The sequence below is a fragment of the Lynx rufus genome, unplaced genomic scaffold, assembly GCF_022079265.1.
Source record: "Lynx rufus isolate CCGP_SWC_20201006 ecotype Redwood Valley unplaced genomic scaffold, mLynRuf1.p SCAF_3, whole genome shotgun sequence".
Lineage (NCBI taxonomy): Eukaryota > Metazoa > Chordata > Mammalia > Carnivora > Felidae > Lynx > Lynx rufus.
The window spans coordinates 135,245,565-135,317,653 of record NW_025814845.1 but is presented as its reverse complement, the minus strand read 5'-3'; the positions used below and the strand labels follow the sequence as shown (position 1 = coordinate 135,317,653).

At 34.5% G+C, this 72,089-nt stretch overlaps 1 pseudogene; it reads left to right on the top strand.

Annotated features, from left to right (window-relative positions):
- The first annotated feature begins 37,709 nt into the window (after positions 1–37,709).
- On the top strand, positions 37,710–59,214 carry LOC124521168 (cytochrome c oxidase subunit 7B, mitochondrial-like; annotated as a pseudogene).
- The last annotated feature ends 12,875 nt before the right edge of the window (positions 59,215–72,089 follow it).

The following is a 72,089-nucleotide window of genomic DNA, read 5'->3' as shown; positions in this document are numbered from 1 at the left end:
TTAAAATATTACTGTATGGATCATTGTATACTCTGCCTTATTTTCAGGCCTCTTTTTACTCTCAGGTTTATTGTACCTTTCCAGGCTACTACAATCATCATTTATCATTCATGACTTGGCATGTGACCAGTGTGTGTATCAGCTGAAATAAGTCAGGTAACCTAAAATGATTTTATATTCTTCCATTATTTGTTGGTCTCTCCTGGGTTTAGAAATATCCTTAATGGATATTTCTCCTCCTGCGGGAATGGCATGTTATATTCAATTATAGATCATATCATCTTGGCTCCAAGGTTTGAATTCCATAATTTTTGGTATATCTGACTCATGAACAGGATGGAGTTTTAGAAGTAAGTGGAATTTGGAGTTTTATGAGAAACATTTGGAAAAAAATGGAGTTTGGGTAAGGAGGAGAAGAGAAATGAATTGAGACTGGTTCAAAAGGAAAGAGATTGAAAAGATAAGGGAAAAGAAGGAAACATGGCTATAAGAAGGCAACTGGAGGACAAGGATGGGGAGAATTAACTAGAAAAGTGATCTATTTGTTATTCCTTATGTTTGCCAATGTTTCCATTAGCTTTGACCAAAGAGTGTTTTAGTGAATCAACTTCTGGTTCAGAATTTCCTTTAGTGGCCTCTGTATACAGAAAAAAGAGAAGAAAGAAAAAAAAAGAAAAGAAAAGAAAAGAAAAGAAAAGAAAAGAAAAGAAAAGAGGAGGAAAGGAAGAAAAATTTGCACAATGGGTCTGAGAAACGTTATTCTCTTTCATTTTGTAGTCACTTCTCAAAAAAAAAAAGTTTTGTTAAAGTCATATGTTCCCCAGAGTGGTCATTTGTATTAGTTTGCTAAGACTACCATAACAGAGTACTACAGTCTAATTAGCTTAAACAGAAATTTGTTTTTTTCACAGTTTTGGAAGCTAGAAGCCCAAAAACAAGAAATCAGCTGAATTAGTTTTATTCTGAGTGCTGTCTCCTTAGTTTATAGGCAGCCGTCTCTTCCCTATGTCTTAACATGGTCTTCTCTCTGTGTACATCTATATTCTAATCTCATTTTTTATAAGTCACCAGTCGTTTTCTTATTAGGGGCCACACTAGTGACTTCATTTAACCTTAATTTTTTCTTTAAAGGCCCTATCTCCAAATGTAGCTGTATTATGAAGTACTGGGGGTTGGGACTTCAACATGAATTTTGTAGGGACACAATTCAGCCTATAACACCACAGCTTATATCAGGTTGGTGAAATCATGCCATTTTTTGCTGGTGCTGATAAGAATCAGGATTGTAATGAGTACATATAAGAAGCTGAGTTTTTCTGGAGTAAGAGAGGATTTAGATTTAGAAAACTCATTGAGAGATAATAGTGGTCAATGGAAAGTTTTTCGTGAGCATTGAACATTTAAAGTTGTACCTCAGTCCCTTCCCCATTATTTCTTGGCTACTTCTTCATGCAGATCTGACCATCAGCAACCTCTGGAACATAAATAAAACAGAGATCTTTGTGTCAAAATCAGTATTTCAAGATTTAAACAATTAAACTGGAGGAGAATCACTTTTAGTTTTATTAGTTGCCAACTCAAGGCTGACTTGGTGAAAACAGCAAACTCAATGGCCTAGGAGACCCATTCAAAAATACCTCTAGGGTCTATTTCTGTGCTCCAACTTAATCTTCTTTGTAGGACCCTTTTAGACAGTATAACACAAAATAGAAACACAGAAGAACAAAAACGACAGGAGGAGAAATGCCCTGTTTCTGCTATGGATTCCAAAACTAATAGGAACCAATAACAAAATCCAGGTAATAGACTAAGAAAAGATAAAGAACTTGGCACACAATGTTCTGAACTGGTGTTGGCTTATCATGTAAATGAAGACTCAATGAGCTGTGACAGGCAAATCAAAGGGTGCCTTCATGTGTACCACAGCTGGCTGAAACTTGATGCAACTTTCAGGAAACCTGAATGAAGACCACTGGAATGAACATAGTCTCTATTGAGAGGCTGCTATAGCAAGAGCCAGCTACTATCACTAGCACTTTACAAAGACTTGAAAGAGGGCAGGGGAGCTGGAGGTTATTGTCATGGAAAAGATAGAGATAGAAAAAGTAGAAATTGAGCATTCTATATGATACCTTTGGGGAGCATATTTGTTTTCTCTGTTTTTTCTTCAGCTGGAAATATGGACAAAAACAAGAAAGCTTGCAGTCATTAACCAAATCCTAACCGTTTTGGGATGATTAATGTAGAGGTTGTGTTTGGCCCCTGAACTGATTGTTGCAGAGTTATGGTTTGTGGTTGACTTCTTAGGCTGTTTCCTCAAGACACTGGATCAGAGTTCTATTGTCATATGTCAAATTGTCTTTTTGTACACTTAGCCTGTCATATATCATACAAGATATATACTATTTAATCCAAACTTCTTTATCTATCTATCTATCTATCTATCTATCATCTATTTATCATCTATATCTATATAGATCTATATAGATATACATGGATGAATACCAAGATTATATAACCAAATTGTATAGATTATTCAAGAAGAATTATAGAAGCATATCTGAGGATAAATTCTGAACTCCGTGTGGAAAAAGGCAATGCTTTGCCTAAACAGAAAAACAAAACAAAACAAAACAAAACAAAACAAGTATGTGGAATCTAGTTAAAGAGAGAAAGGGAGAGGATATTTTCCAGTAGGATAAGGATGCACGAGCAGAAATCCAGATTGTTACATAAAACTGTGCAGGAACATAAAATCAGTGAAATGTGTTTAAATGTAAAGAGAGGCAAGAGAATGGGTGGACAAGTGGCAATAGCTATACTGTGGATTATCTGGTTAAGGAGCTTATGATTTGATCTTCCTATGATGGAAAGTTATTTAAGCTTTTGAAGGGAATAGTGACTTAATATGAATATCCTGTAAAGAAATTGCCTAGAGGACAATGGAGGATGGATTTCACTGGGGCAATATACAACCAGAGAAAGCATGTTTTAAGTTAGTCTAAGGATACTCAAGTGATAAGTGCCTGAAATGTGACAGTGAAAGGTAATAGAGATGAGAGTAGGAAGCAGAAACATGAATCAGTTAAGCAGTAAAGGCAAAAGGACTTTGTGATTCAGAACAGAGGGGCGGGGGAGGAGCTATACTTGATGGATGGAAGTTCAGATCACTGACACAGAAGGGGAGTGAGAGCCAATGGAGTAACTAATGATGTTGTTTCATGTTGAGAATGTTGAGTTTGCCTTTCCTATGCGAGAGTTAGACAAATATTTTCAACAAATACTTTTATGTAATCTCAAATTAAAGGAAGATTTAAGGGAAGATGCTAGGAGTTTGCAGGAGAAAGCTGGCACCATTACAGAGTTAATGAGACTAGGTAAAGTGGAAAACGACAGTAGGTGTCCCTGCATATGTTTATATAGAATTATTTCCTTCCTCCAAAATAGCACTTACCACACAGCCCTAGATTTTTAAGTGGTTATTTAGGTGCCTGGTGTATAAAATCCTGTTGGCATTTGACAGGAAAGAGTTTAATATCATGTTTACCATTCTAATTACAGTCCCTAGCATACCCCTAGCATGCTTTAATAGCTTAATATTTTAAATAAATCAATGAATAGAGATATGGATGACAATATAATCTTGAAGCAAGCACAAATTTAAAGGATATAGGAAGAGAAGGGGACACATAAAAATGACCATGAAAGAATGGATGAGAAAATGAGAAGAATCACACTAGTGTGATATCAAGGAAGGTAATGGAAGAGAGAATTTAAAGAGGTAACCAATAAACTGCAGTTCACATGGTACAGAAAAGCCTCAGTGAGTAAAAGCCTAAAATCAATTGGCTTTGACAACAGGATATTTGCAGATCGTAGCTAGAATTATTTCCACAAAGTGAAAAAGGCAATGTCAGAATGCAGTGGGTTGCGATAGAGTAAATGGAAGAGAAAATTAAGACAGAGATTGTGGTCCACTCTTTAAAGAATGTGAGTGAAGAAGTATAGAAATTATAGGACTGTTATAGAAAGACCAGCATCAAATAACATATTTTAGGTTTTATTTTTCTAAAGTTTACTTACTTATTTTGAGAGAGAAACAGAGCATGAGTGGAGGAGATACAGAGAGTGGGAGAGAGAATCCCAAACAGGCCCCGTGCTATCAACATGGAGCCCAACACAGGGCTGAACCAACAAACTGTAAGATTATGGCCTGAGCTGAAACCAAGAGTTGGACACTCAACCAACTGAGCCACCCAGGTGCCCCCAATAATTTATTTTGTTTGCAATTTTGAATCTGGGAAATTTGCATATGTTTTTTTAAGAGGAGGCATAAGTAAAGAGAAAGAGAGATTCAGGATGTAACAAGAAAGGAAAAAAGCAATAACTAATGAGACCAATTCCCTGTTGGGATGAAATGTCTTTAGTAAAGAAAGTAAAGGAGGTAAAAAAAAAAGCGTGGATGGAAAAAACTTATTTACAAGTTCTTAGGAAGAAATTTGACACAGGCAGAGGGAGTAAAAAGAAATCACACCTGATAATCTCCATTATTTTATGGGCCAGGATTTGATTTCACATTATTTGGCTTCAAATTCATAGTAAGTCTCAACATAAAACTAACTATACACAGATATTTGGAGACTGGGCCAGAATTAGAAAATAAGTTTCCACACATCGGGCTCTGTGGCAGGTCATATTTGTTATGGTCGTAACAAATTTCCCCATTCCCCATCATCTTGTTACAATTGGATGTTGATACTTCTCCCACTGAAAGATGGGATTGGGGCACCTGGGTGGCTCAGTCTTAAGCGTCCAACTTCAGCTCAGGTCATGATCTCGCGGTGTGTGAGTTTGAGCCCCGGTCAGGCTCTGTGCTGACAGCTCAGAGCCTGGAACCTGCTTCAGATTCTGTGTCTCCCTCTTTCTCAGCTCCTCCCCTGCTCGCCCCTCTTTCTCTCTCTCTCTCAAAAATAAATAAACATTTAAAAAGTTAAAAAAAAAAAAGATGGATGTTTCCTGATCTAGTGTCTGGGGGAAAATGTGAATAGTCTTAAAGTAGCGTGTACTGTAAGTCTTCAAAAGTGATGCAGCTGCCTGTTTTTCTGAGGCATTTATCCTTGGAACCCAGCTACCACAGCCCTTTGAGAGACTCCAGGCCATTCAAGAGTCACGGATGGCAATGTGGCTCACAATTCCAGCTGAGCTCCTAACCAGCATCCAGCTCCAATTTGTGAGCCACAGGCATGAGCTATTTGGAAGTAGATTCTCCGGCCCCTATCATGTTGCTGCATGGAGCAAAGATGAGCCTTTCCCTATAAGCCCTGCCTACGTTGCAGGTACACGAGCTAAATAAGTGGTTGTTGTTTTAAGCAACTGAAATGTGGATGTGTTATGCAGCAACGTTTACTGAGAACAGCAGTATTACATATATTCTAGTAAACAGTTTTATGCAGGACAAAGCCAAAAAGCTCAAGGCCCATGAAGAAGTAGAAGCAGAACCCTGACCATCTTTTTTTTTAAGAAAATACTTAATTTACATGTGCTGATGACAGATTAGCTAAAGGACATTACTGAAAAGCATTATGTAAGGGTTTTGTTTAAATGCTTATGGCTATTAAATTTGAGAAAATCACTATAGTAGAACATGAGATTAAAAACTTTTTTCTATGAAGAAAGATAAGGAATAGAAAGGAAGATACGATTATGACTTAACAAGTTCACTCAGCAGCAGATGGAGTTATTAGTGAAGGATGAAAGATAAAAGATAGGAAATAAAGAGACAAAGGTAGTGGGGTTAACAATCTGGAAAAACATCAAAGCATCAAAACTAAAAAGGAAGATGTGTCTATTCAAAAAGTGAATCTATTACTCAGAGATTAGTAAGGCCAATACTGTGGGTGTTTTGAAATCAAAGTAGTTTCATTTGAACACCTAAAATTGGAGAAGAAAATCATGTGAAAAAGTGTGAAGGACTGAGTTGAAAGGAAATATCAGAATTGATGTATCAGTCTTTAGATATTTAAATAAAGTCATATAGAATAGTTTTAACACACTCTGAAAAGGTCTTATAAATCATTTTAGGTAGAAATTATACCTTTGAAATGTGTCCTTTTATTCTGATTTCCTTTGGTTAATAGATAATTTGTGTGGAGATATATCAAAAGAAAATGTCTATTTCTATTATATCATATATAGAAGGAATATTAGAGATTAAAAAATATATGATAGAAAAAGTAAGAGAAGCATTTTACTGTGAATATAGTATGAAAGTAAGATAAATTTAAACAATTGATAAATTGATTAATTGGGGGCAAAATTAATTTTATAGCAGTATATTAAAATGACAAAATATTTTAAATGTGATACTTGTTATTCCAATACTCTTATTATTATTCTTACAATTATAATTATTCTTACATTATACATTGTGATTGAATAGTCTTGAGGCATCAAACTTTTGGTTTTGCAGTCTCCCATGATACATATCAATTGAAATCTTAATTAGGGGCTTTGAAGTAAAAAAATAAACAAAACACACAATGCTCAATAATAGGTATAATTACAGTAAATTTCATAGAGCATGATTACTGCATCACATCATATAGTGCCATAAACATAAAAAATCAATGTTTGCATAATATTGTCATTGATCAAAAATTATTTGATTTTGCAATATTCTCTTTACATTGTTAAGAGCCATGAAAACTATGTTTTCCAAGTTATCATCAGTTGGTATTCTTTCAAAACAGTCTGAGTGTTTTAGAACAGAAATATTTTGTATCTTAATATTAGCAGTTCACATCTGTATTTACACTGTGTAATTGGGTGGTCAAATATTTGTTTCCTTTTCTAAAGTCAATATCCCTGCATTATGTATTTCTGATTTCTAAAAGTGACAAGCTTCCTTGGTGTTTATATCATCAGAAAACTTGCAGATAGTTTCACAACTTACTTACCATTTCTTTCCTAAAAATTATCATGTTAAGGTCTTAAGCTGAACAAATGAAACACAGGTTGAGGATGTACGAACCAGGAGATCCTATTATATCATTACATGGAAATAACAAAGAAATCATTGTTTTTTAAAAAATTGACACGATTCTATAAACTATCATGCTATTATCTATTTTTACGTATAAAAGTCAGATAAAGAGAAAAATGGTCACTTGGTAAAAAAGTCCATATATATATATATATATATATATATATATACACACATAATGTCTTTAAAATGTTCAGAGAGATTTTTACTTTATATTAATTTAGATATTTATCTGACTTGTGAGGAGAGAGCAGGGTTACTGCAGAGGTGGGAAAGATATTTTTCATTTTCTACTATTTTATATAAATTGATTACATGAATGCAGTTATTATGCAAAAAATAATAAATAATTTGAAAACAGTGGCAGTCAGCCACAAAGTGTTGGTAATGTCCAATACAAACCCATTTCCCTGCCTCTCTAGCTCACTCCATAACTAAGAAATGAAGACAAATCAGAGTGTTTATACTTGAAAGAGCAATAATAGGGGACTCAAGAAACAATATGTGAAGAATGTGGGAGAGAATAAAAGATTTCTGTGTCCCAATGGATCACAAAACACAGAACAGTAGAGGTAATTAGACTAATATTTAAGAACTTTCCCAAATGTGAAATCAGTAGATATTTAGCTATTCACTAAAATATCAATATAATGAAAAGAGATAAGCATATCTTACCTGAATTTTGCTTATTTTAATAAAGATTATTTGGCTTAATGGAAATTGTGCACCACATAAATCGTTGGGTTTTGCTTTTAAAGACTGTGAGACTTGTTTGAAAATACAAGCAAAATTCAATCAGACATGGATTAATTCAGAACTGGAGAAGTCATTCACTCTACAGTTGCCTCTCTACAGAAGAGACAAGAATCAGGACCAAATTTTGTAGCCTGAAGAAGTTAAAGAACTGGTCATGTTTGACTCTTTTTTTTTTCTTTTCTTCAAATGTTTATTTTTGAGAGGGAGAGAGAGAGACAAGCAGAGTGTCAGTGGTGGAGGGGCACAGAGAGAGGGAGTCATAGAATCCAAAGCAGACTTCAGGCTCTGAGCTGTCAGCACAGAGCTCAACGCCGGGCTCAAACCCACAAACAGTGATATCATGACCTGAGCCAAAGTCGGGCACTCAACCGAGCGAGCCACCCAGGCGCCCCAAGACTCTTTATTTTAATAGCATTATGAAACTGTCATTTCCATTCTGGACATGCTTCAAAATGGTTACTTAACCCCTCCCCCCTACCCAAAATATGTGTGAATCTTTCTTGGATCTTAATCTAGAGAAACAGGTGGGGTTCCTGGAAGTAAAAGAAATAATAGTTGCCCAGGAATTTCTCACTCTCAATCTAATCCACACTCAGCCTCCAGCAATTTGTAAACATTATCATCTAAGTGTTTCTATCAGTCTATGGCTCACAAGGACTATTGCTGCAAACTAATCTCCGTGGGGAATCTGTGCTTTGCTCATCTTTCCATATTTTGAATTGATGGGTTGCTCTGTGACATCAATTCTGATGGATCAAAGCCAAGTCATTGATTTCCAGTTTGTTTAGCTCTTTTTCTTGTCGAAACGAGGAGAGTGATGACCTCCAAGCTTTTTATATATCCATTCAGGAAACAGAACTCTCCACACTAAATGTGAAAGGCTTTTTTTTTTTAAAGATAATTTTACCAAAAGAAAATATATAGACAGATATCAATGAATAAACATATAAAAATATATTTTAATTTTGTCCTCTAAATCACCTTTTGTTTTTTTCATGATAACATCAATATCTATTTGTTTTTAGTCACAGGACTTCTTTTTTTTTTTTTTTTCAACGTTTATTATTTTTATTTTTTTTTGGGACAGAGAGAGACAGAGCATGAACGGGGGAGGGGCAGAGAGAGAGGGAGACACAGAATCGGAAACAGGCTCCAGGCTCTGAGCCATCAGCCCAGAGCCCGACGCGGGGCTCGAACTCACGGACCGAGAGATCGTGACCTGAGCTGAAGTCGGACGCTTAACCGACTGCGCCACCCAGGCGCCCATAGTCACAGGACTTCTTAACATCCGTGCTTCTCTCTTCCTAGGCATGTAAACATATTTTGAATTAAGGCAATTAGTAAATAGCCTTAAATCTTTAGAAGATATAATTTTTTGCTTTATTTATTTTTATCATTTCTCTAAAATTCTCTTATGAAATTTTTACAAAGTAGACACATTTATAATAGTTATTTATATTACTCATGGGTTTTCCATAATTATGACTTTATTTTTTTACAAGAATTGTTATGCTTTGTCTTTGAGAGATATTATATTCCATTCACAGGCATCCAGTATCTTTCTAAAAAACATATAATTTTTTAGCTAATTGTTTATATGGAGGAATCACAAATCTGTTTGCTAAAACTTCTGGAAATGGTATCAAATAGTTTTATAAATAGTGTTGATCAAGATAAGAAAAATATGAAAGCACAGTAATTATTAAAAAATATAATATTATTTCTGTGACACTTAATTTTGTGGTGACTCAATCCAGCCCTCCTATAGTGTTTTAAGTTGCCAAAAAAAGAGATTATAAAATGTGACATGAGACAGTGTTAAGAAATAAAATAGTTTACATTTCCTTTCTTCTCAGAAGTCTCCTGATTCTCCCAGAAGCAATCATGTTGTTTCCACAGTGAGAAGAAAGAACTGTAGGGAATTTTGAAGGATGCTAGAATTAAATAAAAAGATTTCCAACTTTCCAAAGAAAAATGATGTGTGCATTAAACATTGTTTTTAAAATTCTTTCTTTAAATGTAAATTGTTATTGTAATCAGTCGTAATGAAACATGGAACTAACTATGATATCTATAACATTGGGGAATGTCTCCATAATTTTAAAGTCCTGTAACTGAGCTAATTATTTAATCTGTTGTATTTGTTTTCCATACTGCTACAACTGCAGAGACAGCATCATTTACCTGACTAGAATGAATTTCAGTGAAAACCCTTCATGAATAATCAAAGAGGGAATGAAAAATAAGTAAAATTAGTTTAAAGTAGAAAAAATATGACAAAAATTACAAAATCCTAAAGATTTAGAGACAACATATATAAAGCAAATGCTACTATTGAAAAAGCAAAAATTATACAGTACAAAAGTAAACAAGTAAGGACGACTTTATTCCAGAGTGTTGCTGTATGAGGCAGAGACCTAATGCAGTCTGAACTGCACCAAAGCAAAGGCTGTGTGAGATTTTAAGAGCTGGGATGGGAGGCTCCAAACCACCTGGGTTCGTTAATTGGCCTTTACTCAAAGGAAGATTAGATTTTCTTGCATCTTTATGGAAGAAGGTAGTCTTAAAACTTGAAGTAAGGAGCCCACCAAAGTTGAAGATATTCCCCTCTGTGTCCACAGAGACTGGGGAGGCAGGGGCACCATCTTCCTTGTTGATTACATTTCAAAGGGGTGATCCCCAGGTCCCTGAGACAGACCTAGGTTTTAAAATTGGCAAGAGTCTTTTAAAATGACTTTTTCTCAAAAAGGCGGAAAAAGAGTTTGTAATTACAAGTATTCTAAGTAAACGCTCTAAGAAAAAACAGGAGCGGGACCTCAGTGGTTGGGCCACCTGTGGTGACAGGGGAGGTCACGAGCCTAGAGGCAGGAAGCAGTTTGTAGAAAACTTGGTCAAGATGATAGAAATGTCGAGGATATCTTTGTTTTTAAAAAGCCAATAAAAGCTGTGCGTGGCTGTAGTATTTCAGATTTTATATTGAAAATATCTCCATAAAATTATACTCACACATAGGCATCCCCTCTTTCAAAAAATATAAAATAAATTCCAAATGTTTAATTCTTTAATTAAAATGACAGTAAAGAAGGGCGCATGGGTGGTTCAGTCTGTTAGGCGTCTGACTTAGCTCAGATCTGATCTCACCGTTTGTGAGTTCGAGCCCCACATCAGGCAGTGTGCTGATGGCTCAGAGGCTGGAGCCTGCTTCAGATTTTGTGTCTCCCTCTCTCTCTGACTCTCTCCTACTCACACTTGGTGCCTCTCTCTCTCTCTCAAAAATAAATAAACATTACATTTTTTTAAAAAATGACTAAATATTTTAGTGTTTTTTAAATGTATTTCATACAATATATGCACATAAAGATGTATGCATTTCTATAACACATAAATTCATTTGAAAAAATTATCTATATTATATGGCAAATAAATGCAAGTCCATTTCCCATAATCTTAGACATGTGTTTAATCTTAAGTATATGAAATAATATTTTTGTATATACACGTTTAAGGTATTATATATATTATGCTTATACATATATAATCTTAGGCCAATATCAACATAAGCATTACAAGCAATTTAGAGTACAGATTATAGCTTTATTTTGGAGGATAATTATATTCAGTACTAAATTCTATGAAAATAAGAAGCTATTAATTCTATACAAATATGGGCCATTGGGATAAAGTAGTAAAATGTTTACAATACACACCCAGAAACATTTTGACTTATTTTATAGTGACATAAATATTATAAATAAATATTAGTAATATAAATAAATTATTTAAGGAGCATTAAAAATGCAAATAGGGTTTTCATTTTCAATGTAATATGAGTCTAATTTGTAAACTTTCTTCTATTTCTTCCCTAGAATTTAAAGAAGGTAGTTTTTAAACATAACACATGTGATAAATATGTTATTTATATCTGAATACTTTCATCAATAACAGAGAATACAATTCTAGTAACTTTTTTCTCCTCCGAGTTTTTCTGTTTCCTGGTATTTACACAAAGAAAATACAGTGTTTTGGTGTCATGTTTTGTTCACTTATTTCAACACCAGGACAATGAAGAGACAAGGGAGGACCAAGGCCTTCTGGTGGATATGAAGTTAGTTTCTAAAGGCAACATTGTTAACATTGTTAAAAATTATGTTTTTTTAAAGGACTACAATTAAGTACTACTATATTGCATTTAATGGATGAAATGAAGCAATTATTTTTTATCACCCTTCTTCTGTGTGTATGTATGTATGTATCTATCTATATATCTGTGTGTGTGTGTATGTGTGTGTATATATATATATATATATTTATGTATATATATATAATGTTTGTTTATTTTTGAGAGAGAGAGACAGAGAACATGAACAGGGAGGGGCACAGAGAGAGGGAAATACAGAATTTGAAGCAGGCTCCAGGCTCTAAGCTCTCAGCACAGGGTCCAATGCAGGACTTGAACTCACAAAATGCGAGATCATTCCTTGAGCCAAAGTAGAATGTTTAACTGACTTGAGCCACCCACGCGTCCTTACTCCTTTAAGTTTTGGGAATCATTTTGATCTATCTATTTATTTACAATTTAATTTATTTTAACAAAAAAACAATAAAATTCTAATAGCTCAAACTAAGAAACAGCCTGGTGTCCAGCATGCTAAAGGGTAAATATGCAGTTGCTATAGCTCCATAATGGAATATTAGTCATCAGTATTTTAAAAGATTACAGATATGAAACACCCGGGTGGCTTAGTTGATTGAGCACCCTACTCTTGATTTCATCTCAGGTCATGATCCCAGAGTCATGGGATCAAGCCTCAGGCTGGGGTCTGTGGCAAGATTGCAGCTTGCTTCAAGTTCTCTTTCTCTCTCTCTCCCTCTGCTCCTCCCCTGCTCTCTCTGTCTCTCTCTCTCTCCCTCTCTCTCTCAAATAAAATTAAAAAACAATTACAGACACCATTGCTAAGTCTTAAAAACATTATGGTGAGTGAAGGAAGCTATGCACTAAAGAGTAAATACTACATAAATCCATGTACATAAAATTCTTTAAAAGGTAAAACTAACCAATAGTTAGCAAGAAAAACTAGATCAATTAATGCGTAAGTCCTGAAACTGATTACAACAGTTGGCTGGAAAGAGGGAAATTCTTGGAATGAAAGAATTCTCTATATCTTGATAGTGGTGGTGATTATATCTGTATATAGATGTCTAAAAGCTTCTTGAATGTTCACTGAACTGTGCAGTATATTATACATAAAAGAGAGGGTTTAGTAGCATAAATAAAATGTGATATAAATTATTTAAACTTTCAATATTTTATTTAGCACATTGAATTATTAAAATTTGAATCACTGAAATAATAAATATTTTCTTACCTTGAAGTTTCAGAAAAAATTAAAAACTGATAAGATAATTTTTATGATAAATAAATTGTTAAGATATATCCTTAATAATACTGAGATGTAGAGAAACAAAAACAGGAGTAGGTTAAAAGGGAAATAGGCAAAAGATTCTAAACTATAATTTACAAGAGAAAAATGCAAACAACTAATGAACAAATAATGTTCAAATTCATTAACCATAATCCAAAATGCCATTTTTACTTATTTTGAACTCTAAGTTCTGTGCCTTAGATTGTTGATATTTTATTCTTTTTATTACTTATTTATGTATTTTTAAAACTTTATTTACTTAATTTCAGAGAGAGAGAGAGATAGCATAAGCGAGGGGAGGGGCAGAGAGAGATAATCCCAAGCAGGCTCCGTGCTATCAGGACAGAGCTCAACATGGGGATCCATATCGCAAACTGTGAGATCATGATCTGAGCCGAATCAAGCTGAACACTTAACCAACACTTAACTATTTGAGCCACCCAAATTCCCCCATTATTATTTTTTTTATCCTTATCATTTTTAAATAATAGAAGCTATGTTATCCAGGGCACTTGGAAATAATCACATATAAGCAGTTGCTAAAACATGAGAATGACTTGACAGTATATATTTAAAAAAGGTATGCTCACTGACATTCTTCTAGGAGTTTTTTTTTTTTTAATTTCATTTAAGTTTAAGTTAGTTTATATATAGTGTAATAATGGTTTCAGGAGTAGAATTTAGTGACTCATCATGTACCATAACACCCAGTGCTCATCCCAACAAGCATCCTCCTTAATGCCCATCACCCATTTAGCCCATCTCCCCACTCAACACCCCTCCAGCAACCCTCAATTTGTACTCTGTACTTAAAGGTCTCATGGTTTGCCTCCCTCTCTGTTTTTGTCTTATTTTTCCTTCCCTTCCCCTATGTTCATCTGTTTTGTTTCTTAAACTTCTTCTAGGATTTTAACCAAACACTAAAATATGCTTAAATTATGAGTCATAAAATACTGAAAAAAGTCAACACTAATAAAAACATCAAAACATCAAAAAGCACACTTTGAAAGCAAGGTGAGACATATTTTATACTGGACTTACACAGTCATTCATAGTAATGTACTGGAGGAGTATTGTTTATTAATCTGTGGTATGATTACATTTCATAATATATGTGTGTATGCATGAAACTATATTATACACATTTATAGAAGAAGTATACATTAATAATGTGAAACCCAGACAGACACAAATTAGATGTCCCAGAATATATACAGAAACAGCATGGAATTAAAGGAGGAATATTTTTCTCTTGCTATTTAAACTAATGAAAGTAAAGGTTAGTAAAAAATATGTATATATGAAATTAGTATACATCGAATAAAAATAATTTTACTTCATTTTTTCTTTATGTAATTTTGGACTGCAGTTTCTAATTTATATTTTTAAAGAGACAAAATGTCTTCAATAAAACTATAAGTCTTTTCTATTGTGGATAGCAAACATTAATTTAATAATATAAAGTTTTATTTTGAATTAAAAAATATTTTATTTTTTAATAAACATTATAGAATTTAACATTCAACAACAAAGGGGTTAGAGGCATGTAACTTTTTACTGCCCTGAAACTTAATTAATAGCATACTGTTGACTATAAGCCCTACTGATGACATAATATATGTTTTGTATTTTATATGTATTATATACTGGATTTGTATAATAAAATAAGCTAGAGAAAAGAAAATATTTTTAAGAGAACCATAAGGAAGAAAAAATACACATATGGTACTGTAGTGTATATGTTGAAAAACATCCATATATAAGTGAACCCACATGTTCAAAACCATGTTGTTCAAGGTCAGCTATGTGTATGTGTATGTGTGTGTTACCTAAGATATATTGTACTTATATTCTATTTATTATCTCTGTCTCTGTCTCTCTCTCTCTCATCTATCTATGCCATCTATGCCATTTCAAATATATGCTCTCTTGGACTCTGTTTTTTAAAATCTCCAGTCTCTTTGCTGGCTGCTCAATAATGATCACAGATTAGAAAAATTATATCAAGGATAAATCATGAAAGAATCTCTTCAAATTATTTCTTTACATTATTATTTTACATCCTCTATTCAAAGCAAACTGCTTGATGATGTAATAACATCTCACCTGTTCTATTTAAAGTTGGAAGCTTGATAAAAAGTTATAAAAAAACAATGGGTCTCAAATATAGTTGTAATAAGTTGCATGTCTCCATATGAGTATAGTGTTTGGTAAAGTTGACAAAAAAATCTTAAATTAAAGCCTATATCTAGAGGATTTTCAAGTTTACCCAAACCAATTTTTTTTTCATAATGCTGATATTAGCTTGTTTTATTGATTTTCATTCTGCATTAAATTTGTTTTTGCATATGTACATTTTCTTAAGATAACAAAGATGTGCCAACTTTCCTCTTTTCTCAACCTCTTTTACTTATATTTGAATGTTTTAGAGCAGTTTTAAGTTCATAGCAAAATTGAGAGGAAGCACATGTGTTTCCCACATACCCCTTCCCTTATATTTGCATAGTATCCACCAATTTCAACATGCCCCCACCCTACCCAAGTGGTATATTTGTTACAATTGATGAACCTAGATTGGAGAAATGTAGGGAAAGTGTTCTGTGACCCTGTAATTAGGTTTCAGTCTTTTAGTGAGCTTATGCCTCTAGATTGTGGTTTTCACAAGTATTTCTCAGATTATTCTCCCCCAGTAGGTAAGACAGGATGGTTAGAGTAGATTGCGGTTGGTTATTTCCATTTTCTTAAGTCATTTAGGCTCTGATAATACCTCAGCAGTTTAGTCTTTGGTTAACTAAGAGCAAAGTCCTCCAGCTTATTTCAAAATGAGTCCGTTTCTATAGTAAATGATATTATAACAACTTTTATGGTGACAGATAGTAACTATAATTATTGTGGTAACCATTTCATATGTATATAAATGTCAAATCACAAGTTTTACTTCTGAAACTAATACAGTATTGTATCAATTATTCTTCAATAAAAGGAAAAATAAATTATATATATATAAAATGACAACAAAAACAAATAAGCAAACAACAAAAGAAAAAGTCTCTTTCTGTCCCTCTCCCTGCTGGAAGGACCAGTGGATTTCTTTCTGACATTTACTTTGGGAAGTTGGTTGAGGTCCTGGTGGTAAGTCTCATGATATTGTGGGCCTTCATCCTAAGGACTAGATACCCCTGGAATTCTTAGCCCTCAGACTTTTCCACAATAAGTCTCCAGCAATTCATTAATTAAAGTTAGGTTTTCCTACCAGGGCACTAGTGCCCACAGTGGTTTCTCCAAAATACAAAACAAAAATCCAAGACTATAAATGAGATAATTAAATTATTGTCAGTTTGCACCATAGAAACTTTATCACTGGAAAACAGAAAAAATAATGACATAAATTTGGAATTGGCTGATCATTTCTTACAACACTCAAAGAGGTTTACAAAGAAGAAATCAGTTTCAAATAAACTTTAAAAGAAAAGGAGTGACCAATTAAAAATATAGGATTATATAAGATAATTTCCCAATAGTTAGGAAGGGAATAGAGAGAATTAGCAAAGAAACCCATGTGAATACAGTGGCAACATTTCAGATTAATGAGAATATCTAAATAAATCTAAATGATTTTAAAGGAGAAATTTAAAAAACAATCAAAAAAGAACAATTAAATAATCTTAATGAAACCCAAACAAACCAAACCAAAACATAAAGTAGTTAAAAAAAAAAAAAAGTAGTGTATCCTACTGCTTTGGCCTAAGAGTTCTCATTATCAACTGTGTAACAGAAAATAATGGAACAATTCCTACCATGTTCTTTGAAAGTACAGAATGTATTCATTAAAAATGCTGACCCTGAAATTTCTGTTGCTGGTAATGACAGAATAAAATCTTGTAGGAGTAAATACCCTGTGGGGATGGGGTAATATATACATAAACAGGTGGAACAAGGAAAAAAAAGTTACATGGTCACTGCAGAGGAGAAAGCGGGAGACATTCTGTGATTAGGGGTATAGTATACTGTGATTGGATGGGAATTTTATAAGATAAATTTCATTTTTACAGTTTTTAACTTTGCATGAGATTCAGCCATGTGCAAGGGAAACCCCAGCCACTGAAAATAGCTGGATTAATCCCAGAAGGGAAATGTTAGAAAAGGGATTCCTAAACTCTGCTAGCAAAATCTCAGACTGATCTTTGAACCATGTATCTCAGCTCTACAAAAATGAAAACCTGAGGAGGTGTCACCCCCAAAATAAAATATGTGCTTCAAACAATCTACTCTCTTCCTAAAACAAAAGACAAGGCACTGTTTGAGAAAAAAAAAAGAAGGAATCCATTATGTCTACAGCTTAATCCAGAACTCCAAAATTTAACATTCACAATCTGCATGATAATATGCAAAACTACTCAATATATGAAGAACCAGAAAAATAAATATGCTATCAACAGAAAATAAAATCAAATGACAAAAATGTTGAGAAGACCCATGTATACTAGAATATGCAATTTATAATTTCCAAGAGGCCATTAAAACTACCCTCAATAAAAAGAAACTAAAATATTCTGACAATGAATGAAAGCTAGAAAATTCCAGCAGAGAAATAGAAACAAATAAAACAACCAAATAAAAACTCTAAAACTGAAAAGTTCAGTATCCAAAATATTTCAAAAACACTAAACAGACTTTATCACAAAATAGATCAACAGAGGAAAGAGTAAATATGCTTGAAGATAAATCAAAAAGGATCAGTTAATGGCGTATTAGTCATCAAAAAGAATGAAATCTTGCCATTTGCAACAGCATGGATGGAGCTAGAGTGTATTATGCTAAGTGGAATAAGACAGTCAGAGAAAGACAAATACCAGGGTGCCTGAGTGGCTCAGTCGGTTAAGCTTCTGGCTTCGGCTCAGGTCATGATCTCATGGTTCACGAGTTCAAGCCCCATGCCAGGCTCTGCACTGACAGCTCAGAGCCTGGAGCTGCTTCAGATTCTGTGTCTCCCTCTCTCTCTGCCCCTGCCCTGCTCATGCTCTGTCTCTATCTCTCTCCAGAATAAATAAACGTTTTTAAAAAATTTTTAAAAAAGAAAGACAAATACCATATGATTCCACACATATGTGGAATTTAAGAAACAAAAACAAAGAGCAAGGGGGAAAAAGAAAGAGAGGGGCAAACCAAGAAATAGACTCTTTTTTTAAAGTTTATATATTTATATTGAGAGAGAGAGAAAGCACATGGGCATGGGAGGCATGTAGAGAGAGAGAGGGAGAGAAAAATAATCCCAACAAGGTTCCGTGTTTCCAGCAGAGTGCCTCACGCAGGGCTCTATCTCATGAACTGTGAGATTATGACCTGAGCCGCAACCAAGAGTTGAACACTTAACCAGCTGAGACACACAGGCGCCCCAGACTCTTAACCATAGAGAACAAACTGATGGTTACCAGAGGGGAAGTGGGAAGGGGTTTGGGTGAAATAGGTGATGGGCATTAAGGAATGTACTTGTGATGAGCACCGGGTGCTGTATGGAAGTGTTGAGTCACTATGATGTATACCTGAAACTAATATAACACTATGTGTTAACTAACTGGAATTTAAAGAAAAACTTTACAAAAAAGGCATCTGTTAGAGAACATCAACTGTTGCAAAAAAAGTGAAACGGTGTCCCAGAAAAACAGAGGAATAGAGCATGTATAGCAGAATAATATAAAAAGAAATAATTGAAAAATGGAAAGAAAAAGCTGACATATTCTCAAATCTGATGGAGGAAGACATTTTCAGACATAAGACATTCAATGAACACCCTCTAAATTGGACATGAAGAAGCCCAGACTGGGGAAGATAGCAGGTAATAATGAAACTACTGAAAGCCAAAGATTAAGAGCAAATCTTAAATACAGTATGAGAAAAACAGATGCATTATAATACATGGGACCAGCTATTCAATTAATAATGTATCATAAACACTTGGGATGTAAGTATAAGGTAAGGAAGCAATTTTAAAATGCTAAAAGAAAGAAAAACAAATCAATACACAATTTTATATCTAGAAAAATTATACTTCAAGAAAAAGGTAAAATAATGACATCTTCAGGAAAAAAGAAATCTAAGAGAGCATATTGCCAGAAAACGTGCAATAAAAGAAATGCTGAAGAAAAATTTTCAGGGCAAAGAAGAATAATTCCAGTTAAAACTTAGATTTTAAGTAAGGACTGTTTAAAATCAGACATGTTAACTATCTAAGGAAATATATAAGGTATTGTGTGTGTGTGTGTGTGTGTGTGTGTGCGTGTGCATATCTTAAATTTTTATAACACTACTTACGGTAAAAAAGCATTTAAAAAGTCCTTATAGGCATTTTAAAAACATTTTAAATGTAATATAAGTGCAAATCATAACATAAAGAAAGGATATAGACATTTTACATTTACATTTTACACGGAGTAATACAATAACACTGTAAATTGTGGAAATTTAAAGATATATCTTTTAATTCCTAGTAAAATCACTACAAATAATGCAAATAAGTACAGGCTTGATGCTGAAATGAAAAATTAAAATGAAACTGTAAAAAAATTAAACAATCAAAAAGAGTCCTGCAAAAGAAGACAGTCAAAATTTACAGATGCAAGTAGAAAACACAAAACTAAAATGGAAAATAAATAAAACAGAATGGCAATCTAAGCTGACATTATGAATAATTACATAAAAAGTCAATTGATGAAAGATTCCAACTTAAAGCTACAGATCACCAGAATGAATAATAAAATCTAGACACGATTATATGCTTTTTAAGAGACAAGCTTTAAATATACATAGCTCAGAGCAGTTAAAAATAAATGGTTGGACAAAACATAACTTTCAGTCCAGCAAGAATAAGCAATCTCTAATACCTATACTAATATCAGGTAAAATATGTACCAAGACAAACAGTATTGTTGGATGTATAGAGAGAGATCTCCAAATAATAGAAAGAACCTACTCATATGGTAGTATTAATAGTCATAAATGTATATGTACATAATGACAGAACTTTAAAATACATGATGAAAAAAGGGACAGAATTAAAGGAAGAAATAAATAATACACAAACAGACAAAAGTTTAAAAACCACTTCTTAGGAAGAGATAAAATAACCAAAGCAAATATCAAAAAAGACAAAACATTATCAATTACCTTTCCTTAATATTTATCTGTTAAATACTACACCCCAAATTAACATATTGTTAGTTGTTTTCAGTGTCCATTGTAAATTTATTTGGCTACATTATATTTCAGTTAATTGCCAACCATTAATTAGTGATAATTAAATTATAATAAAATATAAAAATCATAAGAGTATATTATCTGACCACATGTAACTGAATTAGAAATCAATAATGATTATAAAATAGGAAAAAATCCTCAAATATTTGTAAATTAAACTATACACTTCTAAATAATCCATGGGTAAAGAAGTGACAAATAATTAGAAAATAATCTGAACTAAATTAAATAGTAACACAGTATATCATAATTATGAGAGACAGATAATACAATAGGTTGGGGGAAACAGCCTCGAATACTTATTTTAGGAAACAAGAAAAATCTAAAATTCCCAAACTTAGAAATTAAAAATGAGTTTCTAACTTAAGAAATTAGGAAATAAAAGATCAAATTAAAACCAAAATAGAATGAAGAAAATGATACAGATAAAGCATTAATCTGAGAAAAAAGAAAATGAACAAATAATAGAGAAAAAACAATGAAATTAAAAGCTGGTTTATTGAAAAGATAAATAAAATTCATCAGTTTCTAAATAAACTGATAAAGGCTAAGAGAAGACAAATTGCAAGTAAGAAGGAAAGATTATGAACAGTTTTATGCCGAAAATCTGACAAATTAAATGAAATGTACAGATAACTTTAAGAAACATAAATATCCCAAACAGAAGGAAACAGGAATAGAAAAGCTGAATAGTCTCTAGCTTTAAAAAAAAATCTTTCCACAAAAACCACTCCAGGCCCAGATATCTTAGGGGTCAAGACTATCAGTTATTTGAGGAAGAAATAATACCAATATTACTGAAGCACTTTGAGAAAATATAGAAGACAGGGGCACTTACCAACTTATTTTCTGAAGTCAGTGCTATTTTCTTACCAAGGCAGACAATGTTTTGACATGAAAAAAACCCTGCAGCTGTAGACTTGACACTTAAGAAATGAAAATGTATCTTATTTCAATAACTATATATTTTGATTCTTCTTATAGAAATTTCATCTGTATTCATATATGAGAATATAATTTGAATTTTTAACTTTTTTGTTTGCACTTTACTAGGTTATTATCTTTTACTTCTTTGTAATAACTTGTCTTATTAATAAAAAATAAGATATTTGTAAATAATAAAGAATGCTTAGCCAAGGTAAATAACATTTTACCATTTGCTTTACAAATTTCCAGTTTTTTTCTGTACATTTTTCTATTTTTTTTATGTTCATTTAAACAGCCCCCCAACCTGGGGCTGGATTCCATGAACCATGAAGTCATGACGAACAGAAATCCAGAGTGAGACCGTTAACCAACTGAGCCACCCAGGCGCCCTAACATTTTTTCTTTTTTTTTTTTTTTTAATTTTTTTTTTCAACGTTTATTTATTTTTGGGACAGAGAGAGACAGAGCATGAACGGGGGAGGGGCAGAGAGAGAGGGAGACACAGAATCGGAAACAGGCTCCAGGCTCTGAGCCATCAGCCCAGAGCCTGATGCGGGGCTCGAACTCCCGGACCGCGAGATCGTGACCTGGCTGAAGTCGGACGCTTAACCGACTGCGCCACCCAGGCGCCCCCATTTTTTCTTTTTAATAATGAGTACAAACATGCCTCTTAGGTTAATTTTATAAACATTTAGTATTTTATTATGTAATAATCATAATTATCTTTAATGACTGGATACATATTAATAACAATAAGAGCAACAGATATAATTAATTTATCAAAATTATTTGCCAACTAATATACTGAGCAATGGAAATCAAATCTGTAATATTCAGTATAACTTAACAAGTTTAGTAATATTATGTCAATTTTTTGTTGATACCTTTGGTATCCAATTGTTAAGGCAGTTACATGTAATAGTTGCAGCAATAGGTAGGTCTACCTAATTCCTAAGCATATATTACAAAATATCATTAAATTTTGATAAAAATATTATATTAAATACAATATTTGATCTACAGATGATATTCTTATATTTGGTCATTTAATTTAAATGTAATTGGGTCTATTAGTACAGTTGTTTGGAAGATTCATATTTTTAGGTAGTTTCATGCATGTATATATACACACATATCTCAGAAAAAAATTTATTCTTGCAAGTGATGTCAAGAAGATTAAGATAGATAGATAGATAGATAGATAGATAGATATTTAAAGACACTTTGTATTTTAGAGTAATTTACAATATAAAAATTTTTGCAATATAATTGATTTATCACATATAGAAGGAAGAAACTATTGCCTGTTTTTCTTTGTATTTGCTACAAAACTTGAAAGAATAGAAAATATGGTGTTTAAAATTCTTAATAAGGACATAGCTTTCAAATATCATAGTTTACCTTAACTCATAAAAAATCATAGATTCTCAGACCTGGATAGGCCATCAGAAATATTCTAACACAAGAATATTTAAAGATGTTCATTTTAATATAAATACTGAAACCCAGTAAAACAAAATAAGTGTCTTTACCTAATGTTACTCCATCATTCATCCAACAAACACTTAACTGAGCACATTTTGGGGTTTCAAGGATTGAAAACAAAACAAAACAAAAAAGACAAACCCCTTGCCCTTTAAAAATTCTGTTCTAATTATGGAAATTGGTGAGAAGAATTGGCCCTTTCGTTTAGAATGGCCATTGGCAAATCCACCCCTTTCCTTTTCTTATGCTTAGCAGCAAGGGGCTCCAGTTGCACTGATCCCTCTCAGGGGACAAGCAACAAAGCCTCTCCTAACATCAGCACACTTGTTTGTGTGTGCACACTTGCTTGCTCAGCAGTGTTGCAAGCTCTTAAGCCCTATTTATGAACTATTCTGGACCTGGGTGACTTTGGTTTTGCATATTCAACTATCATCTCTCGATTCGATCTATAAATCTTAAAAAGATACCTAGGAAGAGTTCCCACTTCTTGAACACTTTGCACAGAGTGTCCAGCTCTGCCTGACCTAATACACCTCTTATAAATCCAGGAGAACCTGGAGGATCTTGTGTGCTTTTCTATTCTCTATCTTTAAATTTTCACTTCCTATTTTATTTACTTTGCACCAAGTAGCTCTACTGATGTTTTTGTCAATAATTGATTAATCTCATGTACTTCCTTTTTATCAGCCCATGCCTTTAGAATCTAAATTATTTCCTCTTGGAGAAGGAGGGAAGATGGCGTAGGAGGACGCTGGGCTCACCGCGCGTCCTGCAGATCACTTAGATTCCACCTACACCTGCCTAAATAACCCAGAAAACCGCCAGAGGATTAGCAGAACGGAGTCACCGGACCCAAGTGCAGACAAGAGGCCCACGGAAGAGGGTAGGAAGGGCGGCGAGGCGGTGCGCGCTCCACGGACTGGCGGGAGGGAGCCGGGGCGGAGGGGCGGCTCGCCAGCCAAGCAGAACCCCCGAGCCCGGCTTGCAAAAGCGGAGGGGCCTGACGGACTGTGTTCTGACAGCAAGCGCGACTTAGCGTCTGGGAGGTCATAAGTTAACAGCTCTGCTCGGAAAGCGGGAAGGCTGGAGGACAAAGGGAGGGTGAGCTGCGGAGCCCCCAGACGACAGAGCTCAGTTTGGCGGGGAACAAAGGCGTTCGCCAGCGCCATCTCCCCCGCCCATCCCCCAGCCAAAATCCCAAAGGGAACCGGTTCCGGCCAAGGAAATTGCTCCCTCCGCGCAAACACCCAACTCTGTACTTCTGCGGAGCCAAACCTCCGGCAGCGGATCTGACTCCCTCCGGCTGCCACAGGGCCCCTCTTGAAGTGGATCACCTAAGGAGAAGCGAGCTAAGCCTGCCCCCCCTGCCGCCGTGCACCTTGCCTTCCCACCCCAGCTAATACGCCAGATCCCCAGCATCACAAGCCTGGCAGTGTGCAAGTAGCCCAGACGGGCCACGCCACCCCACAGTGAATCCCGCCCCTAGGAGAGGGGAAGAGAAGGCACACACCAGTCTGACTGTGGCCCCAGCGGTGGGCTGGGGGCAGACATCAGGTCGGACTGCGGCCCCGCCCACCAACTCCAGTTATACACCACAGCACAGGGGAAGTGCCCTGCAGGTCCTCACCACACCAGGGACTATCCAAAATGACCAAGCGGAAGAATTCCCCTCAGAAGAATCTCCAGGAAATAACAACAGCTAATGAGCTGATCAAAAAGGATTTAAATAATATAACAGAAAGTGAATTTAGAATAATAGTCATAAAATTAATCGCTGGGCTTGAAAACAGTATACAGGACAGCAGAGAATCTCTTGCTACAGAGATCAAGGGACTAAGAAACAGTCACGAGGAGCTGAAAAACGCTTTAAAGGAAATGCAAAACAAAATGCAAACCACCACGGCTCGGATGGAAGAGGTAGAGGAGAGAATAGGTGAACTAGAAGATAAAGTTATGGAAAAAGAGGAAGCTGAGAAAAAGAGAGATAAAAAAATCCAGGAGTATGAGGGGAAAATTAGAGAACTAAGTGATACACTAAAAAGAAATAATATACGCAAAATTGGTATCCCAGAGGAGGAAGAGAGAGGGAAAGGTGCTGAAGGGGTACTTGAAGAAATCATAGCTGAGAACTTCCCTGAACTGGGGAAGGAAAAAGGCATTGAAATCCAAGAGGCACAGAGAACTCCCTTCAGACGTAACTTGAATCGATCTTCTGCACGCCATATCATAGTGAAACTGGCAAAATACAAGGATAAAGAGAAAATTCTGAAAGCAGCAAGGGGTAAACGTGCCCTCACATATAAAGGGAGACCTATAAGCCTCGTGACTGATCTCTCTTTTGAAACTTGGCAGGCCAGAAAGAATTGGCACGAGATTTTCAGGGTGCTAGACAGCAAAAATATGCAGCCGAGAATCCTTTATCAGCAAGTCTGTCATTTAGAATAGAAGGAGAGATAAAGGTCTTCCCAAACAAACAAAAACTGAAGGAATTCGTCACCACTAAACCAGCCCTACAAGAGATCCTAAGGGGGACCCTAGAGACAAAGTACCAGAGACATCACTACAAGCATAAAACATACAGACATCACAGTGACTCTAAACCCGTATCTTTCTATAATAACATTGAATGTAAATGGATTAAATGCGCCAACCAAAAGACATAGGGTATCAGAATGGATAAAAAAACAAGACCCATCTATTTGCTGTCTACAAGAGACTCATTTTAGACCTGAGGACACCTTTAGATTCAGAGTGAGGGGATGGAGAACTATTTATCATGCTACTGGAAGCCAAAAGAAAACTGGAGTAGCCATACTTATATCAGACAAACTAGACTTTAAATTAAAGGCTGTAACAAGAGATGAAGAAGGACATTATATAATAGTTACAGGGTCTATCCATCAGGAAGAGCTAACAATTATAAATGTCTATGCGCCGAATACCGGAGCCCCCAAATATATAAAACAATTACTCATAAACAGAAGCAACCTTATTGATAAGAATGTGGTAATTGCTGGGGACTTTAACACCCCACTTACAGAAATGGATAGATCATCTAGACACACGGTCAATAAAGAAACAAGGGCCCTGAATGAGACATTGGATCAGATGGATTTGATAGATATATTTAGAACTCTGCATCCCAAAGCAACAGAATATACTTTCTTCTCGAGTGCACATGGAACATTCTCCAAGATAGATCATATACTGGGTCACAAAACAGCCCTTCATAAGTTTACAAGAATTGAAATCATACCATGCATACTTTCAGACCACAATGCTATGAAGCTTGAAATCAACCACAGGAAAAAGTCTGGAAAACCTCCAAAAGCATGGAGGTTAAAGAACACCCTACTAACGAATGAGTGGGTCAACCAGGCAATTAGAGAAGAAATCAAAAAATATATGGAAACAAACGAAAATGAAAATACAACAATCCAAACGCTTTGGGACACAGCGAAGGCAGTCCTGAGAGGAAAATACATTGCAATCCAGGCCTATCTCAAGAAACAAGAAAAATCCCAAATACAAAATCTAACAGCACACCTAAAGGAAATAGAAGCAGAACAGCAAAGGCAGCCTAAACCCAGCAGAAGAAGAGAAATAATAAAGATCAGAGCAGAAATAAACAATATAGAATCTAAAAAAACTGTAGAGCAGATCAACGAAACCAAGAGTTGGTTTTTTGAAAAAATAAACAAAATTGACAAACCTCTAGCCAGGCTTCACAAAAAGAAAAGGGAGATGACTCAAATAGATAAAATCATGAATGAAAATGGAATTATTACAACCAATCCCTCAGAGATACAAACAATTATCAGGGAATACCATGAAAAATTATATGCCAACAAATTGGACAACCTGGAAGAAATGGACAAATTCCTGAACACCCACACTCTTCCAAAACTCAATCAGGAGGAAATAGAAAGCTTGAACAGACCCATAACCAGCGAAGAAATTGAATCAGTTATCAAAAATCTCCCAACAAATAAGAGTCCAGGACCAGATGGCTTCCCAGGGGAGTTCTACCAGACGTTTAAAGCAGAGATAATACCTATCCTTCTCAAGCTATTCCAAGAAATAGAAAGGGAAGGAAAACTTCCAGACTCATTCTATGAAGCCAGTATTACTTTGATTCCTAAACCAGACAGAGACCCAGTAAAAAAAGAGAACTACAGGCCAATATCCCTGATGAATATGGATGCCAAAATTCTCAATAAGATACTAGCAAATCGAATTCAACAGCATATAAAAAGCATTATTCACCATGATCAAGTGGGATTCATTCCTGGGATGCAGGGCTGGTTCAACATTCGCAAATCAATCAACGTGATACATCACATTAACAAAAAAAAAGAGAAGAACCATATGATCCTGTCAATCGATGCAGAAAAGGCATTTGACAAAATCCAGCACCCTTTCTTAATAAAAACCCTTGAGAAAGTCGGGATAGAAGGAACATACTTAAAGATCATAAAAGCCATTTATGAAAAGCCCACAGCTAACATCATCCTCAACGGGGAAAAACTGAGAGCTTTTTCCCTGAGATCAGGAACACGACAGGGATGCCCACTCTCACCGTTGTTGTTTAACATAGTGCTGGAAGTTCTAGCATCAGCAATCAGACAACAAAAGGAAATCAAAGGCATCCAAATTGGCAAAGATGAAGTCAAGCTTTCGCTTTTTGCAGATGACATGATATTATACATGGAAAATCCGATAGACTCCACCAAAAGTCTGCTAGAACTGATACATGAATTCAGCAAAGTTGCAGGATACAAAATCAATGTACAGAAATCAGTTGCATTCTTATACACTAACAATGAAGCAACAGAAAGACAAATAAAGAAACTGATCCCATTCACAATTGCACCAAGAAGCATAAAATACCTAGGAATAAATCTAACCAAAGATGTAAAGGATCTGTATGCTGAAAACTATAGAAAGCTTATGAAGGTAATTGAAGAAGATTTAAAGAAATGGAAAGACATTCCCTGCTCATGGATTGGAAAAATAAATATTGTCAAAATGTCAATACTACCCAAAGCTATCTGCACATTCAATGCAATCCCAATCAAAATTGCACCAGCATTCTTCTCGAAATTAGAACAAGCAATCCTAAAATTCATATGGAACCACAAAAGGCCCCGAATAGCCAAAGGAATTTTGAAGAAGAAGACCAAAGCAGGAGGCATCACAATCCCAGACTTTAGCCTCTACTACAAAGCTGTCATCATCAAGACAGCATGGTATTGGCACAAAAACAGACACACAGACCAATGGAATAGAATAGAAACCCCAGAACTAGACCCACAAACGTATGGCCAACTCATCTTTGACAAAGCAGGAAAGAACATCCAATGGAAAAAAGACAGCCTCTTTAACAAATGGTGCTGGGAGAACTGGACAGCAACATGCAGAAGGTTGAAACTAGACCACTTTCTCACACCATTTACAAAAATAAACTCAAAGTGGATGAAGGACCTAAATGTGAGACAGGAAACCATCAGAACCTTAGAGGAGAAAGCAGGAAAAGACCTCTCTGACCTCAGCCGTAGCAATCTCTTACTCGACACATCCCCAAAGGCAAGGGAATTAAAAGCAAAAGTGAATTACTGGGACCTTATGAAGATAAAAAGCTTCTGCACAGCAAAGGAAACAACCAACAAAACTAAAAGGCAACCCACGGAATGGGAAAAGATATTTGCAAATGACATATCGGACAAAGGGCTAGTATCTAAAATCTATAAAGAGCTCACCAAACTCCACACCCGAAAAACAAATAACCCAGTGAAGAAATGGGCAGAAAACATGAATAGACACTTCTCTAAAGAAGACATCCAGATGGCCAACAGGCACATGAAAAGATGTTCAGCGTCGCTCCTTATCAGGGAAATACAAATCAAAACCACACTCAGGTATCACCTCACGCCAGTCAGAGTGGCCAAAATGAACAAATCAGGAGACTATAGATGCTGGCGAGGATGTGGAGAAACGGGAACCCTCTTGCACTGTTGGTGGGAATGCAAATTGGTGCAGCCGCTCTGGAAAGCAGTGTGGAGGTTCCTCAGAAAATTAAAAATAGACCTACCCTATGACCCAGCAATAGCACTGCTAGGAATTTATCCAAGGTATACAGGAGTACTGATGCATAGGGGCACTTGTACCCCAATGTTCATAGCAGCACTCTCAACAATAGCCAAATTATGGAAAGAGCCTAAATGTCCATCAACTGATGAATGGATAAAGAAATTGTGGTTTATATACACAATGGAATACTATGTGGCAATGAGAAAAAATGAAATATGGCCTTTTGTAGCAACGTGGATGGAACTGGAGAGTGTGATGCTAAGTGAAATAAGCCATACAGAGAAAGACAGATACCATATGGTTTCACTCTTATGTGGATCCTGAGAAACTTAACAGGAACCCATGGGGGAGGGGAAGGAAAAAAAAAAAAAAAGAGGTTAGAGTGGTAGAGAGCCAAAGCATAAGAGACTGTTAAAAACTGAGAACAAACTGAGGGTTGATGGGGGGTGGGAGGGAGGGGCGGGTGGGTGATGGGTATTGAGGAGGGCACCTTTTGGGATGAGCACTGGGTGTTGTATGGAAACCAATTTGTCAATAAATTTCATATATATATAAATAAATAAATAAATAAATAAATTATTTCCTCTTGTCACACACATACACACACACACACACACACACACACACACACGGTCACTCAATCAGTCAATCTGCTACTGGAAAACAGCCCTATGTGATAGTCAAATCCAATTCCACATAGGCCACACATAACAAATATTACATTTCATTCATCTTTAACAAATATTTTTTAAACCTAATATTAATTCTTATAACTCACAGACTCTCACTCAGTTTTCTTTGAAGATTTATCTGGTTAACATTGCTCCAAATTGATCTCTCATACCTTTTATCTCCAAAGTTGTAGACATGTGCTATGGCCTTATGTCTTATAAGACCTTTCAACTAGTTTAGGATACATATGTTAATGAGTCATCAGGCTATTTCTTTCAATTTGCATAAAAATAGGAAACCTAGGATACAATTAAAACATATGCATTGAATTTATGAATAAATGATCTCTGTGAAATTTTAGAATATATAAATTTTATGTTTTATAGTAATTGATCTTTGTGAAATATGGATATGTAAAATAAATGTCTTCTAACAGAAATGGGAAAGGAACTGGTATATTGCAATCAGAGTATGTATGGTTTATTCTTATTTTGTCATTTATTAGTAATGTGTGATACCTTACCTTTCAATTTTATGAACTATATAATACGAATAGCAAGCATTTGTCTTCATTTCAGTAGTTAAATATGATAAATCATAAAGGGCACTATCAAATATTAAGCATTCCATAAACCTATTATTTTATTTTGGCTGTTTTTATGTCATTTTTAAATCTGAATTTCTATAGATCTCCACATCTATATGTAAATTTCAAATATCATGATTTTTGAAAGTACATTTCATTTTGAGTATATTTGTCTTTTTTTCATTTTTCATGCTATACCTTAGAAGTCTCAATTTACACATTTTATAGACAAACTTATATAGTCTTTCTTATGACATAAAATCTTAAGCATGTGCCTCATATCCAATGGACATGGAAGAACTATATTTGGTCATTATTTTTTTATTTCATTTTAGCAAATATTTTATATGGCTTAGAAAATAAAATAGATTTCCTGTTAGATAATGACGGGGAACCTATCTGTATTGTTAGTCCGGTTTTTCCTCTTTGGCATTTTTTTCTCTCCAGCTTTCTTGACATATTACTGACATATTACATTGTGTAAGCTTAAAGTGTATAACTGTTGACTTGATACCTTTATATATTGATGATTACCAGCATAGCATTAACTAACACCTCTATCCCATCACATAATTATCGTTTGTTTTCCATGGTGGGAACAATTAAGATTTACTCTCTTAGCAACTTCAGATATATAATACAGTATTACTAGCTATAATCACCATGCTATACATTAGATCCTCAGAACTTTTAATCTTATAGCTAGAAGTTTGTACCCTTTGAACAATAGTTTTCCCTTCTCCCACCCTCCAGTCTTTGGTAACCATGATTCTATTCTCTTTCTCTGAGTTTTGCTTTTCTGGCTTCCATATATATGATATCACGGAGTATTTGCCTTTCTCTGTCTGACTTATTTCACTTAGCATAATGCCCTCAAGATTCACCAAAGTTGACCCCAGTGGTAGGATTTCCTTCTTCCTCATGGCTGAACAATATTCCAGTGCTACATACCACATTTTCTTTACCCATTTTTCCATTGACTGCAACTTATGTGGTTTCCATATCTTGTCGATTGCGAATAACACAGCAACAAACATAGAAGTTCAGCGATTTTCCCATGATCTTGACTTTATTTCTTTCAGATATATACCCAGAAGTAGGATTGCTGGATCATACAGTACTTCAATTTTTTTTTTTTTGAAAAAAATGTCTATTCAGGTCCTCTGTGCAGTTTTCAATAGGATTGTTTAGTTTTCATTTGCTTTTGAGTTTAAGGAGCTCTTCATATATTTTGGACATTAACCACTTATCAGATATGTGATTTGCAAATATTTTTTCCCATTCTATAAGTTTCCTTTTCATTTTGTGTGTGTGCCTTTTCATTTTGGGTGTGTGTGTGTGTGTGGGTGTGTGTGTGTGTGAGTGTATGTATGCTTGTTTTTGTTTTGTCTTTGCTGTGCAGAAAAGTGTGATATATTTCCACTTGTTGATTTTTCCTTTTGTTGCTTGCATTTTTGATGTCATATTCAGAAAATTGCGGTCAAGACTTAGGTGAAGGGATTTTTACCAATGTTTTATTCTAGGATTTTTATGGTTTCACATTGTGTCTTTAAGTCTTTAATCCACTTGAGTTAATTTTTATGAGTGTGGTAAGATAGAGATCCAATTTCATTTTTATGCATGCAGCTTTCCTTTTTCCAAACACCATTTATTGAAGAAACTATCTTTTCTCTGTTGATTATTATTGGATACTTTGTCAAATATTAATGGGCTATATATGCAGGGACTTGCTTTTGGTTTCTTTGTTTTGTTCCATTGATCTGTGTGTCTACTTTTATGCCAAAACCATACTGTTTTGATAACTATAGCTTTGTAGTATAGCTTAAAATCAGGTAGTGTAATGCCTTCAGATTTGTTAATCGTTCTCAGGATTTCATTGACTATTTAGGGACTTTAGTGGTGCCATACAAATTTGAGAATAGTTTTTTTTTCTATTTCTTGGGAAAACATCATTGAAATTTTTAAAAGGATTGTATTGAATCTGTAGATTTCTTTCGGTGCTATAAACAATTTAATGACAACTTTTCTTCAAATGCATGAGCATGGAATATTTTTCCATTTATTTTTGTCTTATTCATTTTCTTGCATTAAAGTTGTGGTTTTCAGTGCACAGATTTTATTTGATCTCTTTTGTCAGATTAATTCCTAAGTTTTTAATTATTCTGATCCAGTTGAGAATGAGTTTGCTTTCTTTCTTTCTTTCTTTCTTTCTTTCTTTCTTTCTTTCTTTTTACATTTTGGTGATCAGATATGGACACATACCTACTCCTTGTATGTTGACTTTGTATTCTGCAGCTTTACTGAATCTGTTGATTAGTTCTAGCAGTTTTTTGTGGGGTTTTAAAGGTTTTCTCTATATAATATTATATAATCTACAAACAAAGACAATTTTACTTCTTTATATCCTAATTTGACACCTTTTACTTCTTTTTCTTGCCTGATTTATTGGGCTAGGACTCCCTCTACTATGTTGAATAAGAGTGGTGAGAGTAGGCACTCTGGTCTTTTTCTTGATCACAAAGGAAAAGCTTTCAAACTTTCACCAATGAGTATGGTATTGGCTGTGAGTTTGTTATATATGGTCTTTAATGTGTTGAAGTTGTCTTTCTATACCCAATTTGTTGAAGGTTCTTATCGTGAAAGAATGTTGTATTTTTTTAAATGCTTTTTCTGCATCTGTTGAGATGATCATACGATGTTTATCTTTTATTCTATTAACATAGGATATGACATTTATTGATTTGCAGATGTTGCACCACTCTTGCATCCCAGGGATACAACTCACTTGGTCATGGAGAGAGAGACAGAGACAGAGACAGAGACAGAGACAGAGAGAGAGAATCTTTTCACATACATTTATCAGGGTTATTGGTAATTGTTTTCTTCTTTTGTAGTGTCTGTGTCTGGCTTTAGGATGAGGGTAAAGCTGGCTTCAAAAAAATTAATTTCATGGATAAAAAGGATGTTGCATATCTATATTTATATAGAATGGAATACTACTCAGTCATCAAAAAGAATGAGAGCTTGCCATTTGCAACAATGTGGATGGAGCTAGAGTGTATTATGCTAAGTGAAATAAGTCAGTCAGAGAAAGACAAATATCTTATGATTCCACTCATATATAAAATTTAAGAAGTACAACAGATGAACATAGAGGAAGGGAAGGAAGAATAAAATAAAAACAGAGAGGGAGGCAAACCATAAGAGACTCTTAAATACAGAGAACAAACTGAAGGTTGCTGGAGGGAAGGTGGGTGGAAGGATGAGCTAAATGGGTGATGTGCATTAAGGAGGATCCTTTTTGGGATGAGCACTGGATGTTATATGTAAATGATGAATCACTGGGTTCTACTCCTGCAACCAGTCCTACACTGTATGTTAAATAACTTGAATTTAAATAAATAAATTTAGAATCACAAAAAAAGAAAAAAAATTAGTTTTAGAGTGTTCCATTCTCTTTAATTTTTTCAAAAGTGTTTAGAAGTATTGATTAGTTCATGTTTAAATTTTAAAATAAGAATTCACATAAAGATAAAAATTAAATTAAAAAATAAAAAAATAAAATAAGAATTCACCACTGAAGATGTCTGGTTCTAGGCTTTGCTATGTTGAGAAGATTTTATTATATTACTTATTCAATCTTCTTACTTTTCATTAGTCTATTCAGATTTTCTATTCTTTCTTTCTTACTTTCTCTTCTTTTTTTTCTTTTTTTTGGTAAATTATATGTTTCCAGGAGTTTATCCTTTTCTTCTAGCCTATCCAGTATGTTGGAGTATAATTGTCCATAATAATCTCTTATGATTTTTGTATTTCTGTGCTATCAATTGTAATATCTTATCTTTCATTTCTTTTTTTTTTCCTGAGACTACCTCTTTTTTTCCGAGTCAGTCTAGCCAACGATTTCTCAAATTTGTTTATATTTTCCAAAAAAACAAAAAACAAAAAACAGCTCTTGCTTTCATTGATTTTTTGTTGTCTTTATGGTATCTATTTTATTTATTTCTACTCTGATCTTTATTTCCTACCTTCTGCTAACTTTAGGCTCAGTTTTTTGTTCTTTTTCTAGTTGCATGAGGTGTAAAGTGACATTGTTTATTTGAGATCTTTCTTGTGTTTTTATGTAGGCATTTATCACTATAAACTTCCCTCCTACAACTGCTTTTGCAGCATCCCACAGGTTTTGATAAGTTACTTTCCTTTTCATTTATTTCAATGTATTTTTTGATTTCCCACCTGATTTATCCTTTAACCCATTGTTTGCTCAAGTTATTTAATCTCCACATTGTTGTGAAATTTCCACTTTTCTTGCTATTGATTTCTAGTTTTATATAATTTTTGTCAGAGAGATACTTGGTATGATTTCAATCTTATTAAATTTGTTAAGACTTTGTTTTGTGATTTATCATGTTATTTTTCCCGGAGAGCATCATATATGTTCGTGGGAAGAATTTGTACTCTGCTTCTGTTAAATGGAATGTTCTGTGTAGTCCTGTTAGTTCTGTTTAATCTAAAATATGGTTTAAATCCAAAATTTCCTTATTGGTTTCTTTGCCTGGATGGTGTATCCATTGTTGAAAGTTGGGTATTAAATTCCCATATAATTGCACTGTTGTCTATTTCCCCTTTCAGTTCTGTTAGTATTTGCTTAATATATTTAGCTATTCCACTGTTAGATGCATATATATTTATGATTGTTATGTTTTTTTTTTTAAATTTTTTTTTCAACGTTTATTTATTTTTTTGGGACAGAGAGAGACAGAGCATGAACGGGGGAGGGGCAGAGAGAGAGGGAGACACAGAATCGGAAACAGGCTCCAGGCTCTGAGCCATCAGCCCAGAGCCCGACGCGGGGCTCAAACTCACGGACCGCGAGATCGTGACCTGGCTGAAGTCGGACGCTTAACCGACTGCGCCACCCAGGCGCCCCGAGATTGTTATGTTTTTGACGGATTGACATCCTTATCATTGTACAATGACTGCTTTGTCTGTTATTACCATTTTTAATGTTTATTTTGTCTGATATAAGTATAGATATACCTGCTGTCTTTTGATTTCCACTTACATGGAATATCTTTTGCATTCTTATATTTATTTACTTTACTGTGGCTATGTGTGTCCTTAAATCTGAAGTAAAACTCGTAGGGAGTATAAAATTGGGCCTTTTTAAAAAATCCATCTAGCCATTCTGTGCCTCTTGATTGGAGAATTCAATGCATTAATAATTAGAATAGTTATTGATAGGTAAGGACTTACTAACATCTTAACGTTTGCTTTCTGGCTGTTTTTTAGTTCCATTTTTTTTTCTCTTGCTGCCTTCCTTTGTAAATTGGTGATTTTCCATAGTGGTATTCCCTTCTTTTTATCTTTTGTGTACCTATAGTAGATTTTTTTCTTATGGTTCCCATGAGGCTTACATAACACATATATGTATGTACATATAACACTGATAATACTGTAACTTTAATAGCATTCAAAACTCTATCATTTTACTCTTCTCAATTGTTATTCTTATAATGTCACCATTTACATAGTTTTTGCTTGTGTATCTATTAACAAATTGTTGAAGCTACAGCTATTTTTAATATTTTTGTCCTTTAGCTTTTATATTAGAGCTAAGTGGTTAACACATCACCATATTACAGTATTAGAATATTCTGATACTGACTATATGTTTGTCTTTATCATAATGCTGTACATTTTTGTATGTTTTCATATTACTAACTTGCATCTTTTTGTTTCTGCTGGAAAAACTCCCTTCAGCATTTCTTGTAAAGCAGGTTTAGTGGTTATGAATTTCCTCAGCTTTTGTTTACTAGAGAAATTATTTCACCTTTGATTCTGAAAGACAGCTTTGCTGAGTAAAGTATTTTGGTTGGAAGTTTCTTTTGTTGTGTACTTTGAATATATCATTCCATTCTCTCTTGGCCTGCAAGGTCTCTGCTGAGAAATCCACTGATCACCTTGTGGGAGTTCCCTTGTATAAAAATTTGTTTTCTCCTGATGGTTTTAAAATTCTCCTTGCCATTGGTTTTAGACAGTTTTATTATTATGTGTCATGGAGAACATTGCTTTGGTGTGACATTTGAATGTAACCTATTGATTTCATGAATTTAGATGTCCAAGTCTTTCCCGGGGTGTGGGAAGTTCTCAGCCATTATTTATTTAAATAAATTCTATTTTCTTTTTTCCTTCTTCCGGACTCCAATGATATGTACATTATTATTTATATGGCATCCAATACTTCCCAAAGACTTTCTTCATTCCTTTTCAATCTGTTTTCTTTTTGCCTATCTGACTGGATAATTTCAATTGGTCTATCTTCTAACTCACTTCAAGTCTGCTGCTGAAAATTATTGAGATCAGCCTTTGTTTTCTTCAGCTCCATATTTTCTGTTTGGTTCATTTTATGTTTCTCTTTGTTGAACTTCACATTTTATTCTTGTGTTGTGTTTCTGATATCATTAAATTGTTTATCTGTGTCCTCTTATAGCTCTCTGAGCATCAGTATAACAATTATTTTAAATTCTTTGTCAGGTAATTCCGGATCTCCATTTTATGGGTCTGGTTACTGGAGGTTTACTGTATTCCTTTGGTGGCGTCATGTTTTCCTGATTGTTCACAATCGCTATAGCCTTGCACAGGTGTCTGTGCATTTGAAGAAGCAGTAACATCTTCCAGACTTCACGGACTGTATTAAGGAAAGGTTTTTACTTTCAGATGGGGGTATGCTGGATCATACCATGAGTCTGATTCTAGTGGTGTAGGCCACTGAGTATGGGAATGCATGAAATCAACAGATATAAGGAAATATGATGTCTCTTTGGCTCAGGCCACTGAGTTCCACAGCATCAACAACTGTGTGGTCTTAGCAAACACTGTAGTGGTGGGGGTTTGCAGTGACTGTAAGGGTTGTTGTGGTCCTCAGTGATGCCTCCAAGACTGGCAAGGACCAGAGCAGGCAGTGGTGGTGGCCAGAGCTGGTGGTGTTACAAGGCCAGCTGTAGGTGCCTATGTAGTAGCAATGACTAGTTGCAGATACACATGTAATGATGGGGGTCAGGGTAGTTAGCAAGGGCTGGACAACTCTGGGCTCATTGGCTGCTATCGGGGTTCTGGTTGTCATCCTGCTTTCTTGTGGTTGCACACTGTCCCCTTGGGCACATACAGTGCAGTAGAAACTGATGATGTAGTGAGGCTGGGGGCATGGCAGTGCACAGCTAGAAGGGCTAGCTATAGGTACTTGTAGTGATATAAACCAGTGACAGAAGGGAAGGCATGACCACAGAAAGCTGTGAAGAACCTAGCTGTCAGTGTGCTCACCATTGACTGCACACTCTCCCTTTGGGTATGCATACTGCAGGGGAGGCTGAAGAAGAGCATTAGTCTATAGGATGCTGTTGGAGCGGCCAGTCCTAAGTGTGGACACAGTGGTGGGGGTCAACTGGGAGGGCTAGGCTGGCATTTTACCCTCATGCAGCTTCAGAAGCTTAGCCTGGCTGCCAGCATACCTTCTAGGCTCCAGAAGAGCAGGGAAGAACTCAGGTAGCTGACATGTTACAAGTGCAAGCTCAGAGACCTTGGATGGTTTCCAGTGCCAGTCCTAGGCTCCAGCGGGTGGTGTGGTGGATGAAGCAGGGAGAGAATAAAGTGGTTGGCAAGTAGCTGGTGTCAGCAAACCCAAATACCTGTGGGGTGAAAGTTGTCAGGATCCTCAGGGTGTCTGCAGAGGCTATGCTGGCTATTGACTCATCAGCGGCAAAATCTGCTGGTTTTGTCTACAGAGCCAGTCTCTGGGAACTGATATCTCTCTTGCTGCATGCATGCATGCTAAAATAACCTCTGCTTTCCTTCCATGATTCTGGCTACCTCAAAACATATGTTTTGCCAAACTGATTGGGATAAAGTCAAGGCAGGATCTTTACACTGTGCTCCAAGAGGCTGGAGATCTGGTTGCTCATGCTCTGCCTCCTTTCCTGGTGAGAAGAACTCCAACTAGGAAGTACCTTCTTGTCACTGAATGATGCCAGATTAGGAGATGAGATGACAAAGGAACAGAGAAATTATCTTCCTTCTCTCCTTATTGTTTTTTGTTTGTTTGTTTGTTTGTTTTATTGTGTTGCTGAAACTTCCTAAGTGGATTTTACAATCTCCCATAACTATTTTGGTTCATAGATAGCAATCGATTGATGTTTGTCAGGGGGGACAGGGAAGCTGAGTTCTCCTCTGTTGCCATTTTTTCTGCAATCCCTCCTGGGCAATTTGTTCTCTCTCCTTATTTTCTCATAAGATCCTCCAGTGCACACAATATCATGTAAATGTCACGATTCAGAGTTGTGCACGAAAGTACTCAGTTGGAATTGAGATTTAGTAGATTAAAACTGCAAAGTCGGCAATCCCGTGGACCAGTTAGTGTAATGTAGATTCATAAACTAATAATAAAACTAGCCATATGAAATATAATGTGTGAATCTCTTGCATAACTATGTGTCACCTCTTTCAGTGACCAAAATAAAAGAGCCACTTCTGGCTCACTGTTACAAACCCCATTTCTGATACAAAAAGTTACATGTGTACATGTATCTAGCAAATATGTTATTTCCTGTGATATTAATTAATATGTAAATGAATATGAGTAGTTCCGAGAAGCCATCTAAGACCACCTCCCTTGTAAAACTGTCAAAAATTTGTTTTGCAATTATATGATGCTTGTTCTGGCTTGAGAGCTGAAATGTGAGTTATTGTTGTACATGAGGCAGAAAATAATTTTTTGTAGTGCATTTAATACATACTGAGGTCTTAGCTCTCCAGAAATGTTATAGTTAATAGGAATTTTTAAGCCTTTTTTTCCTGTTCAAGACATTTACTGCGTTTTATGTGTAACTCTCCAGAATGAATGCTTATTACAGTTACATTTTGTTAAAGTAAAAACTGCTATGAATTAAAACCCTTGATAAGTAGAAAGACAGCATCCTACTTAGCATGTACCTGCATTTTCAATTTATTGATTATGTTTTGGTCCTTAGGTGTGACAAAACCAATGGGGAGGCTTAAAAATAAACCTATTTTCATATTTCTTATGCTCAAATCCATATTTACAATTTTAATATTCCAGAACAGAATTTTTTTAAACTTACATATAATTGGTTAAAAATGAAGAGCTAATTATATTATGAAATAAGAAGACTAGAGGACTTATAAACTCCACCTACTTATTACCTCTACAGGTTCTCCAGTGCTTAACCATATTAGCAACTGTTTTATCTTTTTTTAAAAAATGTAATGTTTATTCATTTTTTGAGAGAGAAACAGAGCACGAGCAGGGAAGGGGCAGAGAGACTGGGAGTCACAGAATCAAAAGCAGGCTCCAGGCTCTGAGTTGTCAGCATAGAGCCTGACGTGGGACTCGAACACCTGAGCTGAGCCGTGAGATCATGACCTGAGCTGACATCAAATGCTTAACTGACTGAGCCATCCAGGCGCCCCACAACTGTTTCCTATTTATCTCTATTTTGATAACCTGCTGAGCTCTCCAACTTCAACACACACAAAACTCAACTTAATATATTTCCATTTAATAATCAACACACTTTCTAAACCTTTCAGGTTCTAGTAAAACCACATACAAGTAAAAAAAATCATGAAACCATCAATCTTTGTTTCTGTTACAAAATAAAATAAAAATAATGAAGAAAAAACAGATTTAGAGTAATGTGCAATTTAATTCTCACATCCATCATTTATTTAACAATATAGAGTGTCTATGAAAGTAGTATGTATTTATTGTAGCTCGAGGAATAGTATAGTAAGTGGAATATATAGGTCCCCTGTCTGGTAGTGGAGAAAGATAGTCAATTAACAAAACACATAAATACATAGCACTTCAGCTTGCAGTAAGTGCTCTGGACTGACATCTAGAGTGACAAATGAAAAACATTTATTTCAGTCAAGAGCCACTCATCCTTAATGAATGGCTAATCCCAGCCTTTAGCCTACATACAAATACAAGAAAATGTAATAGTATAAATGCCTACTTCTTGAATTACATAACTTAAGCTTCAATAATAAGATACAATAGTCTAGATTGAGGCTGCAACAATCTGTTAGCTCCTTTCTCTGTTACAATATGAGATTTTTTTTTAAAGGCATGTGTGTACATTCTAAAGGACTCTCTACCTTAACTCTGCATAAATTGCCAGAAAATTACAAATGAACAACTGAGCAAATAAAATCCAAAACCAGAACAATCCATATTCAACTTGCCAAGAATATATGGAGCCATATGAATGCATGACAAGTGAGAATATTTTCTAGGTGACCCATAACAACTTTTTACATTAATAGTTAGAGACAGTTAGCTCCTGTTGCTATGTTTCCCCTCAAATGTCTGTATGTTAAAGAATATCTTTAATGTAATTTTGCATAAGTACGCATTGACTGTATGCTTTTTTCCAAGAACAAATAGTATTTTTCAAAGCAAAACAAGTCCTTCATCAACTTGAAGGGAAAAATAATATGAAACTTAAAATATGTTATATTATATATTTTTAAGTAAGCTCTATGCCCAGTGTAGGGTTCAAACTCACAACCCTAAGATCAAAAGTCATGTGGTCTACCAACTGAACCATGCAGGCACCCCAGATTTTATCTCTATCTCTATCATCTCTATCTCTCTCTCTCTGTCTCTCTCTCTCTCTCTATCTCTATCTCTATCTCTATCTCTATCTCTATCTCTATCTATCTTTATCTTCTTCTATATCTATATTTACATAGATATAGATATTTATATTTATGTATTTATTATTTTACTTATTTTATTATTTATTTTATTTTATTTTGGCAAAGGAAAACAATGAAAAATCTCTAGAGTCCAGTCTTACCCAAGTTAAACACATTACGTATGGTAAGATTCCTATGACAGAGATATAAGTACATTGTGGATCCTTAAGCAATGTCATATTCATTTCCTTACTCCACTATTACACCTAGCAATTAATTGGTTAACTGGCCTCCAATCCTTCATCCTAATCAATATTTCTTACATATGAAAGTTACCTTGCAAGGTGTTTCCTATGTCAAATATGGAGACATATTTGTCTTTGGAAAATATCACATTTATCATTGTATAAGTTCAGAAGTCACACTGTTCTGAAAGGCGGTTATCCTTTTCTGTAATTGTTTTGTGTCATTTTAGTTTTAGCTCTGTTAATACTTTGTTAGTCCAGAATCTTGACTTTTACAAATTAGGAACAAAGTAGGCACTTAATAAGATCTTATTGATATATTGTCTGATGAATTCAGACATCCTTCTAAAATAAACTGTTCTATTATGCATAACTCCACTTATGCATTCAAGCTTTTTGAACTCTTGAATGAAGGCTTCTGTCAAAATATATCATATTTACACAAAATGCAGCAATTTGACTTTAAAATAATATATATGGCAAAAAGGAGTCCCTAGATAAATTTAGAGAGGGAGATGATAAGATATGAATGACAGGAGGGGATGAGTATTTTTACAGTATAATTTTAGGAAGACAAGAAAGTCAAAGAAATGATTAGAATTCTGGAAATTGAGTGACAGGATTTTTCCAAATGACAGTGAATAAGCAAGTCAAAAGATAAACAAGGATATTCTCTTTGGCCAAGGAGTAGGAGACATGTATTTGATAAGGAATGGTATGGTAAAGTCATAAGTAGATAGAGTGGCTTAAAAATCATCTAAAAATAAAGTAAGAATCATCTAAAAAAGAATAATAATAATTTTTAAGGACTATTAATGTTGAAAATAAAAAAAATAAAGTGAGGAAAAACTATCTTTAAAATATCTAGTTTTAAGTGAATTAGTAACCTAAAAATGTGTGGTGAAAAACTTCCATATGTATTTTTTTCTTTTTTTATTGAAATGAGATTCTCATAACATATGGTGAAATATTATTAAGTGTACAATCAGTGGCACTTAATTCATTGGTGGTGTATAATCACCACCTCTCTCTAGTCTGAAACTTTTCCATCACCCCAGAAAAACATTCTATGCAATAAGTAGATATTCCCACCTCCCTCCTTCTCTGGCAACCCCTTCCTATCTTTATGGATTTGCCTATTCTGGGTATATCATATCAAAGGAATCATAAAATATGTGACATTTTGTACCTATTTTCAGAAGAGAAGAAATGGTAATTTAAAATAAAGCATTTAAACCTACAAAGTAACTTTATGAAATTTGAAGAAAAAATTTAGAATGAGGTCTCTGACAAAAATAACCAGAGTAGAAATATTTAAAGCATTTTTATTTTTGAATTAACAATGTGATTTATCAACTGTGAGTAAATTTGTCACAAACATAGTTTAAGCAACCTGTGTAGAAACCATAAAATGGGAAAGAATATGGTGACAGACCAGGACCAGTTTGTTTCCTTCCCAGCAGGTTTATACAGAATTTTGAGACAGCATATTAAAAGTACCTATCCGACTATGCTGCACATAATAACCATGTAATAAATTAGGCTAATTTTTAGTTAATTGATGACTGTGCACACATAAATGTCAGTTTTCCTCTTATGGAATCTCTGAAACTGTATCTGTTGCAAACAAATTTTCTTAAGACACAGACACTTCCATACAAATCGTGAAGGGAAAAAATGAAAAAGAATATCATATTTTATCTTAAACTGAGACCAGTTCTGGGAATTTACTTGTCAAGTAAGAGTGAGTAATATTGGAGTCCAAATCCATGAGGTTTGAAAGGCTGTTCTGTGGCTAACAAGGAATTGTGCTCCTCGAGTAGGCTTGCTAATGTTTCAATACACAACAAGTTTGGAAATAATTTTCCAAGCTACTACTTTGTATCGAGTGTTGAAAAAGGCCAACTGGATTTGCTTACCACACTGACAATTAAAACTCAGAGAGCTATAGTATCACTATTGCCATATAAAAATGGGAATGATATATAAATATTGGTTTAAAATACTTATTCATTTGAAATAACTTCTCTGCCAAATCCAAACTTCACTAGAATATAAGCATACTAAAATTAAAATGCCTTTTGAATTGAAAACCAAATGAATGAATGAATGAAGAAATATGGAAAGCAAGAATAGAAGAATCATAAGAGAACTTTTTCAGGCTAAAGCATAAAAGCTATTGTTATTTCTTTGGCTGCATGTCCTTATTTATAAAGATATCTTTTCCTAGAAAGGTATTCTTTATTTTTCCAAAATAATTTGACTTGTTTGAATATCAAGGTCTTATTTTTCAACATACATTTAAAATTCTGTTTTGGGGCACCTGGGTGGCTCAGTCGGTTAAGTGTCCGACTTCGGCTCAGGTCATTATCTCATGGTCTGTGAGTTTGAGCCCCAAGTCGGGGTCTGTGGTGACAGCTAAGAGCCTGGAGCCTGTTTCAGATTCTGTGTCTTCTTCTCTCTCTGTTTCTCCACCACTAGTGCTCTGTCTCTTTTTTGCGCTCAAAAATAAATAAACATTAAAAAAAAAGTAAAATAAAATAAAATAAAATAAAATAAAATACTGTTTAATCATTAATGAATTCTTTATTCTCCTTAGTAAAACTAATCCCTCCCTCCCTCTTTCTATCCCTCCAAATTTTCTGTTCATAGACCTGTTAAAACTATATTCCATTGATGGTTGAAATCTACATCTTTAAATATAAGCCTTCTGTTCTGTAAACCACAGAAGCATAGACATGTTGTTTATTGCTTTTGTCCTGGTGATTTGTACGGCAAATGACACACAATTGGCAGTCATTATGTGTCTGTGGTAATGGTTGCAATATGTAAATGAGTAAAAGGGCATATTGGAAACAATGTTATGTTGTAAAGTTCTGCATACCTAATAAGGGTTTGTAGTATTTTTTTAAAGTAATTTTACAATTATTTTCATCTTTGAAAATATGTTACTAGTTTTCTGTTCTTTGTGGACTCACAACTTTGAAATCTCTTCTGAATTATGGAAAATTTTACTGGAGATATTCTTTCTCCCAACTATTTGAGAATATTGAGGTGATTTTCTGGTTCTGTATCCAAAGGCCAAAAAATTTCAGAAATAAAGGCTTTGGGGTATGTTAGGGAGCCAACTTCACTGGGCTATGTCCCCATGCCCAGATGTTGTGAATGTTGGCTGACAGGGGTTACAGACACCTCTTCTCTAGAAAATCATTCTCAGTCTGAGAAGTTAAGCACCTTACCTCTTGTCTAAGTAGTCAATCCCCAACAATTGATTGACAGGGGTAAAAATCTCCCTTTTGTCTCAAAATGTGTCAATCTTGTGTTGAGATGCCCTGTGGGACCAGAGGGATGCTGCTGTCCTGACAAGGCATTCTTAACTAGCTTTGCCTCCCTGTTCTGTGCCCATCAATTCCCTTTCTCTAGAGCACTGTCCTCAATAAATAACTCTCACATAAATCCCCCAAACTTATTGCTAAGGAATCCAATCTGAGATATTTCATATCTGACACAGTCCTAGGAATCAAACTCTAAGGATGCAATTGATCTGTAAGTGGTCATTCTCTGGCTGGATTGCAAAGAAGACCACACAACAGGTAGTATGTAGGTGAGGACTGAAGAGTCCTCTTATTTACTACAGGGCTATTTTCCCCTGGGGAACCCTGTGATGGACTATAGGTGTAAAGAGGTCCTCTGACTTGTGCATTATCACCTGTCTTTGGGAGTCTCACTTGTTGTATTCTTTTCCTGCAATGGTATCATTGCCTTATCGTAAGTATTGTTATGCGACTGCAGTTACCCATTTTAACGAAGAATGTACCACAAGTATATAATCAGAAGGAACAGTGAAAATACATCCATGGACAGTTTTTGGAGAATGAATTTATGTTGGTACTTGTTTACCCCCTCTATTTGTTTCTTTTTCTGTTTTTTTTTTCTTTTTAAAGTTTATTTATTTATTTTGAGAGAGAAACAGAGTATAAGCCTGGAAGGACCAGAGAGAGAGAGAGAGAGAGAGAGAGAGAGAGAGAGAATCCCAAGAAGACACTGCACTGTCAGCATGGAGCCCTGTGTGGGGCTCAAACTCACGAACTGTGAGATTATGACCTGAGCTGAAACCAATTGTCGAATGCTTAACCCACTGAGCCACCCAGATGTCCCTCTACTTGTTTCTTAATAAGCAAAAACTGAGTACAGTATCTCCTAATTATAAGCACTACATGAGAATTGAAAAGTACATGTAAGCAAAATGGTTGAAAAATCAGTATGTTCTCTGTGTTTTTAAATGTCAGCGTTTATGTTGGGTTTAATTTGGTTTTAACAGTATCATAAATGATGAAATTGAATAAATATTATATTCTAACCTCCCCACCCTCCCCCCTTCCCCTCCCCCCCCAAAAAAAAGAAAAAGAAACAAAAACTTTGAAAAGAATGGAGAAAACAGCAAACACAAGGAATGTGGAATTAGGTGACTTTTAATAGGTGACTAATACATTTAAGAGATAAAATGACAGGCTTAGATCATTTAGGCAGCAAATTGAAAGAAAGTGTAAGGTGCCATAGGACTTTTGGAACAACACTGAAGTGACAGTCTTCTGTAGCTGGAGAGCCAACCAAGCTAAAAGCCAGACACATGGCTGTTAAGAGTGGCAGAATATCAAAGCTCTGAATTGCCAGGCTAGATAATGATCTAGGGCCACTGTAGGGATGTAGGGAAAAACCAGGATACTGAAATCTGGGATGGGGGTATATATAAAGTTTTTTTCAAAGAAAACGGAACCCTAGGTTCTCATAGACCCTCCAAGCTTGCAGTTCTGATTTGGGGCTTTGTCTTATACCTTAAGATTTAATTTCTTTTTTTTTTCTTTTTTTTTTAACGTTTATTTATTTTTGAGACAGAGAGAGACAGAGCATGAACGGGGGAGGGTCAGAGAGAGGGAGACACAGAATCTGAAACAGGCTCCAGGCTCTGAGCTGTCAGCACAGAGCCCGACGCGGGGCTCCAACTCACGGGCCGTGAAATCATGACCTGAGCCGAAGTCGGACGCTTAACCGACTGAGCCACCCAGGTGCCCCAAGATTTAATTTCTTAACAAGCGCCCAGTGAGATGGATGCCTAGAAGCTTAACATAAGAAAGGGCCCACTTTACATGGTGGCCAGAACTGCTGTGATAGACCACTGGGAAAGGGGTGGGGGGAAGATGCTTGAAGAAGTGGACATACTACCATTTAATTACTATTGAAGTTTAGTTACTATATCAAAATGCAAATAAAATGGTGATGGTTTCAATGAATGAATTGCTTGCTAAATGGATAGAGATTTGTGAATATACCCATTAACTGGTAATACTTGCTCAACATCATTAACTTTTCATAGTGTTTTATTGGTTCCATGGTCTTAGAAATAACATGTTTTAATAAAATGACCATGAATATACTGTTTTGTTTCTTGAAATGGAAATGGTGATGTGACATAGCTGTCTCTGGATTGGTTGAAGTGTTTTTTTTCATAATGATTACTCTTTGTTACTCATTATTTTGATTAAATTTCAAGGACTTCTTTTTTCATTTAAAGCTTCACAGGAACTGTAAATTTCTCCACACAGGATCATTCCTCAGTTCATTATGCTGACTAACGAGAAGCTTTGTCATGTATTTATTTAATGAATATTAAAAAATGAGAAATTAGGAGTATTTGCCTCTGTTCATTTTGTTTTCTCAATCACTAGTATTGTAAATGAGTCAGTGTGGTATAAAAGAATAGGACTAGTAATGTAAAATCAATAGGAAATAGAGTTAGCATCATTTATTTGACCCTTATCATGAAAAATATATTCATATTTTTATCTTTAAGATTTTAAAGCCCATGTATTAATATAATTAATATAATATAATTAATATAAATTCATGTTAATAGAAGAATCAACATTAATCTATTCTCTCCTAGTTAACTTTTAACATGTAAACGAGAATAGCCATGTTCCAATAGAAATGTGCAAGTTACCTTTTATATGGATAGAGATGGAGTTGATTTTGCCAAAAATAAATATTTATTGCAATCAGATGACATTTTCTCCAATGAAAATTTAATAGGGCTGAATAATATTCACCATAAAGAATATTTTACTATTAAGGACGTTTCTAAGAATTTCAGAAAGTATTTTTCTGAACGACAATAACACAGACCAAGGTCACAGATAATTGCTCCATTTCCCCTTTCATTTTTTTTCCCCTTTTATGCCCAAGTTGCTTATCTGATGGAACTGGTTTTCTTCAGTGAATTTTTTTTTTGCAAGGGATTTAAAAAATCTTTCCTGAAGATAATAATCCTTATTGCAGAGTGGTTGAAAATCTGACCTCTATAAGATTGAGGGCAAATATTATGCAAATAAAGACAAAAAGAATGATTGTGATGGCTTACCATCCCTTCAAAGACCTTCAGTAGTGCTGACTTAACACTAAACATCTTTGAGAAGCCAGGCTTCCCAACATATTTAATTCATCCTAATAGTATCAGAGGTCAACTGAATATACAGTAGTCCACATAACTACATTAAATTGTATTTTGATTTCATCAGTGTTTGTCTTGTCATAAAAGTGACACAGCAGGCTCAGGTTAAATATTTAAACTGAACACTTAGGCATCCATCTGGTGAGACGTTGGCAAACTAGCCTGTGGGGGAAGCCCCGCCCACCGCCTGTTCTTGTTTAGTAGTTTTATTGTCAGGTAAGTGCATCCACTTGCTTATTATTAAGACTACTTTCACGTTAGAATGACAGAGTTGAGTGGTTGCAACAGTGACCATGAGTCCTGCAAAGCCTAAAAAATATATTATCTGTGCCTTTTTACAGAAAGTTTCCTAGTGCAATTAAAGTTGTTTATAAACAAAGTTAGTGTTGGAATTAGAAAGTCTATCCCTAACTAGAAACAAAAATCTAATCTTTCAACACTTTCTAATTCTAGAAAAAGTAAAACCTTTTCATTGGTTTGTTAACTTATTTTAAAATATTTGGTGATTTTTAAGGCTGAAGAAACACACAAAAAATTGGTTTCTGTTTTTCATAGTTGGTATCTAAATTTATTGTGATATTTTATCATTTTTGCCTAAATTGTAAAGTGTGATCCCGTAAAGATTTTATATAAATCATAATTAAGCATCGATCTTAGAAAAATATATAGAAGTCATCTTATCCGTCTTCATTGGAATTTTACATATGAGAAAAATTAAATATTACAAGTAAGAAAGGAAGAATGTTAAAATAACTAACGTGACACACGCTTTTTAAAACAAAAACCTGTTTTTGTTTTCTTTTCTTTTTTGGGAAATAATTTGGGGGTTGGAAATGGTCAAGGGCAGATCTAGAGAGAAACCTCATTAACAATTAAGAAGAATCATTAGAGTTTAGCGTTCTCCTATTTATATTAATGTTTGTTAGTTAATGCTATACACTTGCAACACAAAATATCTTTCTCCATTTCAACAACCAATACTGAGTTAGAAAAAAAAATCAGTTAACTATTAATAATAAAAATTCCTCATGTTCAAAGATGAGTTTTTTAACCACACGATTTAAAATTACTACTCTGATACATGGATTAATGGTTAAAATATATTGCATAACAAATAGTCCATTAGAATTTAGGAGGGCACCTTTTGGGATGAGCACTGGGTGTTGTATGGAAAGCAATTTGTCAATAAATTTCATATATATATATATATATAAAAGAAAATGTTTTAAAAAAAAAGAATTTAGGGAACGTTCTCTTATGGATTGAAGCATATGGAACCACGATAATTAGATACTGATGATGATCTCATAAACTATGAGATATAGGACAGAAGTCAAAGGCCAGTGGGTGGGAAGGATCACATACTTTTTTCCTTCAGTTCATTTTAATAAACTAATGTTGATGAAGAACCTACTAATGTCAGGCACTGAATTAAGTGTTAAAGATATAGTGATTAATAAATCATAGTCCGGGGCTATCAAGAACTCTTACTGTATTTTAAATATGAGAAATTGGCTTACACTGTATCCATCTGTTGTACTATAACAAGTCTATAAATAGTATCAAGTGTCAAGCTTGACAACTCCACAAAAATTATTGACACCATTCAAAATTCATTTAATTTAATTTAATTCTTTCAATGTGTCAGACAGAGTGATAGTTGCTAAGGTTAAAATGATGGGCCAAACAGACACATGCAAATTTTTCATGGAATTAGAGTCTCTAATGAAATACAATTGATTGAATATCATATGGCATATTTATAATTGCATACTGTGAAAATTATGTAATCCTGATTTCATTTATACCTTTCAACCATTTCGATCTAGAAAAATTCAACTAAGATTTCAATCTAAAGAAATTCAACTAAGATTTCTTTGAATTTAAAACTACCAATGGTATCAGTTTTCCCTTCTATATCTGGACTAATGTTTCAGTATCTGGTGCACACAAAAGAAAAACCTTTCCTTTACTCAATATTCTCATTAAATATAGAGGAATAAAGAGAAGAAAATAAACACAAACTAAATTTTTTTTGATGTTTATTTATTTTGGGGGGAGAGAGAGAGAGAGAGGGCATGAGTGGGAGAGGGGCAGAGAGAGAGAGACAGACAGAGACAGAAAGAGAGAGACAGACTCCATCTTAAGAAGGCTCCAGGCTCTTAGCTATCTGCACTGAGCCTGACAAGGGGCTTCAACTCACAAACCATAAGACTGTGACATGAACCAAAGTCTGACTCAGTCTTAACTGACTGAGTCACCTAGGCACTCTTGAGCCCAAAAGTTTTAGAGCCTTTGTGAATAAAACATAATTGATTTCATATTTGTAAATATATGGAAAAGTGTTGTAGATGACATCCATGCAAATACCTTCAGCATTATGATTCTTAAGATACATTTGAGATTCTCCACCCGTGAATATCCATCATTGACCATTTCACCTCCATTTCTTTTTTTTTTCTCAAACACACATGCAATTTGTTGTCCTTTGCCCCATTTCATATACTCATCAATTATCTTTTTCTCTTTTCTTTCTCTTTCCATCACAGAAAAAAAAACAAAAAAAAACAAAAAAACAAAAATATTGTATTCTAATTTTTCATATGCAAAAGCATTAATTTATGAGCTAGATCTCTGAGTTCACAATAACAATCTGAGTTTGCAAAATATTCCAATAAAGAACTTCCATTTTCAAAAGGAATTTTGATGCCAGCTACTAAATTCATAAAGCTTCCATTCCTATAATTGCTAAATGTAGAAAGTGCAATATTCTATGAAATATTAATAGAGATAGCTTGCTACTTACAGAAGGAATATTTTAGTTGTTTTCCTAAGGATGATTAGATTTCAATCAGATGCTGTACACTTATTTAAACTAATTTGGACATGTGTCACATTCAGGAAGTCTTGATATTTATTATACAAATAATTATTAGCAGAGAATAAGTGTGTTTGTACAGTCTTTTCACTGACTTGATGAAGTCCCAGTTCTGCACTCACTGCACCTAGAATGTAAGGTTCATCGGACACATAAAACAAGGTGCCAGAAGCAGAGTTTTGGGATTTCTGTCAGAATCAGGTCATTAGAAATTCTTCCAAACCTATGGCTGACCAGGCTGACTAACAATTTCTTCGGTAGCATAAGAGTTTCAGAGCTCTTAGAGCACAGCGATTTCTTTTCTTTCTATCTTTTTTTTAATGTTTATTTATTTTTGAGAAAGAGACAGAGTGCTAGTGGGGAAAGGACAGAGAGAGAAGGAGACATAGAATCAGAAGCAGGCTCCAGGCTCTGAGCTGTTAGCATGCAGCCCAAAGTGGAGCTTGAACTCATGAACCAAGAGATGATGACCTGAAGTCCAATGCTTAACAGACTGAGCCACCCAGGTGCCCAGAGCACAGAGACTTCTTAGTGTCATGTTAACTTTTTAATGGCACACTTACACCAAAATAAATACCTAATAGCTCCATGTAGTATTTTGTTATGCCTAGGCAACTTAATAAATATAATGCCTAAATCCTTAGCACGTGTTTGGCGAACATCAGAATCCAATTAGACACTGTCACTCTTATTCCCTGTTGCACATTGATTTTCATGTGACACGAGTTTTATTACAGCAACTAGTTTTGTAAAGATATGACAGTAGCATTGCACCTAAAGGCTTAAGTTACAGCCATGAAAAAAGAAAAAGTAATCTGATAAAATTTATGTCCTAATAGGGCTTACATCTTACTGGGTATGAGGCAGATAGAAAACAGGAAATAAATTTTTTAAAGTAAATATTATGTTAGAAAGAGATATTTGCCATTAAGAAAGGTAAACTATAGAAGGGCATAAGGGGTATAGAGTACCATTTTAAATTGGGCAGTACAAAAATGCTCCTGAGGATGGGACATTTTGGAAATGACTTGAAGAAAACGATAGATTGAATTGTTTCATCAAAGGCTTTCTGGACAGGGAGAAAAATATGAGAAAGACCCTGAAGCAGGTATAAATCTGCCTGGTGAACTCAAAAAACATCAAGAAAGTCAGTGTGACTGGAAATGAGTGAGCACACATAGAAAATGGATTGTGGACAAATTATAAAAGGCATTAAGGGTTCAGTGTAAGGCCTTCGGCTTCCACTCTGAAGCTAAAAAAATCCCCTAAAACATTAAAGTGTTTGAAGCATAGAAGCAAGATTATGTAACCCATTGTTAACCTGGATCACTTGGCTGCTCTTCTGAGACTAGAATTTATGTGGGGAAGCAGAAAGACCAGGTAAAACACTATCGCAATCCAGCCTAGAGTTGGCGACATCTTGAATCAGGATAATAGTGGTGCAGGTGGAGAGAAATAGTTTTATTCTTAATATATTTTTAATTGGAGCTAAGATGACTTGTGGATGAATTATACTTGGAAGGTGAGGGAAAGAGGACTCAAAGATGTCTCCAGGCACTTCCTAAGAATTATTGGAGGGATATAGGAAGCACCCATTAAAAGAAAGATAATGAATTTGGTGTCAAATTTGTTAAGATAGAGACTGTTGCTAAATATCCAGTGTCCTCTAAGATCATCTACAAATCTTATCTCTTAATAAGAGATAATCTCTTATCTCTTATCTCCCTTACTTAATATAGGATACTGCTCCAGAAATTCCCCCTCCTACCAAGTGAGGGGATTCAGGACAGCCCTCCCCACAAATGTGCCACTTTATATAGCATGTGGAATATTTTGAGCTGAAGTCACTTAAGACTCTTCAGACTCAAGAGAAACTTTTGTCTCTCCCTTAACCACGTAGAAGACTCTGAATTGGGGGCCTTTACCAGAATAAGGGTTAATAACAGAGTTATTAACAGAGATAAATTTTATCTGAGTGACCCATTTGTATGTCATCCCTTTCCTCTGAAATCCCAACTCCCCACCAATTTCTCCTTACATCAAAATGGCATACCTACCTCCTTTTGCTCAACTGTCTTTGGAATTTACATGCCTGCGTGGATTCCCTGTATATATTCCTATTAAATTTGTTTATCTGACTCACATCAGTTTGATTCTTAGTCTACCCAGAAGGACCTTTGAGGGGACAGGAATTCTTGCTCCCAGACATAAAGTCATTCTCATCAACATAAAAAGATCTTCAGACAGTCTCAACTGAGTTATCTATACTGTCTCCAAATTTTACACCCATAGTCACTAATAGACTCATTCCAATCACAAGTTTACGTAAACATTCTTCAGAAGCATTTACTTCCAGATCACCAAACCCAATGTTTAGTTCTAAGCTTTCATCTTGCTTAGCCTATCAGCAGCTACTGAGAATCACTTTTTCCTGCATCAAATATTTTCTTTACTTGACTTACCTTGGGTTTTTTACTGGATGTCTCTCTCTCTCTCTCTCTCTCTCTCTCTCTCTCTCCATCTCCATCTCTGATTCTCTTTCTTCTAGTGATTATCCCTTTAATTCCCTTACTGGAAATGTTAGAATGACCCAAGGCTCATTTCTTGGACTCCTTTCTTGTCTCTATTTTCATGTATTCCCTGGTAATGAAGTAGTTGAGTTATACAATAAAGTGTTCAGATCAACAGAGATCATTTAAGAAAAACTAGACTGTTCATGTTGGGATACCACAGAAAAAGCATTGAGAACACCAAAGCATGAGGTTAAAAAGTGCAGTAATTGAAATTAAAGTTATGGAGAAATTATTGTTATTGCTAATGAAAAGCTAGAAATGACCATGATAATGGGTGGCTGAACTGGAGTGAAAGACAAGAACTTTAGAGAAGAGAAATTCAAGTGAAGGGGAAGACAAAGCCTTATTAGAGTCATCAACATAGATATTAAATTAACAAGTATGAAGAAATAATAAGGATATACAGAGTGAGAGTGATCCTGGAGACAAAACCTTAAGAGAAAAGTAGAAAAATGTCCAGATGAGAAGTAGGTGATTTGAATAGAAAGGACAAGTAGCAGAGTAGCTGTATAAAGTTATGCAACTAAAATAAAAGTGGGGGGCTTTAGGGACAGGGGAATGAGGATGAATTTTAAATGGAAATAAGAAACTAGACAGCAGTTTTCAAATACACCCACACAGTGTAATCACTCAGAAAGCTGAATAAATGCTAATGTTTAAAACCCATTCCTAGCAATCCTGATGATTTTAGTCTGGGCACATCCTTGTAATTTTTAAAGTCTTCCAGATAGTGGTTATGTGAAACCAAGAGTACTTATTTACCCTCAGTTCCAGTAAATACAAGGAATGGAGAATATATCTACAGGGTATAAAATGATCCCAACAAAAGAGAGGTTTTATTCAGAGTAAAGGTTAAGAGAAAGGTTGCCTCATTTAATTATTCTCTGGTGATTACTTATGGATTTCCAGGACTGAGGGAAAGTTTTCAGAAGTGGGGAAAGGAAACTGGATGGGAGATGGACTGTGCTGAGTGTATGGTGATTAGATTGGAGTGAATGAGAAAAGCTGATTCTTGAGTGAGTGAAGAAACAGGTAAGTAGCACATCAGATTCCTGCTATGGGTCTTCAAGGCAGATGGTGATGGAAGGCTGTGAGTTTGGTTGGGGTGGAGTATCGGATGGTCTTTCTGGCCTTTTCTTAGCATCTACCTATACATGGAGACAGAGATTATGTGGCAATCTTATTCTAAGGATCTCACTTGACCTCTTATTCCTCTGAAAGGAAGCCATATTTCTCTGAAGGACAAACTTCTGGGGACAGCAGATTTTTTTTTGAATTCCTAGAAGCAATAAGGGGGTGGCTTTATCATTAACATCTCAAACAATTTAAGAATGTCTGCTACTATATGGCTACTTAACATTCATCTGCAAGGTCTAGGTGATGAAAGCAAACAGGAGGCTTTCACAAATAACTTAAAAAGCAGTCATTGTTTTATTTTGAGATCTTATGATTACTAAAAAAACCTTGCAAGACAATATTTTGAAGCACAACATAGCTACTGAAAGATTTACGAGATGGCTGGAAACATAATATGCTCTAAAAATCAATAGCTTTTCTACATACACAAAATAAATTGATAATGTAAAGAATAACATAATATCAGAAATTGCAAATTTCAAGCTTCATACCCTTGACCTCACAGAATAGCATAAAGTTGTAATTGTTATAAGAAAAAAAAGAACACAATTTCATAGGGCTTAGAAAGTGAGAGGAGGAAAATGAAAAGGGAGAAGCATGATGAAAGAAGAAAAAATTTGATGAAAAAGAGACATTTCAATCAACCTTTTAGCTTGGTTCCCCTTGCCTACAACAACAACAACAACAACAACAACAACAACAACAACAAAAAGGGTGTGGGTTTACAAATAATCAGATTGCTTGCATATCTGTTAAAGGTCTTTAAATGCTCTTCTTAAAATGAGGTGTATCTTTGACAAAGACAAGAAAAGATAAATGCAGGGAGATGTTGGAAAAGTGTAGAAGAGAGAGAAGAGAGCAAACAGCCTGATAGGAGAAACAACTATTAGACAAATGAGGGAGGGAAACAGTTCTCAATCCCTGAACAACATGGTAGAAATATATATATTTTTTTAATAGAAGTATGTAACCCTTAACCCTACCTATAATATTGCTATATCAGGAAATCGAATTTCTTGCACAATGCCATGTATTCATTAAATGCTTCTTTCTAAGAAGCATTAAATTATGGAAAATTATATCTGATATACATTTTCTAAGAGGCAAAATATTTACGTAGCACCTGACTGGCTCAGTCGGTAGAGCATAACTCTTGGTCTCAGAGTTGTAAGTTTGAGCCCCATATTGGGTGTAGAGCTTACTTAACAAAAAATCTTTAAAAAAAGTTTTAAAAAGTCTATAAAAATGTAAAAAAAAAATTTACATGTAGAAGACCTTTATTTCAGTATTTTATGATAGTTTTATTCTGTACCAGTACAATTTTTTTATCCTGCATGATACATGAACATTTCAAAATAGTTACTTGTTCTTTTTCTTTCACTACTCTTCTTCTTTTTTAAAGTTGGTTTGAAATTAATATTCTACTCCCCAAGATCAACTGAGAGAATTTGAAGATTCTGATTTTGAATAACACTTTCTCAAAATTTTTTTTAAAAAAATGTATTTTAGTCTTATTGATGGTGGATGACTTTTGGTATAGTTTACATCATCTTCTAAGAAGAAATTGTTACCTTATTTAATTATGCTGTCTTTGTAATCATCATTATTATCTGAGAAGCCTTATCACACACCAATGAATATATGCATTATTTAATGGAAAAACAAATATTCACACTGGGGAGAAAGGTTGTGTTTTATTCATTTTGTTAGTTTGCCCTATTTTTACTTTATTTTTTAATTTTTTTAACGTTTATTTATTTTTGAGACAGAGAGAGACAGAGCACGAATGAGGGAGGGGCAGAGAGAGAGGAGGACACAGAATCGGAAGCAGGCTCCAGGCTCTGAGCCATCAGCCCAGAGCCCGACGTGGGGCTCGAACTCACGGACCGCGAGATCGTGACCTGAGCTGAAGTCAGATGCTTAACCCACTGAGCCACCCAGGCGCCCCAGTTTGCCCCATTTTTAAAGAAATAGTCTACATTAATTCAATTTAGATAACAGAGTATTTTGTTGTTATTTTTATTTTTGTAAGCACAACAGGAACTACATAACTTTAGCAATTTTAATTGATATAAAGCAAGGAATTAAAAATGTTATGAAGGGAAAGCCTATAAAATAAAGTTTAGAAACAGATGACAATTTGGAAATAATATTGCAAAGCATATATAGGCAAAAGATTTAGATACTTAATTTTCAGTAGAAGCGAAATACATAATAAGATAATCAAGGCTTAATTAATTTTGATCATTAATCAAAATTTTATTTCAAATTTGCTGCAAGAGAAGAGTCATCTTGTCTAGCTAATTCAAAGATCACTTTTTGGCAGAGATATTTATAGCGGAGGTAAAAAGACTTTATGTAATCAGCTGTTAGGCTGCATTAAGAAAAAATCTGGTTGAAGATCATTAGATTCCTTGCAAGTCTGTTTAGAGATCTTTACAGATTCTTCCTAAAATGGACATTTTGTTGAATGGATTTCCAAGAACATCTATTCAGCTCATTAAAGCGCATCTGAAAATTGTTTGAGCATTCTTTCAAGAATGCTAATTCAGTTTCCAGAGGATCAACTGAGGTTAGACCACAAAGTTATGCCACATTTTAGAACTGGAACACTTTTCAAAGCCCCCTTTTTAGAATAGGTAAATTTTAAAGATTTATGTGTTTGTGCTAATGTCATTTGAATTTAGGTTAGAGTCAATTTGCTTTTACATTTTCCACATGTAGATGTAAGTTTGTATATTTAGAAAATGGTGACAACTGACACTGTGAGTAATATTTGTTCACAGATTGGCATTTTTCTTTAGATTATTTGCTGTATTATGCATATTTTCCAGGCAAATTCTCATCATTATCATTATTATAAGAATGACTCAGTTTCAGTGGGAGAATTTTTATTCAAACTTAAGCTTTTCTAGTATACATATTTTATTTGCCATTTTTTTAATTTATATAGACTCTGAGTTATAGATATATAAAATTCATTAACTAAAAGAATTAAATATCATGACTTATGTTCAAAATAAATACCAAAGGTCATGTGTAGCTGTTAAACAAACCAAGGGCAGAGAAATAACTTTTTTATGGAGATATAATACTTCAGGGCTGAATTTTGGATTTCTTCTGTAGTGTCATTATATATTTTTCTTTTTGCTGTCCTTCTCACCTGGCCCACTTTTTAACCAAAAAACAAGTACCCACTGATTTAAATATTTGGGATAGCCTTCTTTCTTCAAGATTCTAAATTTTGTGAGGGTCCTTGGCTTTTCAGAGAATAAAATTCTTCAAACCTATAGGACAGATAATCTCCAAGGTATGGAACAAGTACAAGTTTAAATTTGGGGGAGAACTTTACAGACACCATTTCCATATATAAAATACAACCTTTGTCCAATGGTCTCCTAGATTGGATCCAGGAAAAGAAAAAGAATGTTGGGAAAGCCAGTGAAATCAAAATTGTCTTTTTTTTTTTTTTTTTTTTTACTTCATAGAATGTGTAAATGATCATTTCTTAGTTGCTATAATTTTACCATGGTTATGTAAGAGGAAATATAAGCTGTGGGAAGGGCATATGGAACACTCGACTATTTTTCAACTCTTCTGTAAACATAAAATTATCTCAAAATATACATTTTTAAAAATGAAAAAAAATAAAATGAAACCTTTGTGGTTTCCTTAACAGATGTCTTAAAGTACTTAAGTAAATGCAATTTATCTTTAACTATAATCCTTCTATCATCTTCAGTTTTATACACCCCATTTATGTAATCATACCCTGGTTTGAAAGACAGATGATACATATTGATCTATGCAGGCAATGATATCCACATGAAAACAAAATAAGTATAAAATGTCTGGCAACCATTCCGAGTAGTTTTGCAAACAAGTTCATCTATATATAATATTTCAACAGAATCATTATAAATTCTAACAGTGACACTGTTTGCAAAGTATGGTTTGATTTTTCACAAGGGTGTTGTAGTTAGAACTAAGAAAATTTAATCCAATGCCCTGGATCAACAGACAAGAGTGGCTTTTCTAAGCTGAGACCATTGTAAACGTATAGCTGAAACCTGCAAAATTAAAGATTGCAGATTAGGAAAAAAGGTAAAAGACCTTCACCATATGTTTATCAGAAAATAAAGTTTTTAAAAATGATACATCTTGATTTTTCTTCTAGAATATCTGGTCTGCAGCTTCTAATTCACTGCAGGACATTCAAGCTAGTGTTAGAGAAGAGCAGAAATCACCAGATAATGATAAGACTGAATAGTTCAATTAGTTTATTGCAGCAACTAACAATATTATAGCCGGGAGTGAGGAATTCCCTGTTGACAGTATGGTACATACAATGAGACCTTACCTGTAACAGTTTCAAAAACACTTAGAAGGTCTTATGGGATAATGCATGCAGAGGATAATCCATATGTAAAGTCAAATAAGTACACAGACACAAGGAATTTTAGCTTCTCTTTAGTTGTGGAAAACATTGGGTTATTTTTTTCTTGCTTTTCTGACTTCTCTATTAATTAGTGCAAGAACAAGACAACAGGTAAATGACCCTTTGAAGATTGCAACTTTGAGTTGAGTGGGGCAATATCTCTGCCATCCAGCTCTTTGCAGGGGCCTTGGCATGGAGTTGTAACCAATCAGCAGCTGCAGGTGCCACCATTCTGTCTTCAGCTTCACTGAGTTTCCCGTGGCCAGAAATGTTCTAAGTCACCTCCAAGTTACAAAGCATTCAGCAAACAAAGGCAAGGCAGAGTCACCAGAAATGGACACCTGATTTCCATGACAAATATGGTCATGCTGTATCAGCTAGGGGAGCCACTTTCTGTGTTGCTATGTGGGCGTATATGGCAACACAAATTGGAATAGAATAAAATCTGTCCCTGGTTGGCAGAGTCACCCCAAAGGAATGAGAGATCAGCAATCAATCATACCAGCTGGTGTAATATTGAATTGTTTAGAAACCAACTCATAATTGATGCCAAGTAAAAGCACCGTGTACCCATTAAAATATGGCATGATTGAAGAAATAAAGTACATTTGAAACCTTTAAAAAAACCTCTCCCATCTAGGAAAATATAAAGAAAAAAAATAACTTCTCTGTTTCTTTATGACAAGAAAATGCCTACCCAAATATTATAAAGTATTCTCCACTCTATACACTTCCTTCTTTTAGGAAAACAAATCAACATACACCTTAATATGTGTGCCTTTTATTTGTATGCATATATATACAGTCAAGCAAATAATAGTAGATAGCACTTAAAATTTTAAATTGTAGATTCTAACTGCAATCTTTCAAAATATATTTATGATAATGTCTGTTTAATACAACTATTTTACCTTTTAAATTTAAATGTTATGAAGAGCTAACATTTACATATAGATAAGGTCACAAAGATAACAATTGTATTCTGGTGACTAAAAATTCTTTATGCATTTAAATTCTTTAAAAACATTACTCATTAATTAACTTATGTAATATTAGTTTAAATAGCTACTGTCAAATATGTAAGTATATACTACAGAACTAATATATTAATCAAATTCTTAAATTAAAAAACTTGCATTTTAATGTTTATTTTTAAGAGAGAGAGAGAGAGAGAGAGACAGAGCATGAGTGGGGGAGGGGTGGAGAGAAAAGGAGACACAGAATCTGAAACAGGATCCAGACTCTGAGCTGTCAGCACAGAGCCTGATGTGGGGTTCAAACTTGGGAACGGTGAGATCGTGACCTGAGCCAAAGTTGGATGCTTAACTGAGTCACCCAGGTACCCCCAAAAACCTGCATTTTAATTTGATATCTTAGGGCAATAAAACTTTGCTGATATTAAAAATGTATTAGTGAGTTATGTCAAGCACACTTTAGATAAATATTCATAAGTGCATACTAATAACAATAAGTGAATAAATTTATAAATGAAGGAGAAGAGCCACATCTCTTGTACAAAAGAATTCCAAGTAATGTACGTAGATACTCCATCCGAACGGAAGGAGGGAAAAAATCCCTATTCATTAAGCTTGCACTACATATAGTGATTTCCTTCCACAGAGCACCATGTGGAAGGAAAGGGGAAAAAAAGTAACATTACAGAAGTAGGACCTGACAAACACTACTTCCTCCAGGTGATCAAGTTCAGCATCAACACTCAGATCTCTTGATGGTAGTGTGTACCCTTGATATTATCATATCTGATAAAACTGGCACTTTGCCTCTGTGATCTTTCCCCCAGAAACCCAAGCCTTAATGTAATCATGAGAAAAGAATCACATTGCTTCCAAAACTGGAGCTTCCTACAACCTTCCTCACCAGTATTCTTAGACACCATCAGGATCATCCAATTTAAGGAAAGGCTGGGACACCTGGGTGGCTCAGTCTATTAAGTGTCAGACTTCAACTCAGGTCACGATCTCAAGGTTAATGAGTTCCAGCCCTGCATCTCACTCTCTGCTGTCAACACATATCTTCTGTCCCCCTCTCTCTCTGACTCTCAAAAATAAATAAACATTTATTTATTTTCTCTCTTTCTCTCTTTCTCTCTTTCTCAAAAATAAATAAACATTAAAAAAAATAAAGTTTGAGAAACTATCCGAGCCAATAGAAGCCTAAGGAGACAAGACAACTAAAGGCAATTCTGTAGCCTGGACAGAACTACTGACAGAAAGATGCAAGGACCTGTTCGTGCTTATGGAAACCAAGGAGATCTTTGGGAAAGGCCAGCAGGTTATGTTTGGGGCACTGATAGCCTCTCCTATAGTCATTTGAGTGGTTTTACAGAGGACTCCTTAAATTCATGGAAGTGTGTAAAAAAATTGCTTAGATGATATCAAGAATGCTAATTCATTCCCAAAGGAGTAGGTAATCTCAAAACAGATTTTGTTTCAGTTCAGGTTGGAGCAAATTTTAGTCATACAAAGAAAATGTGATATCACTGTGTCAATGACTATAAAAGATGAGCAAAACAGAGTTGGCAATGCTGTAGCAAAATGTGTATTTTCCCACATTGTAAGGGGTAGTATAATTTGTTTCTATCTTTAAGGAAAGCAGTATTTTAAAGTCTATTGCTTGCACAGGCAAGCATGAGTGGGGAGGGGCAGAGATAGAGGGAGAGAGAGAGAGAGAGAATTCCAAACAGGCTTTACACAGACAATGCAGAAACTGACACAGGACTCAAACTCATGAACCTTGACATCATGACCTGAGCCTAAATCAAGAGTCAGACACTTAACTGACTGAACCACCCCAGTGCTCCAGCAGAACAGTATATTTTTCAAAGGTGTATGCAATTTGATCCTGCTAGCTTAATTCTAGATCCATACTTGCACGTGATAATTACATGAAAGCAAAGATTCATCTTAGAAAGGTGTTTATGACACCAATGTTTGCAAAAGTAAATAAAGACAAAAAACATAGAAAATCAGATCAAATTCTATTTTAATTCTTATTAATTATACGTAGATGCTAAAGCAGGGAGAGTCAAACTTGGTCTAGCAGGGCAGTAACTTCTTTTTGTAAATAGTATTTTCCTGGAAAATAGTTACGCCTATTTGGTTACATAGTAAGCAGAAAATAAAAAAATCATTCAAATGGAAGTCAAGAATAGGCCAATAAGAAATTTCACTTTTTTCATTGTTTTGCTTAGGGCTGTGTAGCAATTTTATAGGTAAGCAAAGTATAAAATAAAGTAACAATAATGTACTGTACCTTTTGGCATGAGAATTTCATTTGTCAATCAGGGAAGAATTTATGTAACTGAACAAAATGACATAGTATTGCTAAACCCGTTTATCAATTTCCTTTTACAAGTAGGTTTAATTTTGGTGATCAAGTTGCTTGCTCATAAAACGTTTGCAAAATGTTATCATTAGTTCTATCCCTCCTGGGTTATTGCTATATACTTTTGATTAGGGGATAAATGATCAATCTGAAGTAATAAAGCTTTAAGTTGAGCCCTTTTACAGGGTTTTTGCAGTTTGTGAGGTTGTTCTTATTATCTTTTAAAATAATTTAAGAACAAATTAGAGTACTTTCAGATGTGATTACATTCCACTACTCTCATTTTCTTCCTGAGCATAAAGACTGAATATGATACCAGTTTATCATTTTATCAGGTATATCATTTTAGTAGGCACATTAGCATTTTTAGACACCCATGGAAAAACTCATTTTAAAATTTTCCTTTCTATTTTAAAATTTCATCTTCAGGGGCGCCTGGGTGGCGCAGTCGGTTAAGCGTCCGACTTCAGCCAGGTCAGGATCTCGCGGTCCGGGAGTTCGAGCCCCGCGTCAGGCTCTGGGCTGATGGCTCAGAGCCTGGAGCCTGTTTCCGATTCTGTGTCTCCCTCTCTCTCTGCCCCTCCCCCGTTCATGCTCTGTCTCTCTCTGTCCCAAAAATAAATAAACGTTGAAAAAAAAAATTAAAATTTCATCTTCAGCTTGTTAATGAGTTTTTTGTATCTCTCATTACTTACATATAAGAAGAAGACAAGAACATCTGTATAACCACATGGTAGCCGCCCCACAAAGTGATCGCATTCACTGGTGAACTATTTTTCTTTTTTTAAAATATGGACTGTATTTTTAAATTTCCAGTCTTAGGCGATGACCTGATTTGTTTATTCCCACTTTCAAAAATTATTTTTATGTGCCATACAATAAAATAATAAAATAAGTTCTGGGGTTGAAGAAAATACTAACATATGCATAAAAATTAGTTCCATAATTGGGTTCACAATGTAATGGAAAAACAAACAAATGGAAAAACAATGTGGCAAACAAACAAATAAGTGTATGAAGAAAATAAAATAGTATTATGAGAAAGAGAGTTTAAAGAAGTAATGAGACTTCAATGGCGGGGTCAGGAATTCCCTCCCAAAGAAGTGGCCACTTCCACTTGTTAATAAACTACCCTAAAAAAATCCTTGATTTACAAATCAGGGAGTATGATCGGTTAGACACTCAGAGGGAGCCTCCTGACCAAAGAACTTAGCACATAAAATATTTGACATAAAATGAAAACATAAAACAACAAAATGTTGCAGTAAATCATTACGCTGGTATATGTAATATATATGTTATACATAATACATACTATATACAATATATATACATATATATACCTCATATATTTGTTAAAAAATAATATATAGATAAAATATGCATGCAGATATCACATATATATCACATATGCATATATATGTGTATGTGTATATATATATATGTGTGTGTGTGTATATATGTGTGTGTGTGTGTGTGTGTGTGTATGTATATATATGAACCATTCTTCAAAATAGAAGGAAACACTAGGAAGTATGCAAATATCAGAGTTAACTTTGATATAAACAATTCCATCTGAAACTTGGAAAATATACTTTCATGTTCTGTGGAATTCAGAGGATCAAATGATAAAGAACAAGCCATAACCAAATAGAAATCTAGTGATATAAACTTTCTAAATCTAGATCCTCATGGAGCTACACCTTCCTTGTAAGGACTAATGGGAAAAGAACTCCCCCCCCCACCCTCAGAATGAAGTTTCAACAGAACTGTTTCAAACTTGGCACTGGAAAGAGGGGAAAAATAAAAGAGCAGCCCCTGTCCCTCATAATTCATAGTCATGAACTGCCTCATGCTTAGATTTTAAGGATTCATTCATGGTCTCTGTGTGATTTGAAAAAGACAAAAAGAGAATCTAACTGAAAGTAGCCTCAGTATGATAATATTCAATAAATGTTTTATGAGCAAACTCTAGAAAATGGTTTGGCAGTACAAATGTGTGTATACATTCTTCAAACCACATACACAAGGATCTTCATTATCAGTAATATTCATAACAGTAACTAAAAAGATCGGTTCAAATATTCATCAAAAGCTGAATAGATAATTAAATTGCGGTAAATTAATGCATTGTCATATGGCATTGAGAATTTAGAAATCAAAATTTTAATAATACCCTGGATGAAGCTCACAAACAAAATGTTAACTAAAAGAAGCCAGATATTAAAACGTTCTGTCTGGGGGTGCCTGGGTGGCTCAGTTGGTTAAGCATCCTACTTTGGCTCAGGTCAGTATCTTGTGGTTCCTGGGTTCGACCCCCACCTTGGGCTCTGTGCTGACAGCTCAGAGCCTGGAGCACACATCAGATTCTTTTTCTCCCTCTCTCTCTGTCCCTCCCCTTCTCGCTCTCTCTCAAAAATAAATAAACATTTAAAAATAAAATAAAATAAAATGTCCTGTCTGTATGATTTCTTTGTATATTCTTTTCAGGAGGCAAAGATAATGCATCATTTTAGACACTAGGAAGGTGGTCACGTATACATAGGTGGTGATTAAGTAGAGGTAGGAGAGGGAGTTTGGAATGAGGGCAATGTTCTCATTCATGATCTAAGTGCTCATTACATGAATGTGTTCACTCTCAAAATGCACTATGTTGTATACACAATTATAATTTACGCACTTTAGTCTGTATGTGATAATTCAATAAAACGAAAAGGAATAGCTTTGCGTATTGTCATCTTCCTTCCTTTTAAAACTTTCTTAAGATGAAAATATTATTGATTATTGACTGTATATAAAGAACACTTATTCCAGTAATATTTCTAGATCTTTCTGTTAGATTACTGACAATATTTTATGAAACTTGGTAAAATGAATAGAGATTGTCAAATTGTGCTTAATTTTGTGTGTAAGTTTAGTAATGACAACTTTACAAAAACTCAAGGATTAATACTTTTTCATGTATTTCTAGAAAGATGTACATTAGAGAAAACCAGGCTTTCCCAAGTATACAGAAAATAATACTCATTTTTCATTGCTAACAGATGGAGAACATTTAAAAGTAAAATAGCAAAATATAGAGAATTACCATGAATAACAGTTAAGCAGTTAAAATTTTTCAAAGTCCAGCAAAATATGAGACTGATTTCAAATGTATTAAAATGTTTTTCTTCGAATTTGAACAAAATTTTTTCAGAGATTCTGTACTTGGGTTATAGAGTTTACTAATAATACTTAAAGTCAAATGCTACATATGTATTTTTTCACAACCACTGAAACACTTTCATGAATGTAACTTAATTTTATAATCACAAGTATCTATAAATATATTCAGTAAATAGATATTTTATTCCTATTTTACTTTTGAGTAAATTAAGTCTTTTAAAACTAAAATGACTGAGACAAATGTAATTCTTTTGACTTTCTTCTTTGTGCCTCATTATAGAAACTGTTTCAAGTATTATTTTAGAAGCTGAATCTCTAATGAATCTGGATAAAATGCAGCACATTTTTATTGGTGTACCCTTACTATATTATCATGTTAATATAATACCATTTTAAATGTTTTTTTCTTTTAACGTATACTTATTTCTGAGAGAGAAAGAGAGTGCAAGTGGGGCAGGTGCAGAGACAGAGGGGGACAGAGGATCCAAAGCAGGCTCTGTGCTGAAGGCAGAGAGCCCGATGTGGGGCTCAAACTCATGAACCACAAGATCATGACCTGAGCCTAAACCAAGAATCAGATGTTTAACTGACTGAGCCCCTCAGGCACCCCACCTTTTCCATGCTTTTAATCTTTCACTTTTAATAACTGATATGAGTGAAATGAACAGGTTAAAGTAAATATAGGTATAATTTTTACTTAATTAATTAAAGAAGAGAAGTTTACATTGTTGAGTTGGTTTGCTTTTTTCCCTCTCAATACTAATAATGGTATATGTATGGATAGAATCTAGTTTTATTAATATATTACATTAAAGAAATCATTTTATAGAGTATTTCATGTTACAAACACTGGCATTAGGAGTTAATTTATAACATTCTTTTATCTTATCTTAGAGATGACCCAAGGAATAATTTCAAAAAAGGAGCCAGCATTGGAGCCTCAGACTCAAATTTCTAATAAGGAGAATAAGGATTTTTATATGCAACATTTTTCTCACTTAGTAATTGCCATAAAAGTAGAATTGTCATGTTCAATTTTCTTTTCTGTTATCTCTTTCATGAAAAAATGTAGCATGAAACATCATTCCACACTATTAAAAAGAGTAATTGAACTGGATTCATCCTCGAATTTGATTTGCTAATTGTCCCAGGTTTTTTTTTTTCTTTTTTTCTTTCCTGGAAGAGGTGCAGGAGAAAAGTACTGAATGAAATTTGCCTTTCATATTCCATCAAATTTAATGCTGAAATCTGATGACAATAATCTAGGAATAGAGAATTTTTAATGCTGAAATCTGATGACAATAATCTTCTAGGAATAGAGAATTTCACATGGTTATGTTGAGGATTGAAAAACAATGATTGACGCAAATATATATATATATATATATATATATATATATATATATAGTAGATGTTGGGAGTTTATATATGGTCTCCTATGAAGCAAAAATTCTTTGACTGATTCCACTATAATGCTATGACAATTTAAAATTTTCATATATAATTATCAATATATTTTATGTGTGTGCCTGTATTTAAGGTACATAGATCATGAAGCAGGGGTTGCTTTCGACTAGGCAAGCTTGCAGTCAAGGCCAGATTTAACCATCTGTGGTTACTCTTGATTTTCACTTTCATATATTTACCATATACATTAAGTACTTACTGTGTGTTAGACATTTGTATATGAACTGATTATTCGTAGCAGGCAACATTAACAAAAATTTACAAAAGGCCTTTATAGAACTTCTCTTCTAGCATTATAAATACTCAAGGAAACTAATACACCATTGAAGGTTAACATAACATTTACATTTTTTTGGAAATAAAATACATTTTGTTTTCAAGTAGCTGAAGACATATTCTGCTGTTGTACAGGTAATACAGATAACCTAGACTGTCCTTGTTATACAGGAAGCTGAATTCAGAGCCTTCCTCAGTGGTTGTCCTAGGACCTACATGAGTGTGTACGGTAATTACCAAGAGCACTCTTTTGTTGGGCTACATGCCTTCCTGCTTTTCCATGAACATCATTAAAAGCTGTTCTTCATGTAAGACATAGTACCCAGGCAATACACAGAATGCTAAACAGTAATACATTTTCCTTTTGGAATTTAAGAATTGCATTACCTCCATAAATTTAGTATTTATCAATATGTATTATTAAGTTACCTTTCAACTTTCTGCTAACTTTATCACTGTAGCTAAAAACAGCCATCATGAAGTTTCACTTCTGTTCATAGTGATATAAGAAATGGAATTAACCATTCACCGTCAACAATTATAAAACTGGACTAGTATATAAATGTATGTTTTTAGAATTTAGAAGAGAATCAGTGCAGGAATGTGATCCCTGGAAGGATAACAACCTAGGAGATCCCTACACTTACTATCACTATTTGCTAGAAGGCAACTTCTAAATCAAAGATGCAGGGAGGGGGACCCAAATAAGGCATGGGGGCCTCACTGAGTTTAGAAGATGGATACCAAGGGTTCCAAGAGAAAGGTTTGGATCACAGTCCAGGAAAGAAGAGAATAAGTAGAAAAGAACTTTAGAAACATGAAATATAATTGCTTAACACAAACATTAGAAACCAACAACAAAGTATTATGCAGTATATAACATTTGTACACTTGAATTGCATTCTATAACAGTGGCACAAAGAAAGGAAGGTATGTGAAAATATACTGCTATAAGAATTCATATCAGAGGTAATGGGATATAATATTACTTGTGGTAGACTGTGATACATTAAAGATGAATATTATATATCATAGAAAAAGGAGTAACTTTAAATTAGGTATAGTTAATGGTTAATAGTAGGGATTAAATAGAATCATAAGAATTTATAATAAAAATGGAGAAGAAAATTAGAAAAATATCTTGGACATGCAAAGAAACAAAAGGTAAAATGTTAGATTTAAATAAAGCTGTATTCAATATTATACTAAAATTAAGTTAACCAAAAATTCCAACTAAAAAAACAGAATTTGCCAGACTGGAAAAATAAAACATCTATCCACTTCATGCTCTCTATAAGAAGCCCACTTTAAATATAAAGATATAAATTGCTTAAAAATAAAGCAAAAATAATATGTATTACAGAAGGGGTAAACACAGGATGAAAAAGCTACAGTGGTATTAGATAATATGTATTCAGGAAAAAAATATTACCAGAGATAAATAACGATATTTATAACAATAAACATTAATTCATTAGGAATAAACAGCAATTCTAAAAGTATTGCTCTAAATAAAGAGCTCAAAACACATGAAGCAAAGCCCACAAATTTGGGAAAAAAATAGACAAATTGGCAATTATGGTTGAGTATTGCAATACTCCTCTCCTCTCTCATTAATCCCTAGGACAAGTAGATAGAAAATCAGTAAGTATATAGAAGATTTAAACAAATTTATCAATTGACTTGAAATAATAGGTATTTAATGAACATTTCACACAACAGAACAGAACACACATTTTTATATAGCATATGGTATATCCGCCCTCATAGAAGGTATGTTTGGCCATTATGTGATATGTCTCAATTAATTAAAAGCATAGAGAATATGTCTTCTAAACACAATGGAATTAAATTAGAAATCAGCAACATAAATTTACCTGAAAATTCTCATAGATTTGGACATTAAACCACATACTTCTCATGGAACAAAGGAAATCCACAGCAAAAACTAGGAAATATTTTTAATTGAATGACAATAAGAACATAATATATCAAAATTTCTGGGATACAGCTATATGTGATCAGAGGAAAATTGATAGTTTTAAACTCTTGTGTTAGAGGAGAAGAGAGGCCTATCAATAGTCATATCATCTACTTTAGACAGTAGAAAAAGAAGAGCAAGGGGCGCCTGGGTGGCTTAGTTGGTTGAGTGTCTAGTTTTGGCTCAGGTCATGATCTTGGGGCTTATGGGTTCAAGCCCTGCATTGGGCTCTGTGCTGACAGCTCAGAGCCTGGAAGCTGTTTTGGATTCTGTGTCTCCCTGTCTCTCTCTGCCCCTCCCTCACTGTGCCCCCCTCTCTCTGTCTCAAAAGATAAATAAACATTAAAAAAAAAAGAGAACAGTGAAATGTCCTTTCATTATGGAAAAAAGAAAAGTAAAAGAAGAGCAAAATTAAATTATCTCTAAGGATTTTTGAAAAAAATAGGTAATAAAATGATAATAAAACCAATAAGTGAAATAGAAAATGAACAGCTAAAGAAAAATATCAATAATCTGAAGTTATTTTTCATAATTAATAAAATTTATAAACTATTAGCTAGTCTGATAAAGATAAAAAGAAACAAGATACAAATAAGAATACCAATAATGAGAGTGACAATGTCACAATGGACTGGTATACTTTAATAGGATCATAAAAAACTATTATGAACAATTTTATTTCAATAAATCTGACAATTTATTTAGATAGGTTCCTTGAAATACACACTCAAAAAACCCAAACTGACTTAAAAAGAAATAAGAACTTTGAATAGCTGTTTTAAAAGAAATTATTCCTAATAAAATCTTTCCATGAAGAAAATTCTAGGCCGGGGTGCCTGGTTGGCTCAGTCGGCTAAGTGTCCGACTTTGGCTTAGGTCATGATCTCATAGTTCGTAGGTTCAAGCCCGTGTCAGGCTCTGTGCTGACAGCTCAGAGCTTGGAGCCTACTTCCGATTCTGTGTCTCCCTCTCTCTCTGTCCCTACCCGGCTCGCACTCTGCCTCTCTCTCTCTCAAAAATAAATAAACATTAAAAAAAAAAATTAAAAAAAAAAAAGAAAACACTAGGCCAAGATGGCTATGGCAGTAAATTCTATAAAAAAAACTGAGGAAGAAAAAGTAATGCCATTCCTATGCAAACACTTTTAGAATAATCAAGAAAAAGGAAGTATTCTCTAAGTAATTTTATAAAGCTCGTTACCATTATACCAAATGAAGATATTCCAAGAAATGAAAAAGATGTAGATGCAAATATCACCAAGAAAATATAAAAAAGAAAATAAGTTAAGATTTAACATTTGAAAATCCATTAATATAATCCATAATAATTACAGAATAAAAGAAAATAAAGACATATGACTACCTCAATGCATTCAGAAATACTATTTAAAAGTTTAACACCATTTTTTCATAAAATAAATGAAAAAAATAAACTCAAACACAAGAATAGAAGGAAACTTCCTTAAACAGGTTAAGTTCTTGTAGCTAGCATTACACATATTGGTGAAATACAGACATAAATAATATGCCTGATCCAGAATATAAAACAGGAAGAAATAGAAAACTTGAACAGAACGATAATCAGCAAAGAAATTGAATCAGTACTCCAAAATCTCCCCCCCCCAAAAACCCCACAAAAGTCTAGGACCAGATAGCTTCACTGGGGAATTCTACTAAACATTTAAAGAAGAGTTAATACCCATTCTCAAACTGTTCCAAAAAGTAGAAAGGGAAGAAAAACTTCTAAACTCATCTCTAAGCCAGCATTACCTTGGTTCCAAAACCAGAAAAAGACTCCACTAAACAAACAGAATTACAGGAAAAATTTCCCTAATGAACATGGATGCAAAAATTCTGAACAACATACTAGCAAATTGAAGCCAACAGTATATTAAAAAAATCATTCACCATGATCCAGTAGGATTTATTCTTGGGCTGTAAGGGTGGTTCAATATTCACAAATCAATCAGTGTGCTATCCCACATTAATAAAAGAAATGATAAGAACCATATGGTCCTCTCAATAGATGCAGAAAAATCATTTGACAGAGTACAACATCCATTCTTAATAAATACCCTCAACAAAGTAGGGATAGAGGTACATACCTCAACATCATAAAGGCCATATACGAACGACCCACAGCTCATTTCATCCTCAATGGGGAAAAACTGAGATCTTTTCCTCTACAATCAAGAACAAGGCAGGGATATCCATTCTCACCACCGAATAATACGGCACTTTTTTATGTGATATCATCCTAAATATGACATGATCATATTCATTCCCATCAAGATAAGAGTCAAAAATAACTATATTATCACTTCTTTTTCACTTCCTATTGAAAGACCTATAAAGTAACTTTTTTTTTTTTGAAAAAGCAAAACATTGGTTAGGAGGACATTAAAGTACTTTTCAAAAAAACTGATACTATACAATTTTATGCTAAACAAAATTTAAAATATTATGGAAATTTTGGAATATGGCTAAATATATGTCAATTGTAAGGCACCTGGGTGGCTCAGTTGGTTAAATGTCTGAGTCTTGATTTTGGCTCCGGTCATGATCTCACAATTTGTGAGTTTGAGCCCCACGTCGGGATCCACGCTGATGGTGCAGAGCCTGCTTGAGATTGTCCTTCCCTCCCTCTCTGTCTGCCTCTTTAGCATTCTCTCTCTCTCTCTCAAAATAAATAAATAAACTTAAAAAAAAGAAATGTCAGTCGCAATTTTATACCTCTAAAATAAACTAATAAAAATTCCATTTACAATAACACCAAATAGTATAAATTATTTCAATATATATAGAATAAAAATTTTTTAATGATTCTATTTAGAGAATTTTTAACATTTGGGGGGAAATTTAAAAAATAAAGAAGAGAAATTCTACATATATGAATAAGAAAATAAATATTGCAATGCAGTCAATTTATTTACAAGTTTTCTGTTAATTCAATGCAGTTGAAATTAAAATACTAACAGTTTGGGGGTGCCTGGGTGTCTCAGTAAGTTAAGCATATGACTTCGGCTCACAGTTCATGAGTTCAAGCCCTGACAGCACAGAACCTGGAGCCTACTTTGGATTCTCTGTCTCCCCCTCTCTCTGCCTTTCCCCCTTTCACATTCT